The sequence below is a fragment of the Gopherus flavomarginatus genome, chromosome 11 (assembly GCF_025201925.1).
Source record: "Gopherus flavomarginatus isolate rGopFla2 chromosome 11, rGopFla2.mat.asm, whole genome shotgun sequence".
NCBI lineage: Eukaryota > Metazoa > Chordata > Testudines > Testudinidae > Gopherus > Gopherus flavomarginatus.
This window is the reverse complement of record NC_066627.1, coordinates 6,477,093-6,548,958: the sequence shown is the minus strand read 5'-3', so window position 1 is coordinate 6,548,958 and position 71,866 is coordinate 6,477,093. Positions and strand designations below refer to the sequence as shown.

The window sequence follows — 71,866 nt, the reverse complement described above, 5'->3', positions numbered from 1 at the left end:
TCAGCTTTGGAAATAAATAACCACAATAATTTTTTTTATAATCTGCAAACTTTGCCACTTTACTGTTCACTTTTTTTCAAATCATTAATTAATATTTTGGCTAGCATACAGATCCTTGGGGGTTCCTGACATTTATCTGTCTCATAGTGAAAACTAACCATTTATTCCTACCTTCTGTTTCCTGTCTTTTAACCTGTCATGGATCCATGAGAGGACCTTCCCTTTTATACCATGACTGTTTACTTTGCCCAACTCAGAGACAACAGATGGATTGCAGCTATATCCGAGAGGTATTCGTGAGAACAGAAACGGCTACTCAGTCGGTCTCCAAAGACATGGGATGATTTCCTAACAAGGAGATATGGACAAGCACGGCGAAGGATGGCCAGAGCAAGAGAAGATTGGAAGACGTGTTGTGATCGGCTCAGTTTTAACTGATGAAAGATCGACAGTCTACCCAGTTTACTTTACTTAAGAGTCTTTGCCGAGGGACCTTGTCAAAGACTTTCTGAAAGTCCAAGTACCCTATATCCATTGTCCACATGCTTGTCCATACCCTTGTCCACATGCTTGTGGACACCCTCAAAGAATTCTAGTAGATTGGTGAGGCATGATTTCCCTTTAGAATAGATGTATTGACTCTTCCCCAACAAATCATGTTCATCTATACGTCTCATAATTCAGTTCTCTGCTATAGTTTCAACCAGTTTACCTGATATTGAAGGTAGGCTACCAGTCTATTATTTCCAGGGTCACCTTTAGCCCCCTTTTTAAAAATTGGTTTTGCATTACCTGCCTTCCAGTCATTTTGTACAGAGGCTGATTTCAGCAGAAGGTTATATCACACAGTTAGCAATCTGCAAGTTCGTATCTGAGGTCCTACAGAACTCCTGGATGAATCCCATCAGTGTGGGAACTTATTTCAGATTTGTTGCCCAAAAAGAGTAACTCTGATAGTGGGAATCTCACCCACATCTTCTCCAGTGAAGACTGGTGCAAATAGTTCATTGTTTCTCCTCTCTTGGTTTCTCTTCTCTTCATAGTTCAGTTTCTCCTCTCTTGGTTTTCACACCTCAACTGCTAGAACAAGGCCTCATCCTCCCTGATTAAACTGACCTCATTATCTCTAGCTTGCTTGCTAGCATATGTATACCTGCCCCTGGAAATTTCCACTACATGCATCTGAGGAAGTGGGTATTCACCCACGAAAGCTCATGCTCCAAAAAGTCTGTTAGTCTATAAGGTGCCACAGGATTCTTTGCTGCTTTTACAGATCCAGACTAACACGGCTACCCCTCTGATAGTTCATTGAGGTTCTCTGCAATGGCCTTGTCCTTCTTGAGTGCTCCTTTTACACCTTGATCATCTAATGTCCCCACTGCCTCTTCGGCAGGCTTCCTGCTTCTGATCTACTTACATTATATATATATAGTATATTTGTTTTCATCTTCAGCGTTTGCTTTTCAAATTCTTTAATGGCCTGTTTATGGTACTTTTACACTTAATCTGCCAGACTTTGTGCTACTTCCCACTATTCTTACTGGAACTAGACTTCTAAATTTTAAAGGATGCTTTTTTGCCTCCAGTGTCCTCCATTACTCTACTGTTTAGCCATGGTGACATTCTTCGGGTCCTCTTATTGTCCTCTCCACCAACAACCTGATGTCTATTATATCAATATCCCCACCTGATGCCAGGCATTCCTTTTCACTCATCTTGGTAATTAGACTTCTAGCTTTGGTATATACGCACTTGTACATGGTGTCAATATTCAGTTGATTACCTTCAAGTGTGATTTTGAAATGTGACAGTTCCTCATTACCACCTGCCTCTACTTTACCTAGCCTCTATACTACGATATGGAGTCCCTTCTTTAATGAATGCATCCCAGGGGAACATCTCTGCCAATGCCATCAGCTTTGCTGTTACTCTTTTAACAAAGGGCACAGTGTTAATTTCCCTAGGAAGGCAATTTTAAGTGATCACCAGCAGCGGGCCCAGAGGAGATCCTAGCAGCAGAGGTGGCCCGGGGAAGGCTGCTTTCCCAATAAAGGATGCAAGAATCCAGAGCAGGGGACATTATGGATTTGTGTCAGGCAGACTGGCATGCTGGGCAGCAGGGAAGAGATCCCATCCCAACAGCAACATGCAGCTATTTCCCCAGGAGCTGAGAGGACGAGACTGACTGTGAGAACAGATCCATTCACTGTCGCTAGAGACGTCGCTGCTTCATGATGAGGATTAAAGGTGATTGTGACCAATCTCATGAAAAATCCTCTCAGTCAGCCCTCAAACTGAAGGACACTACTCTTGGTCAGTGTTGTCACTCATTGGGAGCTTTTCCTGAGCAAGGACTTCAAAATCTCATCATGATTTATTTCTACAGAGATTGATGAAGGACAAGGAGATCTTCCCTCCCCCCCTTGTCTATTGATTTATCTAATAAACCCTTTATTCATGCTTCTATTCCTCTGTCAAGTCTCTGACACAGTCTCTGTACCTGCCCTTTTTATCCCTGTACCAAACCCACTTCACATCCCTCTGTCTATCTTTCTGCTTAGATATCTATAAATCTCCTGCATTCCTGGAAAATATGTTTTAGCTATATGCAATTAGTTGAGTTGAGTGCCTGTCTGTCTAGGAATATCCTTTGGCATGTTTTTGTAGTGGACATCTGATGAGATGATTTCAGGGTACCTTTTGGACCATAAATCTATGAATCAGTGAATGAAAGAAGTTGAGAACAGGTGTAAGAAAGTGAGAAATTCACTGTGTTTCTGCCCTTTGGCTGGGATGCTGCTCTTCAGTGGAGAAATTCTATCCTTAGCTCTGTGCAATACTTGGGTGAGAAGTAGTTCCTCAGTTAGGAGAGAATATAAACGTTGATCTTAGATGGCACACTTAATTTATGAGAAATCAAATAGAGAGAAATCACAGCATTGTAGAGCAAGCTCCTTATCTGATCCCTTCTTTTTCTCAATCACTAGCTGCATCAGATGGAGAATGGAGAAAGGAGAAGGGGAAAATCAAACATCTATCTCAGAATTCATCCTGCTGGGATTCGGGAATCTCCCTGGACTGCAATTTCTGTTCTTCTTGCTGTTTCTAGGGATCTACATAGTCACCATGGCTGCAAACTTGCTCATTGTAGCACTCGTTGTGGCTGATCAGCACCTTCACAACTCCATGTACTTCTTCCTGGGGAACTTGTCCTGCTTGGAAATCTGCTACAGCTCCACCATCCTGCCCAGGATGCTGGCCAGTTTCTTGACTGGGGACAGAACTGTTTCTGTTACTGGCTGCATGGTTCAGTTTTATTGGTTTGGTGTCCTGTTCACTGTTGAGTGTTATCTGCTAGCTTCAATGTCTTATGATCGGTACTTAGCGATATGCAACCCCCTGCACTATGGAACACTTATGAATGTCAGGTTCTGTATGCAGCTTGCAGCTGGATCTTGGCTAAGTTCATTCATCATTCTTGCTACAATAATATATTTGGTGTCACAATTAGCCTTTTGTGGCCCTAATGAAATTGATCATTTCTTCTGTGATCTCACCCAAATGATTAACCTCTCCTGCAGTGACACTGGTCTGGTTAACCTGGTGACCCTCATCTTCTCTTCCACAAACATCATTCTACCATTTCTTTTGACCCTGACATCTTATGTTTATATCATCTCCACCATCCTGAGAATCTCTTCCACCACTGGGAAGCAAAAGGCCTTTTCCACCTGCTCCTCTCATCTTATCGTGGTGACAATTTACTATGGGACTCTAATAACTGTCTACATGTTACCAAACACTGGAGCACTCAGAATCCTGAACAAATTTGTTTCTATGCTTTACACTGTCTTGACACCCCTGATCAATCCCCTCATTTACAGCCTGAGAAACAAAGAGGTAAAGGAGGCCCTGAGGAGAGCTCAGCAGAAATATTGGGTATTCCCATACATTCTGAGAAATTGATTGAAATCATAGAATCATAGAACTGGTTAGAACCATTTTGGGAATGGTGAAATTGACATTTACTGATCAAAATTTAGGTCTACCAAGCATAACTATTTGTGTTGTAACACAAACTCTTTCTAGTTTATATTTACTAGATTCTCCATTAATTGTTCCAGTCTTAGGAAAATTTCCCTCTTTCTCAAATTAAACAAAAGCAGAGATCTGTTTAGTAGAACTGGTGGATTATTCCAATCACATACCCACACACAATTCACACACACACATACACACAGAACCTCCTGTGGAAAATTTCAAAACAATTTTTTTCATTATTTGTTCAAAAAAATGAAAATGCCCAACCTGAAAAATGTTGGTTCTAAATGGGAGTTTACAATTGTCTCTGGTTCTGCCTGCTCATCCTGCAGGAAAACAAACCAGCTAAAAAGTAACCACTTGGTCCAGTGAAAAGGTAGTCAAGTATTGTGATACTAACATGGTGCTCCCCTCCCACGCTTTTTTTCTTGTGTATATTTAAAAATATATAATATATAAAAAAATTCTTAAGACTTTTGAAACTGCCAGAAGTCTCTATTTTTGGGATACTATGAAGAGGGTCCACCTCAGGAATGAAAATTAATAGGAATGGGGCCAAGATCTATCCACTTTGCAAAGTGTGTTGGTAGTGGACTTTAACACCTGCTCATCCTTTTGAAAGCAGTATTATAAGTAAAGTGATGCTTGTCAGATTTGACACCTTGGTACCATGGATCAATTCCATGCAAAGGACACTGTAAGAGCCATGGAGCCATGGTGGAGATGACTTTATCAAACTTCATGGCCAGCTATGATTATTAGGGGACAAAACAACAGCACAGGACAGACATGAGACAGAAAATATCATAATTCCACTGGACAAATCCATGGTACACACATACCTGGAATGCTGCCTACGGGTCTGGTTGCTCCCATTTAAAAAAACGATATATTTGAATTGGAAAAGGTACAGAGAAGTGCAAAAAAAATGATTAGGGGTATGGGACAGCTTCCATGTGAGGAGAATTAAAGAGACTGGTGTTCAGATTAGAAAAGAAATGCCTAAGGGGAGTATGTTAGATGTCCATAAATCATGAATGGTGTGAAGAGGGTGAAAAAGGAAGTTTTAATTATCCTTTCACATAACACAAGAATTTCACCTAATGAAATTAATAGGCAGGAGGTTTAAAACAAACCAAAGGAAGTATTTCTTCACAAAACTCACAGTCAACCTGTGGATTTGTTGCCAGAAGATGTTGTGAAGCCCAGAAGTATAACTGGGCTCAAAAAAGAACTAGATAACTTTTTGGAGGATAGGTCCATCAATAGTTATTAGCCAGAATGGCCAGAAACACAACCCAATGTTCCATATGTTCCTAAATCTCTGACTGCTGGATACTGAGACAGGTCAATAGGGAATGGATCACTCAATAATTGCCCTCTTCTGCTCATTCCCTCTGAAACATCTGGCATTGGTCACTGTCAGAATACATGATACTAGGCTAGATGGACCATTGTTCTGATCATGGCATGGCCAGTCTTATGTTCTTAGTGCCATTCGCAAATGACCAAGGACAACATGTTTCATTTTCAAAAGGCACATAGGCAGTTACGGGCCCAAGTGTTGTTGAAAGTCAATGGGACTTAGAATCCTAAATGTGAGAGTCACTTTTACACATGAGACTGGCACCTAAGGTATTTAGGTAATTTACCAAGTTTTACTCATAACAGAGAACTGCTTATACAGAATACTCCTCAAGCAGTCCCTTCTCATTCATATCAAGATGGGCCCAAACTAATTGCTTCTGCTAATTACAACTCAGACAATATTGTTCAGAGGCACAGGTGATTTCTCGTGTAGGCTGATCCCAAGCTATTGATGTCTAAATCCTGGACTCCTACTCTGACAACACTGGACAGCCAGGGTAGATTCCAGAGCAGCGATGTCATGTGATCTTGCCAAGATAAAACCCTCTAATAAGTAGGCTTCTGCCTTCAGTTTATGGGTGGAACTTTCAAAGGAACATGCAATTACTCATATGGGACCAGACTTGTGCTCCAGTTAGCTCAGTAGCCTCTCTTTGACAGTTGCCAGAACCAGATATTTCAGAGGAAGGTGCATGAAAACCTGGAGTTATCAGTTATAGAATAATGTATCTTCTCACTTCTAATATTTGGCAATCCGATCCCATACACATCAAACCACCTATCTACATCAATAGGTACCCATCTATCTATCCATCCATACACAAACACCTCTTTCTCTCTCTCACTCTCTCTCTCACTTTTCCCATACACACCCATCCATCCTTCTATCCAGCCCTCCATCAATCTATTTATCTATCACCATAAACACACACCTCTCTCTATATAAAATCATGACTGGGTGTGGAGAAATTACATAAGAAAGTGTTATTTACTCCTTCTCATAACACAAAAACAAGGGGTCACCAAATGAAATTAATTGGCAGCAGGTTTAAAACAAATAAAAGGAAGTATTTTTTTCACACAATGCACATTCATTCTGTGGAACTCTTTGCCAGAGGATGTTGTGAAAGCCATGACCAAAACAGGGTTAAAAAATAACCTAGATAAGTTCATGGAGGATTGGTCCATCAATGACTATTGGCCAGGATTGGCAGGGATGGTGTCCCTATCCTCTGTTTGCCAGAAGCTGGGAACGGGCAACAGGGGATGGATCATGTGATGATTTCCTGTTCTGTTCATTCTCTCTGGCCCTGTCGGAAGACAGGATACTGGGCTAGATGGACCTTTGGTCTGAGCCAGTACGGCCTTTCTTGTGTTCCTATGTTCATATATATAAAATAGTTCCTCAAACACTTCTTTCTTTCTTTATTCTCATACACATCAATTCATCTATATTTCTATACTCAAATCTATCTATCTATCTATCTAATCTAGGTACTTCCATGGCTTTCATAACCACAGTAGCTGAGAGTCAAGTGCTAATAACATACTCAGATTGAGTAGTGCCTAACTGCATCCATATTTCTATTGATTTCAAAGGAGTACCTCTAGAAGTATCATCCTACTCAATATTAATTTTGTCCTGGGTGTCTAGAGTATCTATATATAGGAGGCTACACATTTGGGGGATTATAATATTACGGGTGTAACTAGTGATATTTTGAGAGAATGACACTGTACCGAGGAGTGGAGTTGGTGCCTGGAATACAACATGGTATCAAGGCAGAGAATTGTTGCTAACATTTGAGAGTGTGTCAGTTGTCAGATCCACAATTCAGATATCAATTTTAATTAATAAAATAACTGTAAATATATTACTCAACTCAAATGAATTTGGCCTGTTGTATGTACATATGTCACAGTGTCAATTACCCCACCCTAGTGCCCAGTTCCATCATGCCTTAGTTTCACATCACTAATTGGTAGCTCTGTGGGCTTGGCAGCTTTCTGAAGTCCTGCAGATGTGATGGAGAATGTCCAGGAAATATGCAAGGTAACTTCAGTTACAATGGTGTGAAAAGGATATATGAATAGGGCCGGTCAAAATATTTCTTCTGAATGCTTCCTTCATCTTGTATTGGTATTTTGCATAGCTCATATCTGAAATGTCTATTTATCTTTTGTTTCTCTTGGCATCACCTCTTAACAAAAACTAATGTGTTTCATAGTTGTGTGACTATGCCACATGCTTTGAAGTCAGGACCCCTGGATTCTGCTCTGGGCTGTGCCTCAATCTGCTGGGTGATCCCAAGTCTGGGCCCCATGCTGTGCCTCAGTTATCCACCTGTAAAACAGCAACTTTGACACTTACCTGCTGCCGAGAAGTACATTGAGAATTATGAAATAAAATGGCCTTCCAGATGGTCAGAACAATACAATGATGGATGTGTATTTCTCACTCATTGAGTTCTATGCACACACACAGAGGAAATGACAAAGTGCAAGATTTCCCATGAAGTTTCTAGGGAGATTGCAATGGCTTTGATGTTTACACTAGTTTTAACAAGGAAGCTGGTGATAATTCCCCCTTGCAGGCAATTTAAAAGTGATCCTACCAAGAGCTTCATGGGATATCCCGACTGCCACAAGAACCTACAAACTCTGTAAGAATAGGGCAGGGGGCATTAACGTTCTGTGTGATATACATAGGAGTATGAATCAAGTAAGAGCAGAGCAGGCCGTCAGCAAGCTGAAGGTATCTTTGCAGAGAAATGTGAGTGAGTGACACCATGAGGGTGGAAAGCAGATCCTGATTCTTATACCCATCAGTGGAGAGGACGGTGTATCATGCTGAGGATTAAAATAAATCTGATCATTCCTGGGTCAAATCCTGGGCAATCTTACATAGGTTGGAAAACACAATGTAGTTGAAAGGAGAGCAGCGAGAGCTCTTAATGCTGCTGAAATGAGACCCTGAAGAGACTGGCTGGGAAAACTGAGGTATGGCTGCTCTGTTGCAGCAGGGCATCAGCAGATGTCTTTTAAGTCCCACAAACAGAGATTCACAGACATCAGCTATGTTACAGGGTGTGACTTAGGGTAGAATGTGTGTATTACTCCTAGGTGAGTCGCTGAGTCAATGGGAGTGAGAAGCATCTCTGTGTGTGTCTGCCTGGGGGCTGGGCGTGTTCCCTTTGTGCCCAGAGTCAGTTTTCCTATCACTGTGAGCAGAGGTGGCTCCAGGCCCCAGCACGCCAAGCGCGTGCCTCGGGAGGCAAGCCACTGGGGGCACTCTGCCAGCTGCCACGAGGGCGGCAGGCAGGCTGCCTCCACAGGCAAGCTGCCGCGTGCTTGGGGCGGCAAAATGCCTAGAGCCGCCCCTGTCTGTGAGGGTCAGTGCATTAAGCAATGAATGAATATTCATAGTTGCACTAGCAAGGTTTGCAATGTGCAAGAGATGCTTCTTACAGATCTTAAGCATTATTTCTTGTAACATCCTTCCTGTGCCAGTGTTGGTGTATAGGATGGAAACCAGTCTGTTCTATTCGTCTCTCTCATTTGCTGCTGTTGATTCTTTGTGCTCTATTGCACTGAGGTTTACATTCTTCCCCAACCAGCTAAAGGCTCTTCTTAAATTTCTCTTGGTTGTCCTAACTTATTCACACCGGTTGGTTTCTACCTGACAGTTTCATGTGGGAGTTAATAAGAACCTAAGAATGGCCTTACTGGGTCATCCTAAAGGTCCATCTAGCCCAGCATCCTGTCTTCCGACAGTGTCCAATGCCAGATGCTTCAGGGGCAAAGAACACAATAGGTAATCATCAAGTGATCCATCCCATCCTATTAGCAAAATAAGAATCACTTGTGGGACAGGGGGTCAGTTGGAGGAATTTCCTTTTCAAAAGAGAGAAAGAAGAAGGGCACAATTCAACTTTCATCATTCAATTCATCCTCTTGGGATTTGGGAATCTCCCTGAACTTGCAAGTTTTACTCTTTCTAGTGATCTATGTCATGACCATGACTGGGAATATCCTTGTCATTGTGCTAGTTGTGGCTGATAAACACCTTCACACCCCCATGTACTTCTTCCTGGGGAACTTCTCTACTTGGAGACCTGCTTCACCTCCACCATCCTGCCCAGGGTGCTGGCCAGTCCCTGACTGGGGACAGAATCATTTCTGTTGGAGGCTATATTGTACAATTGCTTTGGTTGTCTGGTAGCTGCAGAATGTGTCTCGTAGCAGTGATGTCTTATGATCGGTATTAAGAGATATATGAGCTCCTCCATTATGCAGCCCTTATGAATATCAGGTTTTCCCTCCAGCCATTCACTTAGTCTTGGATAAATGTATTTCCAGACTATACATTAATAACACAATTAACTTTCTGTGGCCCCAATGAAATTGACCATCTCCTTTGTGACTTTACCCCAATCATAAAACTCGCTTGCAGTGACACCAGCCTGATCACAGGGCTTAGTCTTATAAACACTTCCCTAAATGCCCTCTCCCCATTTCTATTAACCATGATATCCTACATTTGTATCATCAGTACCATCCTGAGAATCCATTCCACCAGTAAGAGGCAAAAGGCCTTTTCCATCTGCGCCTCTCACCTTATAGTGGTGACAATTTTCTATGGGACCCTAAAGATAGTGTACATGTTACCAAACATTGAGAGACTTAAACAAAGTTTTCTCTTTCTCCTACACTGCCCTGGCCAATCCCCTCATCTACAGCCTGAGAAAAAAGGAGGTCAAGGGGGGGGCCTGATAAAAGTTGTCCGTAAATGTATGGTGCTCACATGAATTACAGTGGAGTCACTGATTTGGGAATGAATCAGTCTGGCTTACAGAGCAATGGAAGTAACATCTAGGCTGTTCCTACCTCATGCTGATGGGAGCTTCCGTGGATCATGTGAGGACTTACTGAGCTTTGGGATGGCTTCATTCCCATTTGCAAGTTTATACTGCCATCACTGCAAACATAACTTTTATGTGTTCTGCATTCCACACAGTGAAATTTGAGATTTTAGTTACATATTTCATCTGCTTCTCTGCTCTGATTGGGTTGGGAGAGCTCTCCTTTTTGAGTAAGCACTGGAATTCAATTCCTGTAGGTAGGTTTGGTTTATTAAATATTTTTGCCTCTCATCTTGGTGTCAAGGCTTCCTATGCAATTTTATATTGGGGACAATTATGATGGTTTTCATATTTTAATATGTGTTTTCATTGGGCTTGGCAAAATTAATTTTTTAAAATATATTTTAGACAGATAATGGTGTTTGTTTTGATGTATTGTTTATATTTTAGCTATTTAAATTTTCAGATTTGTACAAAATTATGGGTTTTAAGCATTTTTTTTGTAATTTTTATTGATTCAGATTTTTAGAATTGTGGGAAATTGGGGAGGGGGAGAGACACTAGGGAGTTCACCCAATAATTCTTAATGACGGTATATATTGAGAGTCAAAAAGTTAAAATTTTATAACCATTAAAACACCAATTATCAACAAAATGTCACAATATGCAATCTAATTATCCTTAAATCAAACTCTAATAAGTTTTCAAGCAGCATTTTTGATACTTTGCCTCTCTGTACATTTCCATTTTTATCAATGGAAATATTTTTCATCAGTTTGTGTGCATACAGTGAAATCAATATCTTCCAACATTTACCGATAAAATCTAAGCCTTCAAACCTACTAATCATGCATGATTAGAAAGAGCACAAGACCCTAAATGGATTCCAAGCTATCAAAATAAAATATGTGACATTAATGTTTTCTGTTGAAACAACTCTTTATACTAAAGAACATTTCAATATCAAGAAATAAACACTAAGAGTGTGTGACAGCCTGCACTCTTATGCCTTGTGAGATATCATTTGAAAACTCATCATTTGCTCAACATTATTGTTCTGGTCAAATGTGTGTAGCAACATTGTATGTAAAGTTGTAAGATTCTACTGTATGATGCTACTAAAGTATATTTCAAACCTTGGAAAGCGCCACAAATGGTTTTTAGGACAAAGCAAGGAAATGCCTCAGCCAGGCATCAACAAGATCCAATGGTCTATTATGTGATCAAGTGACCATTCTTTGGCAGGAAGAAGGGTACGAGCAAGAAATTTACATCTTGGCAGAAACAGCTGAAGCTTGTCACCTGAAATGATTTTCAAAGTGAAAAGGAGTAATAAGAAAGAGGTACAGATGCCTCCTCCCTCCTAAATATTCTTCCTCCATGTCTCACTGCTCACCACATTAACAACACCTGAAAGATAAGGAAAGGAGCATTCAGCTGAAGGAGGGGTCCTGGCTAAAAGGCATCTAGCTAGTACTACTGCAAAAGCATGAGATGAGATAAATCCTTGCTTTGAATTCATTTAGCTTATTACGTTAGGAATTAGCATATGCTTTACATTTTATTGCTTTGTAACCAATACTGACTTTTATGCATCATTAGATGTAGTCCCTTAAAATTTGTCTTCCTGTAGTTAATAAACTTGTTTTATTGTTTTATCTAAACTAGTGTGTGTTTGGATTGAAGTGTTTGGGGAACTTGATTTAAGATAACATATCAGAGCATATAATTTTCTATTAATGAAATGACAGACTTTCTATGAGCTTGCATTGTCCAGGGAGGTGATGAGCAGTACAAGAGACATATTTCTGGGGACAAGTCTGGGAGTGGGAAATTACTAGTGTCACTCTGTGGCATAATTCATAAGTAGGTGGCTAGAGTACATAAATAGCATAACCAGGAGTGATTTACCTGCTGGAGGCTGTGTTCGTGCAGACCAGGAGTGGTTGCTGTCATGGAAAAGCAGTATAAAAGGCACCTCAGGCTGAAGAATTGAGAGGATACAGCTGTTCAACATTCAAGACTGTATCCTGTGGAATGTCACAGTATAGCATGGGTAGGCAACCTATGGCATGCATGCCAAAGGTGGCACCCAAGCTGATTTTCAGTGGCACTCACAGTGCCCGGGTCCTGGCTACCGGTCCGGGAGGTTCTGCATTTTAATTTAATTTTAAATGATTCTTCTTAAACATTTTAGAAACTTTATTTACAATATATTATATAACTAAACTATTGTTGTATGTAGACCTATAGAAAGAGACCTTCTAAAAACATTAAAATGTATGAGCACACGAAAACTTAAATTAGAATGAATAAATGTCGACTTGGCACACCACTTTTGAAAGGTTGCCGACCCCTGCAGTATAGAATTATAGACTCAAAGGACTGGAAGGGACCTTGAGATGTCATCTAGTCCAGTCACCTGCACTCATGACAGGACTAAGGATTATCTAGACCATTCCTGACAGGTGTTTGTCCTATCTCCTCTTAAAAATCTCTGAAGGTGGAGATTCCACAACCTCCCTGGGCAATTTATTCCAGTGATTAACCACCTTGACAGTTTGGAAGTTTTTCACAATGTCCAACCTAAACCTCCCTTGCTGCAATTTAACATTTTTTCTCCCTCCTCCTTGTAACAACCTTTTATGTACTTGAAAACTGTTATCATGCCCTGTCTCGGTCTTCTCTTCTCCAGACTAAACAGACCCTTTTTTTTTTTTCAATCTTCCCTCATAGGACATGTTTCCTAGAACTTTAATCATTTTTGTTGCTCTTCTGTGAACTCTCTCCAATTTGTCCACATCTTTCCTGAAATGTGGCACTCAGAACTGGACACAATACTCCAGTTGAGGCCTAATCAGTGCAGAGTAGAGTGAAGAATTACTTCTCATGTCGTGCTTACAGCACTTCTCCTAATACATCCCAGAATGATGTTCATTTTTTTTTGCAATAGCATTACACTGTTGATTCATATTTAGCTTGTGGTCCATTATGATCCTCAGATCCCTTTCTGCAGTACTGCTTCCTAGGTAGTCATTTCTCATTTTGTATGTGTGCAATTGATTGTTCCTTCGGAAGAGAAGCACTTTGCATTTGTCCTTATTGAATTTCATCCCCAACTCCCCAGCTGAAGCATAGCTGTACCACTCATTTACCTCCCCCTCATCCCAAGGAGTGAGCACCTAGATCCTTTTGTGTTTCCTCTTTATTGTAATCATCAGTCCTCCCTCCTCCCCAGGTGGGCAGTTTTGGTCTCAGTCTCAGCCCAAGAATTTCCCTCTAATTTCCCTGCTAAATCTACCCCACCCCCCTTTTTTGTTTGCCCTCACTCATGACCATTGTTGCCATATAAGGGTTTGTTATTGAGCACTTGACTATTTTTGTCAGTGAACACCTGTAGGTCTGTGGTTTGGGGGTTTTCCATGTGCATCTTCCATTGGTAGCTTACCAGACATACTTAATGTCAGCAAAGGCAGCTCCCCCCAGTTTCCCACAGCATCTTTCATATTGATGCTCACTGGATTAAATTTTTAAAAGTGTCTAATGACTTAGAAGCAAGAATCCCATTGTTTTTAACTGAGGTTTAGATTTCCAAGTGCCCAGGTTAGATCTGAAAATTGGACTTAGGCTTGTAGGTTATGTTGGCACTTCTGAAAATTGATTAGTACCTTAGGGTCAGATGTTTAAAGGTATTTAACTGCCTAGTGATTTTCAAAAAACATGTAAATGCTCGCAATTAATTGATTTCAATGGGTGTTAGGTGCATAGATGCTATTAAAAACCTCATTAGGTGTCTAAATAGCATAAAAAATCTGGCCCTTATTCCTTATGATTTCCATTCAAATTAATACAGAAGAACTAATTCAGTATGACTGTGGCTGAACCACTAAGTAACAGACATCACGATATAACTAGATTCAACATCCATGGGGAAGGTAGGGTACCAAAAAGTTTTGATTTTCTGGTGCTGACTGGTGATGCCTGATGATTAAGGCTACAGTTTTGGCACAGATATCATAGTGTTCACGGTAATTGTGAATTGGAATGAAGCCCATGACCCCAGAGGCAGTTCCTGTCCTGTGGAACTGGGACTGGCTCCCCATTCAGAGTTTTGTGACCAGACCCAAGTGGTCACAGTGCCACCTAGTTTTGGTGCGTCCGCCCCTCCACAAATGGGGACAGAGGGCCAAATTTGAATGGCATCATTACAGAGCCACTCAGATTTGATTCATCCATCTCTCCATGTCCCTTCACTCTGAGCAGCAGTAAAAGAAGGGATGCCTATGGTTCTTACCACAGGAGAGCCAGGAATAGGGGCACAGTGAGGGGCAGGCCCCCTTCCTTAGCTAGCTCTGAATGGAGACCCAGCAGCCACCTCCTCTTCCACCCAGACTCAACAAGTCCCAAGGACTCATTTCCCGCACAGGGGAAACAGCATCCCTGCCCAATGGGAAGCCTCTGACAGAGTTCTGATGCTGTGGACTGGAAGGTGAGGACCCAACACTTCCCCAATACTCCAGTCAGAGCCCTCATTGTGTCCCTGAAAGAAGTACCAGAATGTCATTGTAGCTCTCAGAAAAAAAGTGCTGGATGGTGTTCCAGTAGAGCATTTAGGCCCCACTTGAGCACTTGTGGTTTTTTGGAATTGAGTTACAAAAGAGGGGAAGCCACCACTTCCCTTTTGGGGTTTGTTCCTGTGGTTAATCAATCTTACTGTTAGAAATGGGTGCCTTATTTCTCCTTTTAATTTGTTTCGCTTGAGATACCAGTGGTTGGTTCTACCTTTCTCTACTAGCTTAAAGAGCCCTGTTGTTTTCTCCTCATAAAGGAATTTTTACAGTGTAATCAAGTCTTCTATCAATCTCCCCTTCGGTAAGCTAAACAGACTGAGCTCTTTAAGTCTATCATTGTAAGGTGTTTCTCCAGATCTCAGATATATTTCATGGGTCTTCTCTGCACCCTCTCTAGATTTCCAACGTCCTTTTTTAAAATATGCCTTCCAACCAGAACTGTATGCAGAATTCAAATATTGATCTCACCATTGAAGTCCACAGATGGAAAATCACCTCTACTCTTATACTCTACTCTAATTTCTTTCCAGTTGTATTTAGCTTTCCTTATCAAATTTCTACATTCAGAACTTCTACTTTACATCGATTGCTACCACCTGCTTCATTTTTTCCATTTAAAAAAAAATTATTTCTGCTTCCTTCATGTCACCACTGAACCAGGATGGGGTTCCAGCCAAATTGTTCACAGATACTATAACCCTCTGAAAACTGCATCTAATTTGCTACATCCACTTTAACCCTCCATGGCTGAATGGGATAATGAATCATAAGAAACCTCACACAGAATCATTGTGGACCAAATTCAGTGGTTTCAGTAAAAGTAAATAAATAAATAAATAAACAAATAAATAAATAAAGTACAATATTTGCAAACCAGAGTCTTATTTTTTTTATTGGGATATTCAAATATATTCAAAGGGATTTGACCACTTAATTACCTTAGGATCACTGCTTTGTTTACTTATTTTCCCAGCAGCTCTTGTCTGCACAATAATCCTTGACTTTCATCTCTGTAGGGAACGCTTGGCTTGTTATTCACAGACCAGTAACCCTCATGTTGTTCAGACATTCCGCCTCAGAGGACCCATCCAGAGAATGGAAATTGGTTTCCCCCAATGGTGTGAATATGATAAAAAGGCTCATTTGTTCCACAGATTCAGCACAACCATCCAGATATTCAAGTCAAAAGGAGTTAGCATCTCTCTTCCTTTCCGAACAGACAGAAATTCCTGCTATTTCTTCTCAGTGCCTTTTCATGCCAGTGATTGTTATTGTTTCCATTACAAGGAGGACCAACACCACCCTGGCTGAGCTCTAAGGAAACAGCATGAGAGAGTCACCAAGGGTAAGATTTTCAAACTGCCTCAGACTCCATTGAAAAGCTTCTGACTCCACAAAGGAAAGTAGCCATAACAGCCAATGCTTGCAAGACAGCCTTGCTCAGTGAATAGAACACAGGGTTACAAATCAGGAGAGCTAGGGTCTGTTCCTCCCTTCTACCATAACTAACTGGTGTAAGACCTTGGAAAACTTGTTTCCCCTTTCTCAGTCTTCCTTGTTTAGGCTGGTTCTTCAGGGCAGGGATTGTCTCACTCTGTGTTTGTGCAGTGCCTAGCACAATGGGGCCCTAGGTGATACCATAGGTAAAATAATTGGACTTTCTTTCTTTCCCATCCAACTGACCTCGCCATTTTCTAGACACCAAGGAGGAAACACTCTGCTTCAACTCAGGCTCTTATTTCTGCTATATGCTGGGATTCAAAGAAGTCCAGTGGAGTTTGTTATCCAACTCCCATTGGATTTCATCAGGATTTGGGCACCCAAGCACCTGAGTCTTTGAAAATAGCCACCTCTATGGCAGTTGGGAGCCTAACTCCCTTGGGTTCCTTTGGAAACCCCACCTGACCTCCAATACAGTGAGCGGAGTTACTGTCAGTTTGCAACAGCCTTGCTGAAGGCAGCATGTGAATAATGTCCTTCTCTCATCTTGCCCTCTTAGCAAGGCTTGTTTTTTTTGTTACACTTTCATTTGAGAGGAGGGAGTGTGGGGGAGCAAGGGAGGAGGATATGAGGGACAAATTCATGCAAAGAGGGGCTGTCAGACAGACAGATCTGGTGCATTCATTGCTTCAGGCAGTTGATTCCATGATCAAGATGTTCAATCACAGGAGCCAAAAGAAACTATGATGATATGTGGCATTAGATAACCCCCCAAAACTGAGACAAGCTTATAGGCTGGGATGTTCAAAAAGGCCTAAGACCTCTCGGTGCTACCCTCAAACTGAAAGTCACAGGGACATGGGTGCCTTACTTCCAGCCCAAATCCATATTTAGCACCCAGTAGCTCTCTGGTTGGCCACAGATGCCCTACATCTGTTTGATCCACAGTAGAGCAAAAAAAGCAGCCCAAGGCAGATGAGCTAGTGGGAAGCTCCTGTCTTCTCCCATTTCCCTGATCTCTTGACTAGCAGCCGTCTGCTGCCAGCTAATGTAGTTTGTTGTGTAGTTTAAGTGGTAAAAGCTAGAGGTCAAGGGTTAAACCCCTCTGAGGAGGCATGAAGGGGGGCTATTATAGCTGCACAGAATAGTTAATGCGCAAGAGAACATTATTTAAGTTGTGAAGTCAAACACTACACTCAGCAGCTGGGAAATGCCAGATTCTACAATGGTTGTGCAACCTTAACGCTGCCCCCTTGTGCGTATGCATTATGATACACTCTTTTGTTGCTTGATCATATGCTATTTTGTTCCATAAGAGAGCTGTGCAGTTCAGTGCATAGGATGGATGCACAAGGGGCAGAATTATGGCTGCACGGGCAAATGTATACCATCTGGCTTGACTTTGCAACTTAAAAATTCACCCAGTTTGCAAACTGATCCAGATGACTCTGTATTCGCAACCTGTCCTCTTCATTATTTACAATGCTGCTTTTTACAATTTTTGTATGTTAAACCCTGAGAATTCTTTTAAAAGCCAACAGCCTTTTTCATGTTGTATATCTATACATTTATTGCCCTATATATATTTCAATGAAAAAAAGTTCCTTGTCCTTCAATTTAACCTGATGGGTGAAGGGAAAATGGTCTCTATAATGGAATGTATGTAACATTTTTACCCTGCCTTTACTAATACAGTCCAGATGTGTAGAGAAAAAAAAACCCTCAAACTAATGAAAATGTCTACAAAGGTACATTATAAAGAAAACTGGCTGGTTGATAAGGGATTCTTGTAATTGCACAGGGGTTCTGTCATGAAGGAAAGTAATGACCCATTGAAAGATGTTTTTAACTCATTGAGAACTGTCGGTTGTCACAGCTCTTAGTAATAATGTATGGGTTAGAGATTCCTTTTTACTCATCAGTCAGGTAAACCAAGAACTATAAAAGAAAGTCTATCAGTAATTGGGAAAACAAAACAGAACACATGGTGGAGTTAAGCTTAGGAAAGGATTTTCCCCCAAAAAAAGGAGTTTAGTTGTCTGACGCCCTATAAAAGCAAAGGTGGATTGGGTATGAACACTGTCAGCATTCCATCAAGTACAGAGGAAGAGCCCAAACTATCTTTTCTTCACCATCTACAGGGGATGGTAAAGTGTCTATATTTTCTGTTTTCTGCATAGTACTGTATTAATCTTTGATTAATAATCTTATATTAAATAATGCCATTTTAACCTGTTATTTGACAATCTTGAATCATTATTAAATTAGAACATGCAATACCACCAGTTTTTGTGTCATCTGAAAACTTTATGTTTTCTTCCAGGTCGTTGATAAAAATGTTCAACAGCATATGGACAAGAATTTAGCGCTATGGGATCCCATTACAAACATACTTGTTTGATCATAATTCCCTGTTTACTGTGAGATTCTGAGACCTATCATTTCACCAGTCTATAATCCATTTAATATATGCCATATTCATTTTGTCTCTTTCAGGATTTTAAATCAAATTGTCTTGCACTACCAGATCAAACACCTTAAGTGTCTTGCACTACCAGATCAACAGTCTAAGTATATTGCATGAATTCTATTTCTTTTATCAGTAAAAATTGTGCTATCAATCTATTTTCCATAAACCCATGGGTATTGGAATTAATTATGCTATCCCCATTTAATTATTTATTAATCAAATCTTGTATCAGCCACTCCATGCCTGAAAATTATGTCAGACTGAGAGACCTATAGTTATATGAGTCATGCCGTTTGTCTTTTTTTAAGAATGTGCCCATCGTTTAGATTTCTTCCAGTTTTCTGGAACTAACCCAGTGTCCCAAAAGTTAAGGAAAATCAATATTAGATACCCAGTGACCTCCTTAGCTAGCTTTTTTAGGTTGCAGTATAACACTATTTTTTTTCTTGGAACGTAGAATAACTACATACAATAATACAAAAACAAAGAGAGAGAAAACAAGCTGCTCCCTGAGGCAGAGAGGCACAAGTCATCACACTGTATTCTGAGCTACCTCTCATATACTTTCCTACTGAACCCTCTCCCTCAGCATGTGAGCATGACAAGAAAAAACACCCCCACGCACGAACACACTTAAAGTGATACCTTTGCAATTCCAATACAGTCCTCAATACCACAATGTAACTATAAATATACACTACACATTATCCTTCTTAGCCCCCATTATTTCATCTGTGAAATTGGGATGTTGCCCCACAGCAGCCAAGGGAAATGTTAATTAATAACTGTCAGACACTGTGGGGCCCTTAGATGGAAGGTGCATATAGAAATAAACATCACAGAGATTGCTGCATTTTATTCTATTATGGCATTTCCTCTTCCCCCTACAGAGATGGAGAACCAGACGGAGGTGAGCGAGTTCATCCTCCTGGGTCTAACCAAGCTCCAGGAGCTACGGTGCTTCCTCTTCATTCTCTTCCTGTTTCTTTATGTGGCCAGTGTGCTGGGGAATGGGGCTATCATGGCCGTGTTGCTGGCCGAGCCCCGGCTCCACACCCCCATGTACTTCTTCTTGGGCAACCTCTCCTGTCTAGATATCTGCTACTCCACGGTCACTGTACCCAAGATGCTGGCTGGCTTTATCTCTAAACATCAGATCATCTTCTTCACCAGCTGCCTGGTCCAGCTCCATTTCTTCCACTTCCTTGGCAGCAGCGAGGCCATGCTGTTGGCCGTCATGGCCTACGACCGCTATGTGGCCATCTGCAACCCACTGCGCTACAGACAGGTCATGAACCCACGGTTCTGCCTGCTCCTGGCAGTGGCCACCTGGTCCAGTGGTTTTCTGCACGCCCTGATGCACACAGTCATGACCTCCCGGCTGCATTTCTGTGGCCCCAATCATGTCCACCACTTCTTCTGTGACATCAAACCCCTGCTGAGCCTGGCCTGCAGCAGCACCCACCTCAACCTGAGTCTCCTCAACATTGTCACTGGAGGCATCGTGATAGGCCCTTTCATACTTACACTCTTCTCCTACCTCTACATCATCTCCTTCCTCCTCCTGAAGGTACAGTCACGGGAGAGCAGGAGGAAGGCCTTTTCCACCTGCACTGCCCACCTCATGGTGGTGACTTTACTCTATGTGCCTGTTATCTTTAACTATGTACTGCCCTCTCAGAGGGACTCCCAAGAGGGGGACATGATAGCCACCCTCATGTACAGCATCGTCACCTCTGTCCTGAACCCCCTGATCTACACCCTGAGGAACCGGGAGGTGAAATCTGCCCTGAGGAAAGCGGTAAGAAGAAAGCTATTCCCTGGAAGGACATGAAAAAACTGAATGTTTTTCTCTGTCTCTGAGGCTGAGAACGAGAGTTGGTAATGGACAATACAATGTACTTTCTCTCATTGAGTCTATTGTGCACCGGGAGTTGGCCATTAGTTTTTAGGGAATTATCATGCATTGGGCACTGGGAAATAGGCTGTAGATAACCTTCCTAAACTGGAAAATAGAGGTTAATAGTAAGGGAGAGTTCATAGACTTTAAAGTCATAAGGGATCATTGTGATGATCTTGTCTGACCTCCAGCACAATGCAGGCACTAGAACCTCACCTACCCACTTCTGTAACAGACCCCAACCTCGGGCAGAGTAACTGAAGTCCTCAAATCACGGTTTAAAGACTTCAAGTTACAGAGAATTCACCCTTGACACTAGTTGTGCCATGGGCAGTAGAAATTTGACCTTAGGGAATAAGAAGCCTGGGTGGAAATAAACAATATGCTGGAAATTGATGGGGAATCTTTTTGTTTGACAAAAAGAAACAAACAAATCAATTGAGAGAATTTTCAGTAGAAAATCTTGTTTACTCATGGAAGAAATGAAAATGGCAAAAACTCAAAAGTGTGCTGCCTAGAGCCAAGGATTTTTCTGCTTCAATGGTGTTGGTTTCCCAGTGATTTTTTTTTTAGAAAAGCAGACAATTAGCACAAAAATTTTAGTTCAGTCAAAAAAAAGTATGTTGAAAAATCCATTTTCCATCAGAAAAGTTTTGATGGAAAAATTCGCTCATCTCTTTTAAGAAGCCTTCTTCATTTGCATCTGTAGGTGGAGTCTGAGATTTTCAAAGGTGTCTGGTGCAGTAAGACACTCAAATCCCATTTGCTGTTAATTCGAGTTGGACACCCTTAAGTACACTTGAAAATTTCAGCCTTTACATACAGTTGAATAATAAGTTCAGCCCCCAACAGACTGCAGAACTCAAGCCCTACAAAACATCAAGATCCCACACAGATCTAACCTATTTCAAGCTCCCATAGGTCCCCACCCACAATAGCACACACAAATAGTTGTTCCTTGCAATGTGCCATGAGGTACAACAGAACAGGGCTATTTTGGATCTAAAAGGAAGAGGGATGGATGGAGCTTCTTCTACAGTTGAGGTTCCTCACAGAGAAGACTTTGGACTAGATACACAAAGGCATATTGGAGAAAGTCCACAAAAGAGAAACAAAAATGTCTAAAAGTCTAGAAAACATGACCTATGTGGAAAAGTTGAAAAAGACTGGGTTTGTTTAGTCTGGAGAAGAGAAGACCGAGGGGGAAACATGATAACAGTTTTCAAGTACATAAAAGGTTGTTATAAAGAGGTAAGTGATTAATTGTTCTCCGGAACCACTGAGGACAGGATAAGAAGTAATGGCCTTAAATTTCAGCAAGGGAGATTTAGGTTAGACATTAGGAAAAAATTAGAGTGGTTAAGCGCTAGAACAAATTACCGAGGGAGATTGTCAAATATCTGTCATTGGAAGTTTTTAAGAAGAGGTTAAACAGACACTTGACAGGGATGGTCTACATAATGCTTAGTGCTGCCACAGTGCTGGGGACTGGACTAGATGACCTATTGAGTTCCCTCCCAGTCCTATGATTCTATGATTCTATGAATAAGCTATAGGCACTCGGTATTGGGAAATGCACGAGTCAGCTTGAGACCAGTGATGACTCAGAGTACTTGGAGAACAAGGGTGGTGCAATGCTGGGAAGGGTACATGTAGACTTTGAACAGAACCCATGCCAGGAGCACAGCACTGGTGGCAGAATGGGCATCTTCCTGGCTACCAGTAACAAGTGGTGGTGGGGATCTGGAGCTGGTCCTGTGGAAAGGGGAGGTACTGAGCCAGAGGAACGTGATGCCATGGTCAAGCAACCCAGTACAGACAATATAGAAGGCTTGCCAGATGAGGGTCTTCACGCTGAAGCAAAGGGGAGAGCAATACCAGCAGGCAGAATAAGTCGCTAGCCACAGGATAAGCGTTTGACATAGTACTAACGTGGTCTGGGGACCTGCAGTGATCAGGAAAGACTGCTATGTCAAAGAATTATCCAGATCCCACAGTCCCTGAGAGGACACTAGAGTCAATGGCTCAGCTGTCTCTTAATGAGTCAGTACCAGGAGCAACAAGCCAAAGGGCATGCCTTGCCTTCGGTACCTGATGGATTCTCTGTGGAAGAATCTGTAACCCAGAGATTTCTTTATGCCAACTGGCACAGGGCAGAGGGGGTGTGTGCATATGTGCTTACAGGGAAGACTGATGCTCACAGGCCTGCTTTTACAAACTGAAGCAAGCAGATGAGTCCAAGGATAAGGACACCAGTCTATTCAAAGAGCTAGGCCATTGCTGCTTATTCAGCTCAAGACGGTGTGGTGACATTAATTCCAAATCAGTACCACGGTCTGGTACTGAAAAAATCTCTATGTTAAATACTATTATTTGTTTGTTTTCATAGTATCCATGTGTTGCTGTAATAAAAAGATTGTGTTTAGATTTATGAGGAGTCTTCAATAACTCTCAAATTGTCCTTTTATAAATATTTAGATTTTTTTTTTTAGTCTGAGTCCCTTTGCTGCACCGTGGTTTCTTTCTTCCAGACTGGAGCAATTCAGGGTACAGGCATCCATGACTGTACCAATTTGCATATTTATCTGATGTGGTATTATCCACAGATGGGAGTGCCATGGTGAAAACAGACTGGACCTTCTAGCCATTCCTGCTCTAAAATGGAATTATCATGGATACTTGAGTGGGTCATACCAGCTCAGCCCTTCATCACACAAACAAAACCAGAAAAAGACCTCATACCACCCAATAGCCTGGTGGTTAGGGCATTCTACTGGGAGCCAAGAGAAATGGTTTTCAGACGGTGATGCCCATCACCCTGGGAGCGGTTGGAATTGTGCCTCCATTCTCACACTGCTCTTCTGGTGACTCAGCCAGACTTTCCAGGCCCTGTTATCACCCAGCATGACAGTGGGTGGTGCCACACACACAACTGAGTTAATTGAGTGCTTTGTGTAACCCACTCATGGACAAAAAGGGGGCTCCCAGCCAGCTTCCCAGCTCCCCAGCCTTGTACCCCTATTGACGCATACCATCTTGCACTGCACTGGGATCTGTACAGAGTCCAGCAGAGGGCAATGGAAATTATTAGAGGGTTGGGGCACATGAGTTATGAGGAGAGGCTGAGGGAACTGGGCTTATTTAATCTGCAGAAGAGAAGAGTGAAGGGGGGATTTGATAGCAGACTTCTACTACCTGAAGTGGGGTTCCAAAGAGGATAGAACTAGGCTGTTCTCAGTGGTGGCAGATTACAGAACAAGGAGCAATGGTCTCAAGTTGCAGTGTGGGAAATCTAGGTTGGCTATTAGGAAAAAAACATTTCATTAGGCGAGTGGTAAGACACTGGAATGGGTTATCTCAGGAGGTTGTGGAATCTCCATCCAGAGAGGTTTTTAAGGCCTTGCTTGACAAAACCCTAACTGGGAATATTTAGTTGGGGCTTGGTCCTGCTTTGTGCAGGGGGTTGAACTAGACGACCTCCTGAGGTCTCTTCCAACCCTAATCTCCTATGATAAACATACTAAAACTTTTACAAGCTATACAGCACTATTTTACAAACTATACAGCACTATCTCACCCTGTCTGATGATACAAGCAGTCTTGCAGATTCTTGAGGCACAAGCTGCATCTGCCTTGCAGTTTGGGTTCTCCTCTCTCGTTCCAAGACCTTAGTCTTCCAGAACTTCTTTCAGGTGTTGAGTTGTGGGGGAGTGAGAACAAATAATTATGTCTCTCCCCACCTTTTAGAGTTTCCCCATATGGCGGGAACCCTTTCTTTCAAGCTAAGTTGTCAGCCCAGTTTGTGGAAAATTACAGGTACCAAAATGGAGTTCAGTATCATGTTGTCTGGTCACATGGTCTTTCAGAGTCATAGCAGCCATCATTCATAGGCTGGCTGAAGCATTCCTAGGTGAGGACAAACCTGTTCCGTGGTCCATTGTCTTTGCTGATGGGCCATTAGCACTGTCTAGTTTCTTCATTGTTGTGCCTGAAAGGCTTGTTGTGGATGTCACCCAGAGTAGGTACATTTGAAATACAGATACATAGTGAATATTTATAACTTCAGATACAAAATGATACCTGCACACAAATAGGATAATCATATTCAGCAAATCATACCTTTTTATAGACACTTCACATGACACATTTGGTACAGGATGCTTCATAATTATGTCATAATCTATCATAATGACACCACTATAATGAATATGGGGTGTAGTGTCACACAGACCTACCTCCAAATTAGGCAGGGGGAGCAGATCCAGGGCTTTGGGTCTCTCACATCCCCAAGGAGTGCTCTAACCACTGAGATATTGGGTATAATAGGACATCTCACCAAAAAAAATATATTATCCCCTTCTGAACTTTGTGTGTGGCACTTCCCAGAGGTACTCAAGGTTGTGAGATGCCTTGCCACTGCCTGCCCTTAGCGTGAAGCAATCTTTGTCTATGCTGCCGTGGTTCTGCTCCTGGAAACCAACAGCCTCTGTCCTCCAGGTCTCTGTAGATCTCACCTTCTCTGTGTAGGCTACGTCTCAACCTCTGAATCCTTGAAATGCTCCCTGCAGTATCCAGCCCCTGCCACTGGATGCTCACAGTAATTACCAAGTCTGCTGCCACCAAAGAGACATACACCAGCTTGTTTGATCTAGCTATGCAGTCACACTTTGCTTAATGTTACAGCACTGAGATCTACTTCTAATAAAACAATGAGTTTATTAACAAAGATTGGAGTGATACTGAGTAAGGGCCAGAACTAGAGACAGTGAACTCTGCTTAGATTCAAATGATTTCAAAGCATCTGCCTGGGGGACTCAGCCAGGGCTGTAACCTTGTGGTTTGTTTTTTACCATTCAACCAGCTCATCTATGCCGACTTCAGTTTCTTGAAGGAATGTTTGGCTTGTTTGTTCATTCAGTAACTCTTCATTGGTGCATGGATCCTGTCCCAGAGGAGCCATCCACTGAATGGAAATCTTGCTTCCCTGATGATGCCATGGGTAGTCCATGGAATGTGGACATAATAAAAAGCTTTCTTGCCTGCTCAGTCATCAAAGGTTTTCAGAACAACCAGGGCTTGCTCCTCTCATATGGTCTGAGCTGACTGAAATTCCTGCAATTTCCCCACCACACACTTTGTCACCTGTCACTGTTGAAACAACTCATCTTGAAAGAGGACCAGTCTCACTCAGGTAGGTGCTGGAAGGAAATAGCAGGAAAACACCTCCTAATTTTCTAAAACCACAAATACAAGTATGTTCCTGATGTTTGGAATTACAGTGTACACTAGTATGCTGGGCTGTACTTGTCCTGTGAGTACCCTGTGAGTGCAAATGCAAATCAAGTACCTTTTAGTTCACACTTGCACATGTACATGGGGCATTTACAACCCATCATGCTAGAGAGTGCTGTGACTTACACTCCTGTAGTCTGAACTGCGGAAATGCCCTCAGACACTGGTTTTCAACTTTTTTTCATTTTCAGACCCCTAAAATAATTTGAATGGAGGTGCGTACCCCTTTGGAATTATTAGACATAGTCTGTGGACCCCCACGGTTCCATGTACCATGTGTTGAAAACCACTGCCCTAAGACAAGGCTATGGGAGATACCTTAACACAGTTAGGTCTCTTATTTGCTGGACTGTCTCCATAAAAATGAGACTTGTGCAGTGCACAGGAAATTAAGATTAGGTTTAGGGATTAGAAAATTAGACACCCAAGTACATCCCATTGAATGTCAGTGAGAGTTGGGTACCTGCTTCCCATTGCTGTAGTGAAAATACAAATCTACAAAGAAATATGGGAGATGACCGTGACAACAATGATGATGATTCTGCACTGATATGGCAGTTTCACCTGCAGTCTGCAAGAGAGCGGGCTGAACTATTTGGCTGAGAAACATTTTCATACAAAAAAGATCTACATTAGAACTTCAGAGTTGCAAACACCTTGGGAATGGAGGTTGTTCAAAATACTGAAACGTACATAACTCTGAACAAAATGTTATGGTTGTTCTTTCAAAAATTTAAGGTGGAACATTGATTTAATTCAGTTTTGAAACTTTACTATGCAGAAGAAAAATGCTGTTTCCCCTTTATTTTAGTAGTTTAAGTATAATACAATACTGCACTGTACTTTGCTTCTTTTTTTCCCTTACTGCTGCATGATTGCATACTCCTGGTTCCAAATGAGGCATGTGGTTGACCAATCAGCTCGTAACTCTTGTGTTTGTAACTCTGAGGTTCTACTGTATCTTCAAAAAGTGGAAATTTCTGTGCAAAAAAAAACCTACGTTGTTTTATTTTCTTAAAAATCTCAATTTTTTTTGAAAAAATGTATATTTTCATTTTCACCCAGTTTTATTTATTACTTCTCTTTTTCTGTGGCAAAGTTATAGAAGGGAAGAAGAGAAAACAGGTAGAGGGGAGGAGAAATAAAAAAAAAATCACAGAAAACCAAAACGAATGATAAACAGCTCCTTTTCAAAACTTGCCCAATAGGAATTATTTTGAAATTTTATGTTTTCTTTGGGCAAACTCTGCCATTTACCCAGTGGCTCTAGTCTCCAGTCTGGATTACCACTGCCTTGTGCTAGTTTCTGTTCAAACACATACAGAAACATATCTCTGGATATGTCTGCAATGCAACTGGAGATGTGATTGCACCTTAGTTGGATACATACACTATCTTTAATCTAACTATCTCAGCTAAAAAGAGCTGTAAAGTTGCAGCACAGGCATCCTCCTGGTCTATAACTCACTCAAAGCCTTGGGTGCCCACATTCCTAATCCATGCTGGGTTCCATGAAAATGTGTCTTCACTGCTGTGTTTAAAGCTAGAACAGGTATGCCTGGCTGAGCTGCAGTCACACTTCTGATTGCAGTGGAGACATACCCTAAGTAACAGAGTCTACAGAGAACACGGCAGTACCATCTCACAGCCAGATAAAGCTGAAAGTTCCATCAATCACTGGCTTGGTGCATCCCTGAAGTCTCTTTTGTTGATTTCATGCAGAATGGCCTACCTGGTAGGAAGATCAGCCCAATACTCTTCCTTGCAGGGAGTTGCGGGGGGGGAAGCTCAGGTTAGTTGTTCAGTCAGTGATTGGGAAACTCTTGCTGGAAACTAGCATGTTGGGGAGAAATATCTTAGGTATTAGTGACTTCCTCTTGATGCTGTATTTTCTGTGCTCTTGCAGCTTGGATTTGAATCCATTAATGTTAGCGGCAGATCTCCTGTTCATTTCAGTGATGCAGGATCTGACCATTGTAGAGGGCAACAGTCATGGGTAGCATTGTCATCCCATCCTCCTGCATTCCTGAGCTGCTGCTGGCTGGAGAGACACTGCCTAAGCAAAGGAAATAACCCAAGAACTTAAATATGTATGAAAATATTTCTCAGCCAAATATTTCAACCCGCTCTCTTGCAGACTCCAGGTGAAACTGCCATATCAGTGCAGAATCATCATCATTGTTGTCACGGTCATCTCTCACATTTCTTCGTAGTTTTGTGTCATCTGCAAAATGTTGTCCCTGTCAATGTTCATCCTCTTGTCTGGACTGTTAATCAACATAAAATAATGACACCGGCTCCTCTAGGGAACCTTGTGGTGCTTAAATTATTTCACTATGTGCAAAGCTTTTTCCTAATGCTTAGGAAGGACAGTCATTGCTAAAAGGAGCTCATAGTCTCAGGTCAAATTAATACAAAGGGAAAGGGGAATAACAACAGGCAATTTAATTGAGCCTAAATCCAGAAGGGACCAATAGATTACCTAATCTGACCACCTTCATAGTACAAGCCATTTCATTTCACCCTGCCGCCTCGGTACATAGTCCAATCATTTGTGTTTGGCTGAGGCATAGCTTGCAGAAAGGCAACCAGTCTTCATTTAAAGACATCAAGAGATGGAGAATCCATCTCTTGTTAGTGATTTCCTTGTTAGTGTTTTCTAATGGTTAACCACCATCGCTGTTAAAAAAAATTGAGTCTAACCATCTAGTTTGAATTTGTTTGGCTTTAACTTCCAAATACTAGTTCTTGTTCTACCTTTCTCCGCTAAATTAAGGAGCCCTTTAGTATCCAGTATTTTCTCCCTATGAAAGTACTTAGTCACCTCTCAGTCTCCCTTTTGATAAACTAAATGGATTGAGCTCTTCAGATCACTCAGAATTTGTCTATGCTTCCAGCTAAATTAGCATAGCTGTGATCAATGCAGCAGTATTGATTTAGCAGATCTGGTGAAGACAAGCTAAGTCTATGGCAGAGTGCTTTTCCATCAACGTCTGTACTCCACCTCCCCAAGAGGCATAAGGTAAGTCAGTGGGAGAGTGCCTCCCATTGACATAGAGTGGTGTAGACACCACTGTAAGTTGACATAAGTTATGTTGACTTCAGTTATGTAACTTATATATAAGAATGGCCATACTGGGTCAGGCCAAAGGTCCATTTAGCCCAGGATCCTGTCTTCTGACAGTGGCCAATACCAGGTGCCCCAGAGGGAATGAACAGAACAGATAATCATCAATCATCCATCATCAATCATCCATTCCCAGCTTCTGGCAAACAGAGGCTAGGGACACCATCCCTGTCCATCCTGGCTAATAGTCACTGAAGGACCCATCCTCCACGAATTTATCTAATGCTTTTTGGAACCCTGTTATAGTCTTGGCCTGCATAACTTAGGTCAACATACAGGTTTAGTGTAGACAAGCCCTGACTGTAAGGCATTTTATCAAATCATTTTTGTGGTTCTTTTCTGCACCCTCTCCAACAGTTTAGTGTATGCACAAGTCAGCTTTGATCATGGTGGACAACACAGCAGAGTATTGATGGAGTGGAAGGAACTGAAGGCAACAGAAAGTATGATGTGGGAGGACATACAGGGAAAGGCAGAGTTACTTAGAGCTTTTCAACTGGTGCCTAGAAGCTGAGCTTTGATACAAAGTCCAATGGGAAGCCATTGAATGGATTTAAAGAGTGAAGAGCTGCTAAGCATTGTTACCTAATGAAAATTGAACCTTTAATGCTGCCCTTTGTTATCTCTCATACTTTGCTGCTCACCCCACGACCTCAGAGATCATTTCACAGCCTATTGTGAGGCACACAAAGGAATTTTAAAGGTCTAAATAAATGTCAACCCATTCTTCTTTATCTACTGTTTCTGTCATACATTCACGTAATTCTAAAAGATAAGTGAGACCCAATTTTCCTTTGCAAAATCTGTGCTGCTTAGACACTATCAAATCATGATCCTCTGAAACTTCTATTAATCTATCTCTAATTATTCTTTCAACCCCTTTACCAGGCTCATATGTTAGTCTTACTTGTCTTCTCTGGATCACTGCTAAGGCCTTTTAAAAGTGTAGGGAAAACATTTCCTAGCCTTCAGTATGATAACTGATTCTGTGATTCTATCAAACATTTAAAATTTTTATTCACAAAGAGAAAACTTTCAGCTTTATTCCTCATGTGGTGAGATACGAGACACCCTCCAGCTGTTCTGTCTCCTTTTCCTGTATATTCCAGTGATGGAGAACCAGACGGAGATGAGCGAGTTCATCCTCCTGGGCCTGACCAATGTCCAGGAGCTGCAGCGCTTCCTCTTCATTCTTTTCCTCATGCTTTACTTGGCCAGCATGCTGGGGAATGGGGCCATCATGGCCATGGTAATGGCTGAACCCCGGCTTCACACCCCCATGTACTTCTTCTTGGGCAACCTCTCCTGTCTGGACATCTTCTACTCAACAGTCACCGTGCCCAAGATGCTGGCTGGTTTCATCTCAGGGTACCAGACCATTTCCTTCACTGATTGCCTGGCCCAGCTCCATTTCTTCCACTTCTTGGGTAGCAGTGAGGTCATTCTTCTGGCTGTCATGGCTTATGACCGGTATGTGGCCATCTGCAACCCACTTCGCTACATGCTGGTCATGAACCCACAGGTATGCCTGTTCCTGGCAGCAGCGACCTGGACCACCGGCTTCCTACACGCCCTGATGCACACGGTCATGACCTCCAAACTGCACTTCTGCAGTCGCAAGCGTGTCCACCACTTTTTCTGTGACATCAAGCCCCTGCTGAGCCTGGCCTGCAGCAGCACCCGCCTTAACCTGAGCCTCCTCAACATCGTTACTGGGACCATCGCTCTGACTCCCTTCATCATCACACTCCTCTCCTACCTCTACATCATCTCCTTCCTCTTCCTGACGGTCCAGTCATGGGAGGGCAGGAGAAAGGCCTTCTCCACTTGCACCTCCCACCTCACTGTGGTGGCACTGCTCTATGTGCCGGTTCTCTTCAATTATATGCCACACTCTGTGGGAGGCTCCTCAGAAAGGGAGATGATCATCACCCTCATATACACCATCGTCACCCCAGTTTTGAACCCCCTCATCTACACCCTGAGGAACCAGGAGGTGAAATCTGCCCTGAGGAAAGCACTGGGAAGAAAGCTTCTCCCTGGGAAAAAATGAATAAAGTAGAGACAATACTCAAAATGTATCTCTGATATTATCAAGGGAAGTGGAGAAATGGACAGTATATTGTAAGGGAAAATCCTGCAAGATGCACTTGAAAATACACTATATTGAACCATATTAATTATTGGATATTTTACTATTTGCACTACAGTATTACCTGGAAATTACACTCCAGGGAACCATTCTAATTGACCATTGTCATTATTAATTGTATTACAGCTGAGCCTAGAATTCTACAATATCATTGATGTCGGTGTTTTTATTATGGTTGTGCTTAGTACATCTACTGTTGTGAATAGCAGTGGGCAGATATTTCTTTTTCCCCAGTATGGAAAAATTTAGTGAAAATGGTGTGGGGGAGCCATTTTTGGCTAAGTTTTCAGTGGAAAAATTTGACTGCTTATTGAGAACCTGAAAACCAAAAATGTTTTTGTTTCTCACAACCAAATATTGAACAGAATACAGCTGAAAACTGTGGGGGAAAAAATTGGGGGGATTTAAAATGATTGTTATTGTTTTGTTTTGGGGTTGTAATTTTTTGATGAAAAATTGAACAGTTCAAAGGAAAGCAGACATGTTTCATGAACATTTTTGTTGAGTCTAAATACAGCTATTCCTAAAAAGAATTAAAAAACAAAAGATGGATAAGTTTAGACCAGCTCTACTTGGGAACCATTATTATGAATTATTATGTTTATTAACGAGGATGCTAATGATGACATAGAGAAGGTCACGACAGATTTTCATTTTGACTGGACTTATAAACTTTTAGATTTAAGAAATATAAAAATCACACACACTCGCCATCAAAACATAACATGGGCATTAAAAATGAAATAGTATTTTCATTTTTCCTCTTGTATTGGTGAAGATCAGGCTGAAGATGTCAAAACTGACCACTTTTTAAAACAAATGTTGAATGGAATGTTTGACCTTTATACAGATCCCTGTTGACAAAATCACATATGCTCTTTGGATCTGAATGATTAAAGGATTGGAAAACATGCCTTATAGTGATATAGATCAGGAGCAAAATCTGTTTATTTTAATCAAGAGAAGGTTAATGGGTAATTTGATCGTAGTCTATAATTACTTACATGTGATCTATCAGCAGATATATAGTATGGAACATGCAGACATCTCATTCCCAAGGTCTCACTCCTGAAGGGCTATAGAACAGAGAGGATTAAAAATAGAGATCATAGGCAACTGAGTTTCATTGGGAGAGGGATAGCTCAGTGGTTTGAGTATTGGCCTGTTAAACCCACGGTTATGAATTCAATCCTTAAGGGGGCCATTTAGGGAGCTGGGGGAAAAAAATCTCTGCTAGTGACCTTACTTGGTCCTGCTGTGAAGGTAAGGGACTGGACTCAATGACCTTTCAAGGTCCCTTCCAGCTCTATGAGATAGGTATATCTCTACATTATATTTGGGCACCCAACTTCCTTGGGCTCCACTGAAAATCTTTTACTTTTCAAATTGGATGCAGATGTCTTCCAAGATCAATGAACAAATGTGGGAGAACTTTTGCATTTTAATATAGCTAAATGTGAACATAAATCTCAGAACAAAGAATGTAGGCCATGCTTATAGGATGGGGGGCACAATACCCTGAGAAGCAGTGACTCTGAAAAAGATTTGGTGGGGTGTGGATAATCAGGTGAACAAGAGGTCCCATCACGATATGGTGGGCAAAAGGGTTAAGGCGATTCAGGGATACATAAACAAGGGAATCTCGAGCAGAAGTAGAGAGGTTACTTGACCTCTGCATGTGGCACTGGTACAACTGCTGCTGGTATCCTGTGAGCAATTCTGACATCCAAAATTCAAGAAGGATGTTGATAAATTAGAGAAGGGGTCAGAGAAGAGCCATGAGAATGATAAAAGGATTAGAAAACCTCCCTTGTAGTGATAGACTCAAAGAGCTCAATTTAGTTAGCTTAACAAATAGAAGGTTAAGGGGTGACTTGATTACAGCCTACATGTACCTATATGGGGAACAGATATTTAATGCTGGGCTTTTTAATCTAGACAATTTCAGACTGGAAAAAAATGTGTTCTTTCTTAACCGCGACAGTAATTAACCATTGGAACAATTTACCAAGGACAGTGATGGATTCTCCATCACTGGCAATTTTTAAATCAAGAATGGATGTTTTTCTAAAAGATCTGGAATTATTGTGGGGAAAGTCTATGGTCTGTGTTCTACAGGAGGTCAGACTAGATGATCAAAATGGTCCCTCCTGGCCTTGCAATATGTGCATCTATATACTCCACTCGTTTTAAGTTTACCACTGCCCGTGTGGTGAAATTACTGTTTGATGTTATTTCATCAGGGCCAAGGCCCAACCTTGTCCATATTCAGAGTTGAATTGGTTTCTGTTTAAATTGGTTTAAAACCTACTTAGCAGACCCAGTGTAAAACCACGTATGGATGTTCTTATTTGGATTTGAGAGAGGCTAATCTCAATTAGACTTGTGCTCCTAACTCCTTTAGGTGCCGTGGAAAATCTCACCCGACATTGGTTTACAAACATCCCTTCAGTTAAAAATGATGCAGGTTTTTGTGCAGTCAGTGCCTCACTGAAGCCGGTTTTGACTGGAGCTGATCAGAAATTTTCCAGTGCAATGTTTTTCCATTGACACTGACACAGTGACACTGACACTTTCTGTGAGAAAGTGTCAATTCCCATAGAATTTTGTTTTGAAAAAACTGGGGAAAAAAACCCCTAAAACATTAATCGATTCATAGATTCTGCGGCCACCTTAACTGAACTGGCTTGTTAGCATTGACCCCTCACTTGGTAAGGCAACTCCCATCTTTCCATGTGCTATAATATATATTCGGCTTACTGTATTTTTCACTCCATGCGTCTGATGAAATGGGCTATAGCCCATGAAAGCTATGCCCAAATACATTTGTTAGTCCCTAAGGTGCCACAAGGACTCCTACTACAGCATCTACTCAGGACACTCCCTACACTAACACCAGAAGAAAGCAACATACCCTTAGAGCCCCGACCAGGGTTATTCTATCAACTACCCAAGATCCACAAACCCAGAAATCCTGGACGCCCCTTCATCTCGGGCATTGGCACTCTCACTGAAGGACTGTCTGGATATATGGACTCTCTACTCAGACCCTATGCCACCAGCACTCCCAGCTATCTCCGTGACACCACTGATTTCCTGAGGAAACTACAATGCATTTGTCACCTCCCAGAAAACACCATCCTAGCCACCATGGATGTAGAGGCTCTCTACACAAACATCTCACACACAGATGGAATACAAGCTGTCAGGAACACTATCCCTGATGATGCCACAGCACAACTGGCTGCTGAGCTCTGTGCCTTTATACTTACACACAACTATTTCAAATTTGATGACAATCTATATCTCCAGATCAGTGGCACTGCTATGGGCACCTGCATGGCCCCACAATATGCCAATATCTTTATGGCCGACCTGGAACAATGCTTCCTCAGATCTTGTCCACTCATGCCCCTTCTCTGCCTATGCTACATTGATGACATCTTCATCATCTGGACCCATGGGAAGGAGACTCTGGAAAAATTCCACCACGATTTCAACAGCTTCCACCCCACCATCAACCTCAGCCTGGACCAATCTACAAGGGAGGTCCACTTTCTTGACACCACGGTGCAAATAAGTGATGGTCACATTAACACCACACTATATCGAAAACCTACCAACCGCTATGCCTACCTTCATGCCTCCAGCTTCCATCCCGGACACATCACACGATCCATTGTCTACAGCTAAGCACTGAGGTACAACTGCATCTGCTCTAACCCCTCAGACAGAGACCAACACCTACAAAATCTCCACCAAGCATTCTCAAAACTACAATACCCGCACAAGGAAATAAGGAAACAGATCAACAGAGCCAGACGTGTACCCAGAAGCCTCCTACTGCAAGACAAACCCAAGAAAGAAACCAACAGGACTCCACTGGCCATCACATACAGCCCCCAGTTAAAACCCCTCCAACGCATCATCAAGGATCTACAACCCATCCTGGACAATGATCCCACACTTTCACAGGCCTTGGGTGGCAGGCCAGGCCTTGCCCACAGACAACTTGCCAACCTGAAACATATTCTCACCAATAACTGCACACCGCACCATAATAACTCTAGCTCAGGAACCAATCCATGCAACAAACCTCGATACCAACTCTGCCCACATATCTACACCAGCGACACCATCACAGGACCTAACCAGATCAGCCACACCATCACTGGTTCATTCACCTGCACATCCACCAATGTAATATACGCCATCATATGCCAGCAATGCCCCTCTGCTATGTACATCGGCCAAACTGGACAGTCTCTACGGAAAAGGATAAATGGACACAAATCAGACATTAGGAATGGCAATATACAAAAACCTGTAGGAGAGCACTTCAACCTCCCTGGCCACACTATAGCAGACCTTAAGGTGGCCATCTTGCAGCAAAAAAACTTCAGGACCAGACTTCAAAGAGAAACTGCTGAGCTTCAGTTCATCTGCAAATTTGACACCATCAGCTCAGGATTGAACAAAGACTGTGAATGGCTTGCCAACTACAGAACCAGTTTCTCCTCTCTTGGTTTTCACACCTCAACTGCTAGAACAGGGCCTCATCCTCCCTGATTGAACTGACCTCATTATCTCTAGCTTGCTTGCTAGCATATATATATCTGCCCTTGGAAATTTCCACTACATGCATCTGAGGAAGTGGGTATTCACCCACGAAAGCTCATGCTCCAAAACGTTTGTTAGTCTATAACGTGCCACAGGATTCTTTGCTGCTTTTACAGATCCAGACTAACACGGCTACCCCTCTGATAAAGGACTCCTCATTGTTTATATTTGTGAGATGTCACCTATGAACAGACACATCTGAGATGCAAATACATAGTCAATATTCATTACTTTAGCTATAAAGATGACACATAGATTTAACCAGGATAATCATATTTGATGGATTGTAACTTTTCCATTCAGACCTTACATTAATTTGTGTGTATGTGGTGAAATTCACTTTTACTAATAAAATTCAGATCATTCTGAACCTAAATATAAACTATTATAGCTGTCAGACAGATGCCTAAGATTGGTAGAATGGAAAGAGTTAAGAGGAAAATTGTCTTTTCTTCAACTGAGTAACTTTGTCTAATACATGCATTTGATATCACTTTGGGTGAAATTCCCCAAGCTGTTAAAACACCCAAATCCTAATGCATCACTATGGAGTAAAGTGCCTAACTCCCTTAGGTCCTTTTGAAAATTCCATCCCTTGTACAGAGACAGCACAATCCCAATTATTATTATCGCTATATGACAATAGGCATATGAACATAGGCCAATTTCTGATCATCATCAATACTCACAAACTTGGCAACAATAAGACTATAAAACTAAACGATTATTGTAATATGTGGCCAATTTATTAATAATAAAGACAATAGGCTTATGCTTGTATTGTGATTATTCCCTTGCTTTCACCTAGTGTATTAAGGAGGCACGCTAACAGAGATTAATCTCTCTGCTGTCTCTTGTTATTTGGAAACCAAGCTGTGAAAGAATAAAATCAAAAGCCAGTTTTTTTTTCTGGGTGTTTCATTATGTGAAGGATATTCTTGGCCCTAAGCCCAGTCAGTGCACTGGGTCTACAGGGACTTGTTAGAGCCTGGTTAATAATTGCGTTCTTGCTAATTACAGTAGGAAGCCATGGCAAGGAAGGGTGTTGCTGTGCATGTCCTGTGAGGTCTAATTAGACTAGATGAATGGGGTTCTTACCAGCTGGGCATCCCAGAGACAAAGCTGGGAGCATCTTTGATGTCTCTGTAACTGCAATGACTGATACTCCCTTCGCTTGTCATTTCACATCTAATAAACCTCTCACTGTGGGTCCTGCATCCCTGGCCAGAACCCGTAATTGAATTAAGTGTGAAACCACCATCCCCTTGTGCACTGCCTGCGATCTGAATCGGGCTGGGTCTTTCACCGTGTTTTCAATGTACACAAGTACCAGGAAAGCCCCTTGAGAAGCTCTGCAACTGATCTAGCAGCTGAGAATTGCTGGGCAGGAATGGTCACTGGGAAAATCACTGAGATCGTGGCAGATTGAGCCAAACAGCTATATTTTATTATAATTTATTGTTTGTATCATGGCAGCTGCAGCTGCAGCTCACCTCAGGACTTTGTAATGGCTTGGGAAACTTGAGGCTAACAAGTGCAATTTACAGAAGCACCTATTTGATTTAGGAGCATAAGGCCCAGATTTAAAGGCATGCAAGTTGGAGTTAGGGGCTTGGGCACTTTTGAATATCTCTCTGGACACCTAGCTGCTTTTTCAGGCACCTAAATACCTCTATGGGCCTCATAGTTTAATAAACTATAATGCCAGAAGGGACCATTATGATCATCTGGTCTGACCTCCTTCACATTGCAGGCCACAGAACCTCACCCATGCACTCCTCTCAAAGACCCCTAACTTCCAGCTGAGTTACTGAAGACCTCGAATAATGATTTAAAGACTTCAAGTTCCAGAGAATTCACCATTTAGACTAGTTTAAACCAGCAAGTGACCCGTGCGCCATGATGCAGAAGAAGGTGGAAACCTCCAGGGTCTCTGCCAGTTTGACCTGGTGAAAATTCCTTCCTGACTCCAAATAAGGTGGTCAGTTAGTTTTTTTGCCCCAACTGCTCCGCTTGAAAGGCTGTTCCAGAACTTCACTCCTCTGATGGTTAGAAACCTTCGTCTAATTTCTAGTCTAAACTTGTTGATAACCAGTTTATATCCATTTGTTCTTGTGTCCACATTGGCACTTAACTTAAATAACTCATTTCCTTCTGATGTATTTATAGAGAGCAATCATATCTCCCCTCAGTCCTCTTTCTGTTTGGCTAAACAAGCCAAGCTCTTTGAGTCTCCTCTCACAAGGTAGGTTTTCCATTCCTCACATCATCCTAGTAGCCCTTCTCTGCACCTGTTCCAGTTTGAATTCATCTTTCCCAACATGGGAGACCAGAATCGCTCAGTATTCCAGATGAGGTTTGATCAGTGCCTTGTATAATATACTAACACTTTCCTGTCTTTACTGGAAATCTCTCTCCTGATGCATCCTAGGACTGCATTAGCCTTTTTTCACAGCTGCATCACATTGGTGAATTTTTTGACCAAAACGTGGGTTTCTGTCATTAGCTGCTGCTCGTATGCAAAGATGGGCATAGTTACTTTCAGCTCATTATTATGCTATTCAGTTTCCAAAAGGGACTCAGCACAACAATGCTGATGGACTGTTACATCTGCCATGTCCAAGTTCTCATCAACCCGAAGAAAGTTCAGACAAAGTGTTCTATCTGAATTTGATGGATATTTTACCCATCACTAGCACAGACATTGACAAAAAAAATCTCAGTATGATGTACTTTCTATTGTGAAGAGAGTGGCATTACAGGGTACAGTGTGGGATCCAACGAATCCCCAGTTTGCACAATTTGTGTCACATCAGTCTGAATTATCTGTGAATCGTGGTTGCATTTTATGGGGATGTGAATGATCAATCTATAATCCCTCTGTAATGGGGCAACTGCCCCACTCCCTGAAAATTTAGACTGCAGCAGGCCAGTGCGCCTGCATAGATGGGCAGCCAATTGAAGAAGGACTTATTGGGAGCCAGTCAGGGCCCAGATTGGAGGGAGCCAATCAGGGCCAGGCTCAGTTCTATAAAAAGGCTGCTCAGGGAGAGGAGAGGCAGTCTGTCCCAGGCCTTTGAGAGGGGAAGGTCTGTCTCCAGAGCTGGGAGACTAGCACCTGGGACAGCACAGTGCTGGGCAGGCCCGGAGGAGCAGAAGGGAACTCCATCCTGGTGTCTGCCAGGCTTCAGGCCCTGAGGGGAAGGGCTAGCCGGTGCGAGGCGCTGAAGGGGAAGCGGCCCAGGGGCATCGACAGATGGAGGGAGAGAAGGAGGGTAGCGTGGCTGCCACTAGAGTGTCCCTAGGTTGGGACTCAGAGTAGTGGGCGGGCCTCGGTCCCCCACCCCTTCTCCCTTGCCTTACATTTAGCTGACGGGAGTGGCCATCTAGGGCTGCACCAACCCCCTGCCAAGAGGGCTGTGACTTTGGGGGTGCAGTTGCCCACATTGGCTGGGGCACAGAGAGACATCTGATTGACACCTCCTCGGAAGGGGGTGTGGATGGACTAAGGGGCACTGCCAGAGGGCAGTGGTCTGGAAGAGGACGCCGTGAGCTGGAGAGTGATGTGGGCTCAGATGCCAACCAAGGGTAAGACAATGGGTGGGACACCACCAAGAGAGGGCGCTCCACTGGACTGAGCTAATTCCCAAGGACAACCAGCAGGAGGCACTGCGGTGGTGAGACCCAACACCATTACACCCTCCAATTTCAGGTTTTGGAAGCTCTGCAAGAAGGACATTTTGGCATTGTATGAATGAAGGCCACCCAGAGTCATGTCTCGTGACGAGGGATCAATAAAGATATTGAGAGGAAGGTGAAGTGCTGTATTACATGTCAGCACATTCAGCTTGATGCTAGCCTCAGCAAGGGCCCCGCATCCAAGAAGTAGTGTTGGATTTCCTCAGGCCCACAGAATGAGAGCTGGGAGATGAAGATAATGGGCAGCAAGGGGGCTAGGAAGCCACCCTGCAAGACCATCCCTATCAGTCGGGTGCAGATCCACATGGTCATGATGGCCGGGTACCGCAGAGGGTGACAGATGGCCAAGTTGCGGTCATAGGTCATGATGGCCAGGAGGAAACACTGGGTGGAGCCCAGGGTGAAGAAAAGATAGAGCTGGGCTATGCAGTCAGCCACAGAGATAGTGCTCCTAACTTCCACTAAGCTCTCCAGCATCTTGGGCGCAATGGAGGTGGTAAATAAGATATCCAGAAAGGAGAAGCTGCACAGGAAATAATACATGGGGCGGTGCAGGTGTTGTTTGGCCTTCACCACTGAAATAATGACCAGATTGGCAGTCAGTGTCAGGACATAGGTAGCCAGGATCAAGATGAAGGACAAGGCCTGGAGATGTGGCATGCTGGAGAAGCCCAGGATGATGAAGGCCTTTACCACGCTACGGTCGTTGGCTTCCATGTCTTCATCCTTTCACAGCTGTGGAGATAAGGGTGGAAAGGATGGGGAAGAGGGAGAAGGTGAGGGAGCTACAGAGGGGGAACAAAGGAAATGAAGATGAAAAAAGAAAAGGAAGCACTAATAGAAAAAAAGAAAGGCAGAAGAGGGAGGAGGAGGAGGTGAAGGAATGGGAGGAAGGAGGAGAAAGAGAAGGGGAATAAGCAGCATAAGAAGAAGCCAAAGGCAGAAAAGATCATAAAACAGAGGAAAAAGAGGTTTAAGAGCAATGAATTGTGATATAAGATCAGGAAATACCTCCACTGGAACATGCAACTTTCTCTTACCAAATATGAAGCATATTTAATGCTGAGATTTTCAAAGAAGCCTAAGGGAGTTAGGGACTGATTTCAATGAGTGTTTGGGGATGGAGGGTAGGCTAATGTGGTAGGTTTATGGATATTTGTGGGGAGCTCCTCCCAGCATGAGGGGCAGCAAGGGGGGAAGAATGAAAATGTAACAAGTGGGTTATGGAGGCAGGCATGGTGGGCCAATCAGAGGAGGGAGTCAACCTCCTGACCGTGAATGAGAGATGGTCAGTTTGGTGAAGAAAGGCCACAGAGGGCCTTGAAAACGAAGACTTATGTTTGATGTGTGAGAGCTACTCTGGATTGATATTGGCATGAGCGAGCAAGATCCCAAAATGCTGATTGTGTTGTTAGCCCTTTGCCACCAAAGGAGTGGCCAGAAGTGCAGCAGTTCAGTTCATGTAATCAGGCTGGGAAGGATTGGATTTTTATTGTTTTGTTAAATGTCTGTTTTACTGTATACACACACAAACTGACCTACAGATATCTAAATTGACAATAATCGCAATTTAGAGATCAGCAAAGTCAGGAAAATGCTGCTTGAAAACTTATTTGTGTTTGATTGAAAGATATTTACTTTCTATATTTTGACGTGATGTTGACAAGGAGTGTTTTAACAGTTATACAATTTTTGAATCTCTGCATCTACTGTCAATACAAAATTATTGTGGGTCCCACCATAATTTCATAGAATCATAGAAATGTCAAACCGGAAGAGATCCTGAGAGGTCATCTGCTCACATCCACTGAGGCAGGAGCAAACAAACATAGACTATCCCTGACAGGTGTTTGTCCAAGGTGATCTTAAAAGACTCCAGTGATGGAAATTCCACAACCTCCCTTGGAATCCTGTTCCAGAGCTTCACTACCCTTATAGTCAGAATGTTTTCTTCCTATCTAACCTAAGTGTCCCCTCTTGCAGTGAAAAGCCCCCTGCGACTGAATATTTAAACCAATGCAAAAATTAAAAAATGCTCAAACATTATATATGTGCACAGCTGTGGACATCTGAATTGATGAATATAAAAAATAAACATGTAGGCTTATATGCTTTCAAGCCTACATATAAGCCACTTGTCAATGATGAGCACTCGTGGCTGTGTGTCCTTAGCGAGGTCACTTTCCTGGTCTGTGCCTCAGTTTACCCAGCTGTGCAATGGAGATAAAGTCATTTACCATCACAGGGGAGGGGGCTGAATAAATTGCAGACTCTTGGCTTTACAAGGCACAGCTGTGATGGGCCAGTATTACTTAAATATACCTGTGCTAGAAAGCAGTGCACCAGCTTAGTGTATGGGAAGGCAGATTTCCTTTTCAGACAGTGCTCAGATGTGCCCCCTAGACCTCTGCTTTGGAGGGTCTCCATGCACTTCCCTCCTGAGCAGGCTGCTGAGTTTCACCTGGAAAAGAATAGACATGAGGGTGAGATCACGGCCCTCCCCAAGTTCCACAATATGGGTTATGTAGTGCCCCTGGTGGTGTGGAGGTCTCCTGTGTACTCCCTACTATATATTACTTGTGGGCCAGCCCTAATTAAAAAAACAAAACAGTGGCTATGCAGGCTTCACTCTGATTAATTCAAAGAGCTGAACAGGAGGTGAAGTTTTTTTCCCTCTGAAAAATTTTGATGACAAGTTTTTATTTACCTCATTTATTTACCATGATTTAGTTCAGTTTTGAAAATCCCTAGCCTTGAGACAGCCACTGCATAGCCTGGTCACCAGACTACCTCAGAGAGGGCTATCTGCAGTAGTGCAATATCTCATCTGAATTAGGAGTGTACATGTTCATGGGTGGGGGCATCCACCAGGGTCTGAATTAGAGCTCAGTCAATATAAAAATTTCTGGCCTGCCCGGAAAACATTTGTGGAGGACTCCTGTTTCATACTGAGAAAGTGGGATGATCAGCGAGTTATCTTAAGTGCCTATACACAAATGCAAGAAGCATGGGAAACAAGCAGGGAGAACTGGAAGTCCTGGCACAGTCAAGGAACTATGATGTGATTGGAATAACAGAGACTTGGTGGGATAACTCAGATGACTGGAGCACTGTCATAGATGGATATAAAGTGTTCAGGAAGGACAGGCAGAGCAGAAAAGGTGAGGGAGTTGCATTGTACGTAAGAGACCAGTATGACTGCTCAGAGCTCTGTTATGAAACTGCATAAAAACCTGAGAGTCTCTGGATTAAGTTTAGAAGTGTGAGCAACAAGGCTGATGTTGTGGGGGAATCTGCTATAGACCACCAGACCAGGGGGATGAGGTGGACTAGGCTTTCTTCCGGCAACTAGCAGAACTTACTAGATCGCAGGCCCTGGTTCTCATGGGAGACTTTAATCACCCTGATATCTGCTGGAAGAGCAATACAGTGGTGCACAGACAATCCAGGAAGATTTTGGAAAGTGTAGGGGACAATTTCCTGGTGCAAGTGCTGGAGGAACTAACTAGGGACAGAGCTCTTCTTGACCTCCTGCTCACAAACAGAAGAGTTAGTAGGGGAAGCAAAAGTGGATGGGAACCTGAGAGGCAGTGACCATGAGATGGTCGAGTTCAGAATCCTGACAAGGAAGAAAGGAAAGCAGCAGAATACAGACCCTGGACTTCAGAAAAGCAGACTTTGACTCCCTCAGGGAACTGATAGGCAGGATCCCCTGGGAAAATAACCTGAGGGGGAAAGGAGTCCAGGAGAGCTGGCTGGATTTTAAAGAATTCTTTCTGAGGTTGCAGGAACAAACCATCCCAATTTGTAGAAAGAATAGTAAATATGGCAGTTGACCAGCTTGGCTTAACAGTGAAATCTTTGCTGATCTTAAACACAAAAAAGAAGCTTACAAGAATTGAAAGATTGGACAAATGACCAGGGAGGAGTATAAAAATATTGCTCAGGCATGCAGGAGTGAAATCAGGAAGGCCAAATCACACTTGGAGTTATAGCTAGGAAGAGATGTTAAAAGTAACAAGGAGGGTTTCTTCAGGTATGTTAGCAACAAGAAGAAAGTCAAGGAAAGTGTGGGCCCCTTACTGAATGAGGGAGGCAACCTAGTGACAGAGGATGTGGAAAAAGCTCATGTACTCAATGCTTTTTTTGCCTCTGTCTTCACGAACAAGGTCAGCTCCCAGACTACTGCACTGGGCAGCACAGTGTGGAGAGGAGGTGACCAGCGCTCTGTGGAGAAAGAAATGGTTCAGGACTATTTAGAAAAGCTGGATGAACACAAATCCATGGGGCTGGATGTGCTGCATCCGAGGGTGCTAAAGGAGTTGGCAGATGTGATTGCAGAGCCCTTGTCCATTATCTTTGAAAACTCATGGCAATCGGCGGAGGTCCTGGATGACTGAAAAAAGTCTAATGTAATTTCCATTTTTAAAAAAGGGAAGAAGGAGGATCCAGGTAACAACAGGCAAGTCGGCCTCACCCCAGTCCCTGGAAAAATCATGGAGCAGGTCCTCAAGGAATCAATTCTGAAGCACTTAGAGGAGAGGAAAGTGATCAGGAACAGTCAGCACGGATTCACCAAGGGCAAGTCATGCCTGACTAACCTAATTGCCTTCTATGAGGAGATAACTAGGTCTGTGGATGAGGGGAAAGCCTTGGATGTGACTTTACTGACTTTAGAAAAGCTTTTGATATGGTCTCCCACAGTATTCTTGCCGGCAAGTTAAAGAAGTATGGGCTGGATGAGTGGATTATAATGTAAGGTAGATAGAAAGCTGGCTCGATCGTCGGGCTCAATGGGTAATGATCAATGGTTCCAGGTCTAGTTGGCAGCCAGTATCAAGCGGAGTGCCACAAGGATTGGTCCTGGGGCTGGTTTTGTTCAATATCTTCATTAATGATCTGGAGGATGGCATGGACTGCACTCTCAGCAAGTTTGCTGATGACACTAAACTGGGAGGAGTGGTAGATATGTTGGAGGTAGGGATAGGATACAGAGGGGCCTAGACAAATTAGAGGACTGGGCCAAAAGAAACCTGATGAGGTTCAACAAGGACAAGTGCAGAGTCCTGCACTTAGGACAGAAGAATCTCATGCACTGCTACAGACTAGGGACCGAATGGCTAGCCAGCAGTTCTGCAGAAAAGGACATAGGGGTGGCAGTGGATGAGAAGCTGAATATGAGTCAACAGTGGCCTTTGTTGCCAAGAAGGCTAACATCGTTTTGGGCTGTATAAGCAGGGGTATTGCCAGCAGATTGAGGGATGTGATCATTCCCCTCTGTTCGACATTGGTGAGGCCTCATCTGGAGTACTGTGTCCAGTTTTAGGCCCCACAGAACAAGAATGATGTGGAAAAAGTGGAAAGAGTCCAGCAGAGGGCAACAAAAATGATTAGGGGGCTGGAGCATGTGACTTATGAGGAGAGGCTGAGGGAACTGGGATTGTTTAGTCTGTAGAAGAGAATAATGAGGGGGGATTTGATAGCTGCTTTCAAAGGTAGTTCCAAAGAGGATGGATCTGGACTGTTCTTAGTGGTACCAGATGACAGAACAAGGAGTAATGGTCTCAAGCTGCAATGAGGGAGGTTTAGGTTGGATATTAGGAAAAACTTTTTCACTAGGGAGGGTGGTGAAGCACTGGAATGGGTTACCTAGGGAGGTGGTGGAATCTCCTTTCTTAGAGGTTTTTAAGGTCAGGCTTGACAAAGCCCTGGCTGGGATGATTTAGTTGGGAATTGATCCTGCTTTGAGCAAAGGGTTGAATGATTCATATTTTTTGTGAACTGAAAAATGCAGGAAAAAAAATCAGTTTGGGAAATGGTCTTTGGGTTAGTTGGACAATAAACTACAGCCTCGAGCCGTCACTTCATGCTTCGTGACTGGCAGGGCCGGCTTTAGGTTTTTTGTTGTCACAAGCAAAAAAAAAATTTTTGGCTGCCCCCCGTCCCAGCCCTGGGGAGAGCCCTGGGCTTCCCTCTTTCCCCCACCCAGTGCCCTCCTCCCATTCCCCTGCCGCCCCAGCCCTGGGCTCTCCCCCCAGACTGCACCCTCCTGCTGTCCCAGAGTCACTGGTAACTCACTCCCACGGCAAGTCATCCAGCAGGAATTTTGGATATGCACAGGACACAATCAGGATTGGTTCCCATATGGTTAGAGAACTGCAGTAAAGTGGACCAATTTTCAGCTTGTGTGACTGGAGGATATCTGGATGCATATTATAAGACTGTCCTACATAAATGAGGAAAAGTTGAGGCGCCTTTATTATTCTTTTGTTTCACTCTGTGTTTCTATGGGGAATTTGCAATGCACTATCACTGTCCTTTTTTTAAACAAATTAAAAAAAAAAAAGCAATGGCTGTTGAAAATAGCAATCCCACTCCTAATAACCACTGGGAAGCATTTCTTGCTCAATTTTATCCTACTTTTTCTACAGCAAATTACAGTGGATCAGTATATTTGATTGGGAGAAATGAAGTAACAGTTGCCCAAACTGAGCTTAAGCACTCCTGAATTTTGAAGTGTTCAAAACTGGAAGGCAGGTGCTAGATTTCCTTTCTCAATATTAGCCATATCTGGAAAGAAAAAGTCAATTTCTGCTTCCATGGCTCAGAAGTGGAAATCCTCCTACGTGCCTGGTACTGTATCTAAAGCTGCCCAGGTCCAGAGCCTCCCCTCCCTTACTTTCCATTTTAAATTCTAGTGGGATCCACGTACCTCCCTTGCTAGGCTTCAGATAGAGAAGGGGCACTGTCCATTTAGTCCACCCAATTCCTTCTTTGGGGGCTCCAAGGTGAGGTCACTCCAGTATCCCTAATCCAGTCTGGAGATGTCTTCTGAAGGGGATATCTGGGGCAAAGCTGCCTACTCTTTGGGTACACTTGTCCCCATTCATAGTGCCACCGCTTTCCACTCACAGCAAGCTGCAGCATGGATCAGCTACATCACTCCCTCCCCTCCCTTTCCTGGTCATAGCTACCAAGGGATTGCTGAGAAATGTAGTTCTTTCCTTGATCCAGGGCTGACTCTATAGGCAGGTAGCTAAGCAAGGAACTACAGCTCCCAGGGTCCCGTGGGTTCTCAGCTCCCATGCTGGATCCCCAGCTGCTCTTTGGCTCCGCTTCTGCAGGGTTATGAGAGGGGAGGAAGTGAGTAAAAGAAAAAGAAAAAGGATAGCCAAAATGCCACCCCCGGAAATATGCTGCCCCAAGCACCTGCTTGTTTTCCTGGTGCCTAGAGCCAGGCCTGGTGACTGGATTACATCTCCCATGATGCAACACAGTCATGTCACTGCTATGAAGCATCCCACTGGTCTGGAGATGTAATTCAGCCGAGAAGCCTGGCCCATATAGAAGAATTACGACTGAAAGACCCAAACTACAACTACTATGAGGCACCGTTAGACCTGAGGCAGATGGTGTTTCATGTCAAAAGGCAAGTATTGTAAAGGTATTAAGACAACTAAGGAAATTTTCAAAAGCATCTATGCACCCGATTCACACTAATTTCAATGGATTTTGAAAATACCATTAGTCACCTTTAAAAATCTGGCCCACCAGACATGAAACAAATAATTTCAGTTCAGTTCAACAAACCATAATATTTCAGTGCAGGTTAAATTTATCTGATCTGGTACTGAGTTAAAGAATGGGCATTAGACACCTAATTACCTTAGCCCCTCTTTGAAATCCCAGACCATCCTAGACCTCAAGAATGATATAATATGCCCATTAAAAGGAATTTATGTGGTCTGATGTAAGTTTAGTGGATAAAAATCATTCTGACCTATGGAACTCATTGCCACAGGATATTAGTGAGTTAAAGAATGGGAATCCCTTAGGCCATCTTGAAAAGTCCCATACAAGATATCTAGGAGAACACTTTTATGCCATGCACCATTTTCCTCAGGGTGTCCTTGAACACCTTGTTCCTCAGGCAATAGATGACTGGGTTGAGGAGGGGTGTCAGAACTGTGTAAATGACGGACACCAGCTTGTTGGAGTCAAAGGAACTTATGGCTTGAGGTCTGGCATAGATGAAGAGGGAGGAAGCATAGAAGATGGTGCCCACCAGCAAGTGGGAGGCACATGTAGAAAAGGCCTTGAGACACCCTTTGGCTGAGGGAATGCGCACAACCATAGAGATGATGCAGATGTAAGAGGCCACAGTAGTGGAGAGATGCCCCAGGAGAATGAGCAGGGCCAGCAGGAAGTCCGTAAGTGCTGCCAGTGACATGTCGATGCAGGCCAGGTTGAGCAGTGGTGACACATTACAGAAGAAGTGGTTGATGATGTTAACCCCACAGAAGGTCAGACGCGAGGTGAAGAGGACCTTCCACATGGAGATGGGAAAGCCACTCAGCCAGGATCCAGCTACCAGGCGGATGCAGAGAGTCTGGCTCATGATGGCTGAGTAGTGCAGCGAGTTACAGATAGCCACATAGCGGTCATAGGCCATTACGGCCAGGAGGACACACTCAGTGCAGGCCAAGGCCAGGAAGAAGTAGAGTTGGGCCATGCACACAACAAAGGAGATGCCTTTCCTTTTTGTTACAAAGCTCAATAACATCTTGGGCACCGTGACTGAGACGTACCAGATCTCCAGGAAAGAGAGATTCCCCAGGAAGAGGTACATGGGCTTGTGGAGTGACACGATGGCCCACATTAGCATGATGGTCACTGTATTCTCTATCACAGTCAGTGCATAGGCCAGAAGGAATACCAAGAAGAGCAGGAGCTGCAACTCCAGGATGCCAGGAAAACCCACAATAAGGAACTCAGTCACATGACTTTGGTTGTCCCAGTGCATGCTGGAGGTCTTGGCACTGTTGTTATTCAATCTGGAGGAGAGACAGAGGTGTTGGAAATGCGACTGCATGTCAACACAGTATTGATGGCTTTGTCACAGGGACTGGGACTTGAAAAGCCATGCAAATAATTAGAGCTGGTCTGTACTGAGTAATACTATTATTATTAATAAAAACAATAATGGATCAGGTTTACAAAGGTATTTAAGCACCTAAAGATATAGATTGGCATCTAGTGGCACACAGATTCACAGCAAAAGTGACTAAATTAAGCACCTGGGGCCATATTTTTAAAGATATTTGGATACTTAAAGATGTAGATAGGTACCTAGTGGGATTTTCAAAATCATCTATATGACTAGCACCTCTTAATTTTGAATATCTTTAAAAATCTTGGCCTAGGTGCCTGTTTCCCATGGAAATCAATTGGAGCTAGACAGATAGTTGCTTTTAAAAATCCCAGTGAGTACTTATTTTTATCTTTAGGTACTTTAACACCTTCGAAAATATAGTGCAAGGTAAATCAACTGGCCTTTTTTTCTATACTGAAATTGTTCATGAATAATTGTCAACATGTTTCCTTTGTTCGTGACATTTCTCCACAAGATTACTTTTGAGTGAGATGATTCTCAAATTTTTTTTACTAAATGAAAACTGGCTTTTTGGGAAATGAAAATAAAAACTAAGAGAAATGTCGAGAACCATGTTGATTAAAATAGAGCACAAGCATTTTCAGAGACACATGAAAAATGGCTCCATGTCAAACCCAGGAAATAAACATAACATTGATTATGTCTGAGCATTTTTTGACCAGCTCTAAAAATATTTCCTGTCTTGGATGTAAATCTTCTGAGCTCTTCAAAACCAGCTAGGCTATTTGGAAACCCAATACCAAATTAAATGACTGATCTGAGCATCTAAGTTCCCAAGCATCTCGACCAGGGATTATTATTATTATTATTATTCATTATTATTATTGTAATTCAGTAGCACTTAGAGGCCACTAACAAAAATAAGGACCCTGCTGTGCTGGTCCTGCACAGACATATAGCAAGAGACTGTCCCTTCCCCTAAAATCCTCCCATCTATATAGGTGGGAAGGAAAAAAAGACTTGAACAAAGTCATAGAGCTGATCAGTGTCGCAGGTGGGAGCAGAACCTACATTTCCTGGCTGCCGAAGAAAATAGCAGGGTCCCACTTCTATCCCCCTTTGTGGAGAGGGAAAGATGGCAGCTAAGGTGTCTCCTAAATACGTACCCCAGCAGCTGGAGTGGGCTAGCCACTTTTCCCTTTTTGCCACATACAGACATTTGTGGTGGGGCACAGACCCCAGGCATCAGGACTTGGAGCTAACACCCCATTGATAAGCACAGGTGGTTCCTTCCCACTCAAACCTATTGTTTTTGGCTAATGCAGGTTAGAATAAATGACCATAATGGTTCAAAATCTCTGGATGACATTTTAGTCCCATTGCAGCCAACTGCAGAACTTCCCATGTCTTGAACAGAGCCAGGATTTAACACTATGAATCTATCACTGAGAATGTCAACACTACAATTTAAAAAATCATGAGACACCAAGTCTCAGACTTGCAGGACTAAGGCTGCAGAAGTGGGCTTTGAGATCTCAGACTCCAGGTTCCAGCCTGAGCCCAAACATCTACATTTCAGATGTATGGTGCCCCCAACCCAAGCCCCATAAGACCTGATCCAGATCAGCCACAGCTCTTTCACTGCAATGTAAACATGCCCATGCAGATGCAGAGGAAAAAACAAAAGCACAAAAACAAGAAAGAAAGAATTTGTGAAAGGAAGAAAGAAGAAAAGAAAGCATAAAATAAAAGAAAGAGAAAAATACATTTTGAAATGGTGAATGAGCAAAAAAAGCTATATGGTGAGAAAGAAAGAAAGAAAGACTCCCTAATGGCTATATTGCAAACAAATGCTGCCTACTTAAGAATAGGAGGTGAAGACAGATGATACCCCAAAATAGCTGTTTGTTCCCCGATGTTTGGTCCAAATAATTGATCAGGACAAAAAAAATAAGGAGGGAGGAAAATATCCTTTGCAGAGAAAACAAACAGAGACCTGGAGTTGGGTCGGGCTAGGGGAGTGGTATTCCCCCTCAGTGCTGCATAGACAAGATTGGGCAAGCTCTCCATATAGACTGATTTAAGCGGGGCAGGGTCAACTCCTCCCGATCTTCCAGTGGCCCTAGAGGCCTAATTCATGGCCCAGTTGATGTCAATTACAAAACTCCCATTAACGTCAAGGGGGCCAGGATTCCACCCCGTGAGCCTTCGCTTTTGGTGCTAACAAGTTTCCAAAGCTTCTGCTGAGTGTTGCTCCTCTGTGGATCCACTTCAGATCCTCTCTTCAACCTCTTCTGGCTGCCTGTTTGCCTGGCCACTGCTCTGCTTGGAGGAAGAGACAGGGAGCAGTGTAGACAGAGCGGCTTTGTTGAGTGGAGCCATGAAAAACAACTCCTGGTGGGTGCTAAAAGACACAGCTGCATGGATCATATCGTTCAGAGAGTTGAGCACTGTGGGGGGGGGGAAGATCCCTCTGTCACTGCCTCCATTAAACAGCCCCTACCATACAGCCCCACCTTCCCTAATGGAAAGTGTGTGTTCAGGAGGAAGGAGATTTGATCCAAATCATTGAAGCTGGGATTTCAAATGAGCCTAAGGGAGTTAGATATCCAACTAAATTTCAATAAGATTCAGGCACTTAACTCCGACAGCTTTGATAATCCCAGCCTGATTCATTATTCACAAATATGTCAGTTTTCAGTCTGCTAGTATTTATCAGGACATCTAAGTTCCTAAGGGCCAGATTTTTGAAGGTATAGAGGTGCCTAACTCCCATTGATTTCAACATACAGTAGATTCTACTTATTAGCGGTTTCATCGGTTGCCAGCTATATGTTGATATTATCCAGCAGTTGTCAGTGTGCACAATGCTGGGATGTGCCTAGGGGTTGGGGCTTCCGATGGGGAAAGCGGGCACTGGAGCCCAATCACTGATCTCACCATTAGATGGAGACAGAGGACTTCTGTTCCCAGATATGTCCTTGCATTGGGGCTTAGAGTGAGGAGACTTGTGGACATTTTTTCAATGGATTTCCTTTTAAATGCACCACATATGTTGGTTATTTGGGCTTTATTTACCTCTACATTATCAGTCTTAACTCTTTCATTCTTCCTCCCTTCTTTGGGTGATTCATCATTTTTACCCTCAAAAATATTTTCTATTTCATGTAATAACCAGTTAATGATGCATCACTCAGAGATGGAACTTCATAGGCTCCTCTATGGTATTCCTGATGCCTCATCAGTTCTATGCAGAATCCAACAAATAAACAATTCTCTGCATCATTTCTGATATTATGGAAGTGCCTGATATGGGATCCATAGTTAGGGCTGTGGTATTAAATGGTTTTAAAAAACGATATACAATCCTGTTTTTCTCTAAAAATAGAAGACCTCTCCAGGTGTCATTTCATACACTGTTTGTTTCTATGCCCTTTAATTTTCTGGTGTCGTTTCTGTTTGGTTTCTCTTAATAAAATCCCAACTTACTTTTGGAAATTTCAGAGTCCCATCCCTCCCTTTACCTAACCAAATGCCTCTCAAAACAAAACAACACTACACAAAACATGAAATGGGTGGTGTTGGGAGCAGATATTTTCTCCTTAGGAAGGTATTTGTATACTAATGAAGTCACCTCTTTGAGTTACTTTGAAAAACTAACACCAAAACTTTGACCAAAAATTCATTTTTGATTAAAAGGTTTTCAGACAAAAGTTCTGTTTTTTATTATTTTTATTATTATTCTTTTCTATTATGAAGACAAATATTAAAAACTTTATCTTTCTTAACAAAAAACAGAATTCCCCAAAACCTCAATTGTCCACCAAACACAATTTTCATGGAAAATTCCAATCATCCTTAGAGCCTTCATAGCCCATAACACTTACATGAAAAGCTGGGTGCAACTCCACTTAGAGGTGCTGCTCCCCTGGTGATTGAAGGTAAATGTCTCTCTCATGGGGCAACTCCCTGTGGCTGTGGCCAGGGAATCAGTTTTGGTTCAGTCTGGCACTGCCTTCTATGATTCACTCATCCTGCTGCCTCTCTCCATCACAATGCTCTCTTTCTTCATTACTCAGCCATCTGACTAGGTCACTATATACCCCACCCTTCTTTCAGGATATCAGAATACCTCTAGATCAGAGGTCTAGTTGGCATCTCCCACAATTCTGTGTTTGTCACGGAAACCTGGGCCTGCTCTCTACTCCAGGTTCCAGCCCAGGGACCTCAAACTTCATTGGCCTTTCCTTGGGTTGCTTCCTACTGTGCGCCTCTCACAGGCTTTCTTCTCCACCTTTCTGGGTAAACCCTTCCATTAGGCCAGGATCCCAGGGCTTCTTTCCCCACTTGGGGTTTCTCCTTTTCCCTCTCCAAGCCCAAAGAGTGGCTTCTGGCTTCCACATTGCAGCCCCTTTCTACTATACACTTCCTGGTTTTAGTCCTTAGCCAGCATCTCCCACAGCAGGGCTTTATCAGCCATTGGTCATTTTCAGTAAAGCTAGACTCTCTACCAGATGCAGCCTATAGAATATCAGGGTCAGAAGGGACCTCAGAAGATCACCTAGTCTAACCCCCTGCTCACAGCAGGACCAATCCCCACACAGATTTTTACCCCAGTTCCCTAAATGGCCCCCTCAAGGATTGAACTCATCACCCTGGGTTTAGCAGGCCAATGCTCAAACCACTGAGCTATCCCTCCCCACAGTAATGTTAATTGGCCCTATCTGGGTCAGTTTAACCCCTTTCAGGCTGGTGTTGAATAAACAACCCATCACAGGCAGAACCAAAAATTAGAAAAGCATATGGGATGGGAAGGGTGTGTGTGACGAGGTGCGATTCACCACTGTGGCACCTCCTACTGGCTGTCTTGGGAATTAGCTCTGTGACCTCTTCTAGTGGTATCTTGCCCACTGTCACCTCTGCTCCAGGACCTGTGTAATTCCAAGGACTGCAGCATCCTTTAAGCCTGCCGATCTTAGCAGCTCTGTCCCAGGTGTGACATTGTAGTCTATATGGTTTTATAAAAATATGCTAACGAGTGAATATAATATAACTGGAATATGCTTCATACAAAAGGTCTCTTGTAAGGTATCATTACAAAACTTATAGTCTACTGAGTGTCATCCTCTTTGTATAAATATACCACTCTTGTATTTGAAACTAGAAATATGAAATATAACTCTGAGGGCCTATTGTAATTATGCAAAGTGTGGGCCATTAATAGTGGTTTGGAATCTTGATGACTCCCATGAACCAGGACAATTGTCTGAAGATCACACTGTTTTACCTGTAAGTCTCCCTGTATACCTGTGTGCTGGCAAGTGGGTAATGAAGTCTTACAGTGACATGTGAATTGGAATCCATCTTTTACCTAGTGCTTTTCCAGTGAGGAGGGGTGGGAACCCAGAGAGACAAAGGATTCCCACCTTATGCAAAAGATATATGAGGGGTGGAACAGAAGAAAGGATGCGCCATCATGAAGAATCCCCTAGCGACCATCTGAGCTAGAACAGGAGCTGTACCAGGGGAAAGAATTGTGCCCAGGCTTAGAAGGTGTCCAATCTGAGGAAAAAACTTACTGAAGCATCTCTGAGGGTGAGATTATCTGTATTCAGTTTGATTAGACATAGATTTGCACATTTTATTTTATTTTGCTTGGTAACTTACTTTGTTCTTTCTGTTACTACTTGGAACTCTTTAAATCCTATTTTCTGTATTTAATAAAATCACTTTTTACTTATTAATTAACTCAGAATATGTATTAATACCTGGGGGAGCAAACGATGTGCATATCTCTCTATCAGTGTTATAATGGGCGAACAATTTATGAGTTTACCTTGCATAAGCTTTATACAGGGTAAAACGGATTTATTTGGGTTTAGACCCCATTGGGAGTTGGGCATCTGTGTTAGAGACAAGCCCACTTCTTTGAACTGCTTTCAGCTAAACCTGCAGCTTTGAGGCAAATAATTCAGCCCCTGGGTCTGTGTTGGAGCAGACGGGAGTGTCTGGCTCAGTAAGCCAGAGTGCTGGGGCCCCGAGCTGGCAGAGAAAGCAGGGATAGAAGTAGTCTTGACACATCACTTGGCAGTTCCCAAGGGGTTTTCTGTGATCCAACCAATCACACTGGGTGCTGGCACTCCTCCCTCCTATTAGGAGCCTGATTTTCCCTCCTCAAGCTCCAGGCAGCTACTGAAACTGCTCTGCCCTGCAGATTTTCTTATATGGGCCAGCCCTGCCCTGATTGGCTGCTCCTCACAACCGCTCTCTAATTTGCTACCTCCTGCACAGCATCCCTAGGGCTCTGTTACCCTTTATGGGCCAGTGTGGGTCAGACACCCCATCACAGGGTGTCTTGATCTGAAACAAACTCTTTTTACAATTTTTCAGTGAAGCAAACAAGTAAAAATAATTCTTTGGGGATTGAATAAAACATTTGCTTTGACACAAATTGAAATGTTCCATTCTGGGGGGTTTGTATCTTTTATTTTAAAGTAAAACTGCAGCAACATTCTAAACAAAAAGGCACTTTTTAATTGAAATATTGAAACATTTCTCTTAAAATATTGAAACTATTTCAGGTTTTTTTTCTGATTTTATTTTTTTTTATTTTATTTTATTTGGACTGAAGCATTTTGGTGAATTTGACCTACGTTCATGAAATGTTTTGGTGAAGCAGAATCTGCATTTTTGGGCTGAAAACTTTTGACCAGCTGTATCCATGAGCTTGTATCCTATCTTCTGACAGTGGCCAATGCCAGGTGCCTCAGAGGGAATGAACAGAATGGGCAATCACTCTGTGTCCATCTCTGTCACCCATTCCAAGCTTCTGGCAAACTGCATCAGAATGATATTTTCAAAAGCGTTTTCTGTTGGGTTAAATATGCCCCCTTGAAGTCAAAGGTAAAATATTCATTGACTGCAACATTGAATGTTCCTGAAAATCTTACCTTAACCCCTTAGGAAAATAGCATGGTGTTTAGCAACTAAGCCAAGCATCTAAATTTGGGTTCCAGCATTTATCAAGTAGTTGAGCAATTTGGATGAAAATTTCAAACAGTCCCCAAGGCTCAAGAGTGTTTGGATCCAGTTTTCCAAAAGAGTGCATTGCTAAACAAATAGATGAAAATGTGAAAAATAACATAAACACAGAGAAGATTGATTTATTACAGTTTTTTAAAAAATCATTCTTCTAGTGTCATAGGACAGTATTGGGCATGAGATAGATAGATAGAGGGATAGATAGATTAATTGAACAATAAGTCCTTCCAATATACCAAAGGATTATTTAGCTCAATATTCATAGAAAATATTCATTTCAAAACCATTATGCAGCCTATGGTTCTTCTCAAAGCTTCTTTCACGTCCTTGTTCCTTAGGCTGTAGATGAAGGGATTCAACATGGGGATGACCAGGGTGTAAAACACAGACACCACTTTGCTCTGATCTGGAAAGGACAATGAACTTGGCTGGGCATACATGAAGGAAACAGTCCCGTAAAATAAACTCACAGCTACTATGTGGGAGGTGCAGGTGGAGAAGGTCTTGTACCTGCCCGCAGCAGAGCGAGTCTGGAGGACAGCAGAGATGATATAGACATATGAGACGAGAATGATCAGGGCAGTGCTCACTATGATGATGCCTGACAAGGCAAACATCACCATTTGATTGATGTATGTGTCGGTGCATGAGAGGGTTAGCAGGGGTGGAACATCACAGAAGAAGTGATCGATCTCAGAGCCGCAGAAGCGCAGAGTAAAGGTCAAGCCGGTTTGCACCATGGCGTTCACGCTGCCACAGAGATAGGACCCAACCACCAGCTGAATGCAGACTGGCATGGACATGGTGGTGGGATACAAAAGCGGGCTGCAGATGGCGGTGTATCGATCATATGCCATGGCTGTCAGGATGAACGTCTCAGTATTTACAAAGAGACCGAAGAAGAAGAATTGAGTGGCACATCCCCTGTAGGAAATGACTTTGACGACTGTTAAGAAGCTCACTGCGGCTCTGGGGGCAATGACAGAGGAGTAGCAGAGGTCTAAGAGTGACAGGTTCATGAGGAGGAAGTACATGGGGGTGTGAAGGCTAGAGTTGGCTCTAATGGTGAGGACCAGGATGGTGTTCCCTAGCACAGCTATTATGTAAATCACCAGGAACATCACAAAAGGGATCACCTGTAGCCCTGGACCTCTTCCAAACCCCAGCAGGATAAATTCCGTCACAGCAGTGTGGTTCGCATCTCTCCATGGCTCTGCCACTGACATTTCCTTTGGAAAAGTGATGAGATAAAGATTAAAGAACAACCAACGGTGCTAGATAGATTGCAGCAAGCGACAGGTCTCAGAGAATTGATTGTCATTAAAGTTGAGCACAAGGCTCCCATTGGTTTTGATAACAGTGGACAGAACCCTTGGAAAGCTAGTTAAATATATACTGACCCATTCTTGAGAAATTCTGTGTGAATTTTAACCTTTCTGCAGTAAAGCAAAAAATTATTACATTTCCCATATAATAATGATTCATGAGAGTGGACTTTGGGCTTTGCCCATATAGCACAAAATTCTGATAATCCCATAACCCACATGGATACCTTCTCCCATTGAAATCCATGGGACTCCCCTGTGAATGAAGGGGATTTTACCCACTCCCTGCATGAGTATATAACAATGCCCATGTCCAGGTATTACTCAACATGAGTCAGGGTGGTTGAACATCACCCTTGATCCACAGATTCTTATATCTTAAAGCCAGAAGAGAGCAAGATGAGCATCTAATATGACCTTCTGCACAATAACTTCTAGCTGAACTAGAGCATATCTCTGCCCAGGCCACAGTAATTACTGAAAAGGATATGCCAATAGATGAAGCAAATTACTTCTCATCAACTCCAGCATACGCACCCCATCCAAATACCAGCATTAACAATTAACCTTTAAATACAGTCATCAGATCTGTCCTGCTGGGTGATTTCTTTGAATGTCATTGAGTTCCTAGCAAGCAGACTGATTGTCCTTCTAAAAGATCTGCTCTAGCTTAAAAAGATGTGGGAATCACTGGGTGAGGTTCTCTGCTGAATGGTCCCTTCTGGCCTTAAAATCTATGAATTGATGGAACAAATCAATTTATTCCTGTAAAATAGGTGCAATTTCAAGGCTGCAATACTGGCTTAATGATTCCTCTGGACTGGCATTCAAACATTAGTTTGGCTCCTGGTATTTGTACTGGCCCCCTGAGTGGGATGAGTTTCACCTGTATAGAATTACAAATCTTAAATTACTCAGTAATAACTACATTAAAAGATTGTTATGAAGATCACTTTGATGTAGGATTTTGCAGAAGATCCTGCCTCTGCAAAATCCAACATCAACACCTGAAAGCGGTGCAGCTGTGACCCTGGCTTCTCTGACAGTGAGGATAGTGGAGTGTATTGTTCAGTAGGTTCAACCATGCTATTAAAGTGTCTGACTGCCAACCCAGGGAGAGGGCAACTGTCCTCCTACTTGAGGCTGGGTGCTAGCTAAGTTGAGGAAGTAAACACGCCACTGACATCATAGCCAGTGGGTGGATGAAGAAATGGCTAAAACAACATGAATAAATGGGCCCCAACTCCTCGTGTGCAACTCTATCAGTTCTACAATGGGTGGGGAGTTCAGTCAATGAGAGGCTGTTAAGAATCTCAGGGGCCAGAAAAAGGACTGCCCTCTCAGTAAGCACCCATAGCTGCAGGACACTGATGAGAGATGATTTGATTAATCATATAAAGGAGGAGAAGGTAAGGACAGCCTGCAACATCCTTGGTCTCCGTGAAACATGATGAAGAAAGGAAATGGAAGAGACGTGGAGAGATGAAAGTACCATCATGTTGGGAAAAGGAGAAAGCACAAGAACCGTTGGAGGAATCGGCTTCATCATCAAGGAATGGTCTTCAAAACTCATCTCCTGTAAGTTCAAGTCATCATGCATTGGGGTGCTACACCTCCAGCTGAACAAGAACAGCCCCCTCAAGATTATTCAGATCTATGTTCCCACAAGCACAAGCAAAGATGATGATATGGAAAAATTCTATCAGGAGCTTGAGGAAACCCTTGCTCAAAAATCCACATATATGATCGTGATGGGAGATTTGAACGTCAAAGTTGGAAGAAGGAAAAAAGGTGAAAAGTTCATTGGAAGGTATGGCATCGGTGAATGGAATCCATGAGGAGAGCGACTGGCAACTCTAGTGGAGATGAAAGAAATGTTCATTGGTAACACCTGGTTTAAGAAGAAGGCCAAAAGGAGGTGGACATGGATCACGCCCAATGCAATGAATGAAAACAAGATTGACTATATTCTAATTGATAAGTGGCACATTGTATAAAACATCTCAGTAGTACCATCATTTAACACCAGTAGTGACCATCGCTTGTCAGAGAAAGGCTCAACTTCAAAAAAAAGGTGGAGAAGAAAGCGCTACAGATGGCAAATCAAAGACAGAGTCCAAAAATATTTGACAAGACAATTTTGAAAGCAAAACTTTCCAAGGAAGACTGGAGGCTTATAGATAACTGTGATGAGGATTATAAAAACTTCACTGATCAATTGAGGCAATGAGTGAAATTAACTGAGAAAGAAAGACCGAAAAGAGCAAAGAAGAATCTCTGAGGAAATGCAGCCCTTGCTAGAGAAGCAAAATGATGGTGAAAACTTGAGTACTCCCTCCCCTGCAAGTTAATAAGAAAAAGACTAAAGGAGGACTTCAAGAAGTACCAAAATGAAAGGCTCTTAAAGATGGTTGAAGATCACAGAAGCCTCAAAAAATGCAAAAGGGAATTGACTCGGTATGCGTCAACAATAATGGTGCTGAAGAACAAAGATGGAAACCAGTAATTGACAGGGCAGGGATGGAAGCCATCTGCAAAGTTTTCTACACCACACTGTTCACGTTTCAGATAAATGCTCTAGTACCAAGGCTTCCACTTACCAACGAGCATGTACCTCCCAGTCCTTGTCAGCGAAGTTCAATATGCAGTTCACCAAATGACGGAAGGAAAAGCTCAAGGTAAAGATAGACTGACAATTGAAATGATACGAGCTGGAGGCCAAGACCTCTGGGAAATCCTTGCTCAGAGTTTAAGCCATTACTTGGAAATGCAGAGGATACCATCTAGCCACAGCCTCCCTCGAAATGGTAGTGAGGCAGGTGAATTGAATGGAGACATCAGTGGAGAGCAGTTAAACTGTCTCAGATTCGTGTACGATATTGTGTGGATGGCAGAAAATACTATCAAACTACAGGAAATGCTGCAAGAACTCAACACAAAATGCAGCCAAGTCAGACTGAAAATTAACTGCTCCAAAATGAAATTTATGTGATCAGATACCTTGCCAGAAATCCAAATAACAGTCAAGGGAGAACAAATAGAAGTTGAGCAATACGTTCATTTGGGCCAAGAAATTAACATGCACTGTGATCAGGAAGTGAATTCTCACGAAGAAAGAAAGAAGGCTGTTGAGCTTTCATTTCTATCAAGGGTGTCCTCCAAGGAAAAGTCAACAAGGCAGCATGTTCCAGCCTCTTCAGTACTGCCAGCAATATTGTACAGCAGCAAAATATGGTCGCTGTTGAAGATAAAAGAGCAGCAACTGTCTGTCATGCAGAGAGTGATGGAAAGAAGAATTCTGGGAATTTCAATCAGCGACTGAGTCTCCAGTGAAGTGATCAGACAGCAGAGTGGAGTGCCAGATGTCATTGAGAGCAGGCATAGTAAAATGTGATTGGCTGAGCATATAGTGAGGCTCACTGACAATCGAAGGGCTGCAGCTGTCACCGAGTGGTACCCACAGGAACTGAAACGACCACTCAGCTGACCTGCAAAGAGATAGGAAGATTTTATCATGAAAAGATATGACTGCACATGGAGAGGGAAGGCCAGGATATGAGAAGAATGGAAGATATGTTGTGACTGGTGCAATATATATGAGGGCTGAAGGACCGATTGATCAAGGTGGTGAAGATTGCAAGTCAAGCACTCAGAAGTTAGGAAATGCTACAGTTAAAGTTGCCCATGCAACCTTAATTCAGCCCTCTTGTATGTATCCATTATTAGACACTTTTAATTACACAATCACCTACTATTTTTGCCACCAGACCCCTACCTCATTCAATGCACAGGTGGAACAGTGCTCTGGGGAATGAATCATGGCTGTGTACTGAAGGAAGCTTTTGTTTGTAGGATCCCTGCCTCGTTTATTTCAAAAGGTGGAAAGTATTTAGCAATTGAGGCAGGAGACTGCAGCAAGAGAAAGGATGGTCTAAGACAGGTACAGCAGTTAAACTACATTCTACCCCAGCAAGTCACTTAAAACAGACATTTCACAGGTGGTCACTAATTATGTGTTCCTCATGTTCTGGGAGCCTTACCTGAGACCCTGGGATCTAATACAAAGAAGTGCTGAGCAATCACAGCTGCAACTGAAGTCAATGGGTCCTGGGCTCAGCACTTTGAAAAATCAGGTCCTAGGCATCCTAGATTGGGAGCCAAAATTTTAACTGAATGTCTCTGGGTGTTAGTTCTCCATCTGTAAAATAGGGAATATAATACCTGTTAAAATAAACGGGCTGCCACACATACCCTAATTGTGAGCTTAGCTGTAAAAATCCAGCAAAAGTTCATAAGATATCACAATAACCTCTAGCAACATACATGGATAGGAAAAGGTGCAAAGAAAGACAGAATTACTCCAAACGAGAAGACCTGCTGACATAATTCATGGACTGTGTTGAAATCATGCCTGGTAAACAAGAATATTGTGAGACTGTATATGAAGGAGCCAAAATTGGTGTGTGGGTAATTATTACTAACTGGTGGACAAAATAAGGAGGGGATGGGCTCCTCAACTCATCATTCACTTTTGGGGCCCTTAAAGAAAGAGGCCTTGGGGAGAAACATTAGCTATTGGAGTGAGCTTCACCGTCATGACTGCCACCCCCACCATCTCCTGGGACCTGGGCCTGCATCATTCTGACCCTGAGTAATGTTCTGATGAGACCGGGCAAGAGAAAGGTATCCAGATGACATCACCACTTCTACAACAACTGGCTCAATCCCAACCACCACCTAGAGTTTGTCTCTTTCTCTTCTCCCCTCGCCCCTGTATCCTTTTCCTTCCCCACCTTATTCCCCCCACTTACCTTTTGCCTTCTGTTTAGTAAGAGTCTGGCTTAGCTGCCCCAGACTACATATTCTTCAACACTGCTGTAAGCCTGTGACTGGAAAAACAACTAAAATCAATGTCCTAAACAGCCCGATGCTGGCACGAGCCTGTCAGGTCTTGGAGTGGCTGATAAGATCATGGGCTGTGCCTGTGTTTTTCCAGCGGTGAGGTTGAAAATGAGAGTCAACACCAAAAACAGAAGCTGCATTTTCTATCTTTGCTGTTCTTTCCCCTCCCCTATTGTGTGTGTTTGTCTTGTTTTCTCTTGTAGGAGATTGGATCAGACTTTAACAACAGCAGCTCCAGCCCACCTCAAGTAACGTCCTCTCCTTTCCCACCTAAGGGATAGTTATTGTCATATAAAGACTGTCATACAAAAGTTTTTCCTTTTAAAGACTCTCCAGCTAAAGGGAAGGGGACAAGGGATGTTGTTCAAAGGAAAACCTCACTTAGTACCCTACATTTCAAATGCTTTAACTGTTTTTCCTTTTCCCCACCCATATCTTTAATTCAGGGTTAAAAGGATGTTTAATGGTGGGTTTGCCATGGCTCTAAGCAGGTTGAGGTCTCTTTATACCAAACCCCAAACCATGCTTAAAGGTGTTTAATATTGGACAGTGGCTGTGTTATGTTAACACATTTAGCCCCTATTCCATCTAAGTTAACACAACATCCCCCCTGGTTTCAGGTGCTATGAAAACAAATTCATGAATGCTTGTGAAGCACTCAGACGGTACAGGGATAGGTACCAGAGAAAAGCCCATGAAGAAATTAAGAAATCATTTCTTCAGAGCGAGGTTTGACTAGTGTGCAGTGAATGAGGCCAGGGCCCCTCACTGAACAATATGCATAAAACAACTTATTGACTAGTTGGTCATTAAGGTACGAAAACAAGGTAGTCGACATCTATGTAGACCAGTTCTACAGGGGCATGGGATGCTTACCCAGTGAGTTTCAAAGCTATTTGCTGATAGCAGAGGAACAATGAGACCCGGGAATCTTGGGTTCCAGGTGCTGGAGGGGAGAGTGTTCTACAGGTCACAGACTTTTCTGCTTATACCCCTGAAGCCTGAGCTCTCCTGCCCCATCCCCTACAGCCTGTCCTTGTGATATGTTTCCCTCATCTGCCCCCTTGGCTCTTTGTCCCAGTTACAGCCCCCTCACTTTACCAGTCTCAGTTTCATCCCTTTCGACTTCTCATCCCAGTCTCCATGCCCAGCAATCCTAGTCTGACACCTCCAGATTCCCAGTCCTAATCCCAGTCTCCTCTACCATTCCCAGTCCCAGTCTCCATGCCCAGCCAGTCCCCTTCCCCCAGCTTTTTATCTGATCCATTTCTCACTTCCACCCTGGCTTCCATTTCCCCACCACCACGACATTCCTCTTCCCTGCTGGTTCCCAGTCGAATCTACCTTCCCAGGCTCCTCATCCAATCTCCGTGTCTCCTTCCAACAGCTCTTTCTCCTGCCCACTTTGCACAGTTAGTTAGTGTACCTGTAACAACAGATCCAGGGCACTAGGAACGTGCTTCATCGACTATAAACCTGGCTGAGCGCCTTCACCACTGAACTGAATCTGTGGTCTTTATGGGTAGTATTGTCGAGGCTGGCCAAAACAACTATCTGAGCAGAGCTGGGCTAGTGTAAGGAGAGAACATACGTACATGCCAGTTGACACCGCCGACCTCTGAACAATGAGCACTGGCTTCATAGATGAGTATTTCTGCTTGCTTCCAGTACCTCTGGGACGTCCTCATTAGGTTCAGAACTTCAAGTGGGAAAACAACCCCCTGTTGGCAAGACGTTTTTCAGTGTTTTGTTTTGGGATTACAATAATCCCCAAGATTGAAATATTGGGATCTCATGCACTGAGTATGTTTTTCATCTTTCCATAAAGACCCTGGGTACTTTCCTCAAATGAACACAACTAATGAAACCATGCACCTTCCTTGTTCTTCAACCCTTATTCTACCTGAGTAGTGCTTACTGATCATAGAATCATAGAAGATTAGGGAGGGAAGAGACCTCAGGAGGTCATCTGGTCCAACCCCCTGCTCAAAGCAGGACCAACACCAACTAAATCATCCCAGCCAGGGCTTAAAAACCTCTAAGGAAGGAGATTCCACCACCTCTCTATGTAACCCATTCCAGAGATTCACCACTTTCCTAGTGAAATAGTTGTGATGGGTTGCATCACAGAAACCCCCTTGTGAACTGCCAACTGATGTGTCAAGATTACTTCTGCCCCTGCTTTCCCTGCCAACTTGGGACTCCAGCATTTTGTCTTGTTGAACCAGACACACTCGTCTGCTCCAACACAGACTCAGGGTTTGAACCACGTGCCCCAAAGCTGCAGACTTAACTGAAAGCGGCTTACAGAAGTGTTCCTGTCTTTAACACTCACATGCCCAACTCCCAATGGAGTCCAAATCCCAAATAAATCTGTTTTTCCCTGTATAAAGCTTTTGCAGGGTAAACTCATAAATTGTTCGCCCTCTATAACACTGACAGAGAGATATGCACAGCTGTTTCCCCTTCCCCCGGGCAATTCCTGGGCACCCACAAGGCCTTGGTCCATAGGTGATACTGTTCATCTAAAGCAATTCTGATAGCCATTTTTTATCATCATCTCTTTCTCAGGGGGCGTATACATCCAGAAGCGGGATCTTGCAGGACACACTACTGCTTTGTATTCCCACACTTAACAGTTTCAGGCCCTCCCTTTCTCTTCACTTGTTTATCCAGTCGAGTGCCAGTTCACTACAAGCTCCTACCAAACCATTCTGTAACAATAGGCCAAGGTAACTTGCGGTCAGCCCCAACAACATGCCCTGAATAAATCTAACACATTGTAATACTTAATTCATGGGAATCTACTACATTAGTATAAATATCTTTCTATCCAATACTGCTACATCTGCACTAACAGTCATATTTCTAAAGTATATTGTTGCCTAGTAGGATTTTCACAAGCAATTACATGCCTTATTCCCATTGTTTTCAGTGGATGTTAGGTGTCTAGATGTTTTTGAAAACTTCACTAGGTTGGTTAATATCTTTATAAATGTGTCCCTAAGGGATTGTGCCACTTTAAATATACTGAATTCTAAAATTATATAAATGGATGCATCCTTGCATATATGCATTATATTCATGATTGAATCAAATCCATGGATCATAGTCATCCTTTGATCAGTCAATAAACCTAGGTCTTTCCCCTACTCTGTTGCTTGCAACTGATATGTCTTCAGTTTATAGGAAAATTTCTTCTTGTTCTTTCATCTCCATTTCCATTACTCTGGTTTTCAAGGTCATCCGATCTTTTTGTATGATATTCTGGTTCTCCTCTGTATGGGCAATACCTCCCAACTTTGTGTCATCCATAAATTTTATTAGCACACTTCCACTTTTTGTGCCAAGATCATAATGAATGTTGTAAATAAGATTGGCCCCATGACTGATCTCTGAGGAACTCCACTAGTAACCTCCCTACAGCCTGACAGTTCACCTTTCAGTATGATACATTGTAGTCTCTCTTTTAACCAGTTTCTTACCAACCTTTCAATTCTCGTATTAATCACCATCTTCTCTAATGGGACCCTGTGGGACCCCACTAGACATGTCCTTTGCTAAAGTCAAGGAATAACACATCCACTGCTTTCCCCTCATCCGCAGATCCACTTAATTTGTCATAGAAGGCAATTAGGTTAATCAGGCATGACTTGCCCTTGGTGAATCAATGCTGACTGTTCCTGATCACTTTCCTCTCCTCTAAGTGCTTCAGAATTGTCTGAAACAGAGCTCAATAAAGCAAGTTGTTTTGATTCAAATCTCACCCGTATTTGTGTAAACCAGGAGCATTCACTGATCCAGGTGTAAATCACTAGGAGCCACATGCAAATCAGTGGATCTGATTTTCCTCTCATTCACCTTGATATAAATTAGGAGTCACTCCACTGAAGTAAATGCATTTACACTGTCCTAAAGTGTGTGTAATTTGATGGATAATCAGGCCCATTTGCTCTACATTTTACGATGCAATAAACTTAGTAACTAATAACATTTCCCTTTTTGGTTTGGTTGTGAAATGCAAAACACAATTTGAGCCCATTGCTGCAGCACTCTTTGAGAATAACATCGCCTTGACTTCAGGAGAGATTTTGGTGCATTATGTCTTGCCAGATCAAATTTACTATGCAGATTTACCATGGAAATTCCAGGTTATTAATCTGCAATTCTAATTTATTGACTTCAGAATGTACTATCTGAAAAATAAATCTAAGTATAGAGATGAATTTTCTGTTTTCAGTAAGTGAATTCCTACCTTTACTGCTGCTTGGCAGCGTTGGCTGATGGATGGGATTCACATCCTATCAGGAGTTAATCTCCAGGGGCCATTGCACTATGACCTCTATTAGTCTGTCTGTTAACATACTAATAGAATGTGCATTGGTTTTGCTTAACATCCCTATCCATGGCCTGCTTCCTGCCTCCTTCTAGGGCTACTCTATTGCAGTGTAAAAGGGGATGTGGAGCTGGGACTCAGGGAATGAGGAAGGAGACTGGGAACTCAGGAGTTTCTGTGTTGGTAGCCCCAGGGAGACGTGGTTTGAGAAGAGCAACTAGCTGCATATGGAACAGGGGCTGGACATCTGCAGAGAAACTGAATCAATAGGTCTGAGAATGGAGAGGGCTTGTCCCTGTTATACCAGACACAGTGCCAGCAAAAATTTTCAAAGGAGCCAATGGGATTTAAGTGACCATTTCCCATTGAAATGGGCACCTAGCCCTCTTGGGTAACTTTGAAAATCCTAGTCCTAGCCTCTGCCATTTAAGTTAGTGGGAAACCATCTTTGGTTGTAAGTAGAACTGGTTAGGAATTTTCAATGCAAATATTTATTCAACAGGAAATGTGATTTCTGCAAAATCAAAATTTTCTGTCAGAAAATTTAGATTTTGCTCACTTTTTTCCTTCTGATTTTTATCTTGGGAAAATCAAATCAAACTATTTTGATTTGTCAAATCAATCCGAAACTTCATTTCAGGACAGCTAAACATTCACCTGTGTCAACCTATGCTGCCATGTTGCATCCTGGGAACTCTAGTCCATGTGCCTCATGCCTATTTTCTCCCCTGCAGGCTAGTTTTTCCTGGTTGCAAAACATATCATCCATTGCTGTCTGGCTGAACCAGCATGGTTCCTCTCCTGCCACACACAGGATGGTGTTGGTGGGTGTTAGTATATAGGCCTGTTTGTTAGCCGGAGATAGAATTTTGGGTTTGATTTTTGATACTCTTATATCCTTACTAATATGTGTGAACAAAAAACAAAGACACTATATGTTACTTCTGCCCAGCCAGATGGGTTTCTTACTATAATGAGAAGAGGTAGAGTTTATAGTGTTACAGGGTATGGTGGGAGTGTAATATATACAAGCATACACTGTAAGGTTGCCTGGCTCCTTTCTCAAGCCAGGGTCAAGCAACGAGTTAGGAGAGCCAAGGTAGTTGAAGGGAGTCATAAGAAACACTAAAAGCCAAAGAAAAGCCTGGTCATGGCCAGTACACAACCTCACTCTTTGTCCCTCCCATGGGATACAAAAGAGATGGTACCAAGACCACAAATTCATGACCGTTCAAAATGGAACTTGACCATAAGTTGTAAGGGATGGATCTGCGAGCGTGCACTGTAGGTATATTTGGGCCTTCTAAGAAGGAGGAGGTGAGAATAGGGAACAGGGACACAGGCAAAGGCTCTGTGGCATCAGAGATATGGATATGCTTGCTTGAAACTAACCAAATATCCCATTGCCTGCACTTTGGACTTCTTGTCTTCTGCTTTCTGTCTGCATGACAAGAACCAGGGGAGGAAGTGAAGGGAAAGCCCTCTACAGTAGGGCCCTCAAACCAGTGGGACTTGGAGATAACATCCCATTGAGAGATACAGGGCAGTTTTCCATCTCAGAACTATTCGCTCAGGTTCTCTGTCGATGCAGAAAGATGGCACTGTCTCTGGTATACCAGGGGCACATTCTCTATTCTCAGACCTATTGTTCCAGTTTCTCTGCAGAGGCTGTGGCGCTGGTTACAATGAGGTTATTTTTCTAAGCATTTCCAGCACAAGGGACTAGGATATAAAAAGAAAAACAAAACAAACAAGCAAACAAACATAAAGCTGATATGTTGAGGTAATCACATGGCTCCAGGAGTTTGGACCCTTGTCATAGGCCTACGGTGCCTATATGTTTATCTAGTCCTTATAAATTGCACACAGTTACAGATTCTTAGATCCTAAAGTCATTGTGATCAGCTAGTCTGACCGCCTTTCTAACACAGGCCTTAGAATTTTCCCCAAAATAATGGACACTCAAGGACATAGAGAATTAAGACTAAAAAAAAAATGTTTCCCCAGAAGTCTGAATTTCATCACATTTCTATACTCAAATGTACAATCCTATTTTTTTCACCGCAGAGACCAAACAATTCAACATCTTACAGCTTAGTAGCACAATTAATGCTATCACTCTGTGCTGGATTCAAGAAAATGACCATAAAGATGCAAAGCTTTTTATACCAACACTCTGAGCTTGGGGTTCCCCAAAGTTTTCATATGGGGGGAACCAGTTTCTAAGAAAGAAATCGTCTAATCATGAGTACCTCCACTGTAATCACTTGGTCTGGTTCACAAACCTTCTTTAAGGGACCAGGGTGACACAAAAATAGTTATAGAGAAAATGATTAAAATAAACTCATCCACACATATAATGACAGGGGAATTTACATATGGGGAGCATAAAAATAGTCTCATAGACTCCATGGGCAGAAGGGATCATCATGATCACTTAGTCTGACCTTGTATATGTTATGGCCACAGACCCTCACCCATCCACTCTTGTAACAGGCTGAGAACATCTGGCTGAGCTACAGAAGTCCTCAAATCTTGATTTAAATACTTCAAGTTACAGAGAATTCACCATTTACACTAGTTCAAACCAGACCATGCCCAGTGCTACAGAGGAAGGTGAAAATCCCCCATTGTCTCTGTCAATCTAACCTAGGGGAAATTCTTTCCCATCCCCAAATACGGCAACCAGTTAGACCCTGAGCATGTGGGTGAGAGTCACCAGCCAAAGGGGCTATGTAGTAGCTGGGAAGGAATAAGACAAAAAGTAGCTGCACAGGGTGCAGAGAGGAGATTGTGTGTGTGTGTGTGTGTGTATTGAGATTTGTTGGAGAAAAAGTCTTCTGGAAACTCTAATAGAGATCTAAACTGAGCTTCAACTAGTAGGAATAGTGTCGATTAGTGAGAGTGCTAGGTGGAGTACAGGATCAAAGAACCACTTTCTTTAATAATAAAGTCTAACTCTGTCAGTGGTCTATTTACTTATGCTACTTCCATGACATTTTTTCCATGTACTCCATCTTTACAACATCTAAGAACCCTAACTGTGCAGCCATTAGACCTGGTCAAAATTATTCATGTTAGCCATTCTTCTATCAGACAATGTGGTATTCTTATAACTGAAATATTCAGTGCTAAAATATCAATGGCTGGCTTTTTAAAATTGCCTTCTGGAATGAAATCCATGCTGACCTGAAAGGTACACAACTCCTAACTCAATTTTTATTCAACTGTTATTCAAGACAGCTACAGTGGAATTTGCATGAGTACAAAATAACGAACGTCCCCAAGACTTGGTCCACAGAAAATGGAAATGATCTTTTAGCTTCCTTAGTTTGCTTCCCTAGGGCTCATGAAGCATCATTGCCTTTGTGGGTCATTCCAGTGCTCTCTCCTGCTTTGTACCAAGAGAGTGGTCTCCTACCCATTCTCTTGGGAGAACTGACTGAACAATCTGTGTCCCAATTTCCCAACCGCTCTGGACGATAGACACCAGAGACTGATGGGAATTGGAACACCAGATCTGAACACCTCTTGAATTCCAGGGATCGTCCAATCCTTATTGAAATCACGCCCCCCCCCACCATGTCTTTTCCCTGGTCTCACTAGCATTCCCTGTGGGTAGAGGACAGACAGAGTTTGGAGATACAAAACAGAAAGGAGATTATTTACTGAGGTTCCTGGAGAGAGACTGACATGTGGTTCTCTCAGTCTTTCCAGCTCTCAGCTTGTGTCAATAAAAAGGATCTCTATACATCCTGGCCTTACATGCCATAAAGAGCATGCTGCTCATATTCCACCAGCATGGAACTCTCTGTCCCTTTGGAGGGCTGTGTCTGTAACAGAGGCCTGGTGGACAACAATCACACCACAGAAAGCTTTCCTTAGTGCCCCCTTCACTTCTTGGTTTCTCAGGCAGTAGATGAAGGGGTTCAGCATGGGGGTGACAATAGTGTACACAACTGACACCAGCTTGTTCAAGTTAAAAGGGTGGATCTTCTTGGGCCGGGCGTACATGAAGAAGGAGGTTGAGAAGAAGATGATGACCACAGTGAGGTGGGAGGCGCAGGTGGAGAAGGCTTTCTTCCTCCCCTGGACAGTGGGGAGGTGCAAGATGGTGGCAATTATGCACAGGTAGGATACAATGGTCACAGAGAGCGGGACCATCAGGATGATCAAGGCTAGCGCAAAGTCCACCGTCTCTGCCAGTGACATGTCGGTGCAGGCCAGGTTCAGCACTGGGGAGATGTCACAGAAGAAATGGTTGATGATCCCTGGGCTGCAAAACGTCAGTTGTGAGATAAACGACACCTTGACCAGGGAAATGGAGAAGCCACTTACCCAGGAGACAGCTGCCAGCTGCAGGCAGAACTGGTGGGTCATGATGGCTGGGTAACGCAGCGGGTTGCAGATGGCCACATAGCGGTCATAGGCCATGGAAGCCAGCAGGACACATTCAGTGCATAAGAGGGAGCTGAAGAAGTAGAGTTGGGTCATGCATCCCACAAAGGAGATGCTCTTGTTCTCCACCAGGAAATTCACCAGCAGTTTGGGGATGGTGACTGAGATGTACCAGGCTTCCAGGAAGGAGAGGTGACTGAGGAAGAAATACATGGGCTTGTGGAGGTGATGGTTTGTCTGGATCAAGGCAATGATGACCATATTCTCCAGGAGGGTCAGCATATAGGCCACCAGGAATATCACAAAGAGCAGTATCTGTAGCTCCAAGATGGTTGGGAATCCCAGCAGGATGAACTCCTGGACACCAGTGTCATTCTCCATATGGCCCTTGAGGGTCTGCAGAGTTAGAAATAGACAGAAATAAGTGGTTGAAGTCACATATGCCTGTTTTCTTGAGATCTTTCACTTCAGCACTTTACTTTGATATTCCTTATTATTAGACCCAACTTCTAGTTTTGGAACCCCTCACCGTTGAGGGAACTATGGCCCAGATTCTCAAACGGTGACTGCAAGTGCTACACTAATTTGCCCCAATAGAAGATCTCACTCAATATTACCCTAACAACTCAACCATTCTTAACTCAAAGCTGTATAGGGGGAGATTTTAAAAAGCACCTAAGGGATTTAGGAGGGCAAGTCCTATAGAAAATCAGTTCAACTTTTATCGAAGATTCTTGTGTGGCCATCTTCTCACTGTAGTATATGAGCACTTGCATGTAGTTACCCTCACAACACCGAGGTGAGGTTGAGTCATGCTGTTATGCCCAATTAACAGATGGAGAATGGACAGATGACCAGATACTTGAGATGCCTACAGATGCAGATAGGATTCTAGTGTAATTTACAAAAGGACCTAAGTGATTTAGGTACAGACAGTTGGTGGCAGAGCAGAAATGGATCCTGCGGTCTCTCAAGTCCCCAACTAGCACCATAAGTCCTGGATCATCCCTCCTCTCATATGTGCTTTGGCACATTTGAAAATCTTTCCCATTGTCTTTAAGAGGGCACAAAGTCCTTGCAGGAAATTGTAGAGTGCACAATGGCAGAGGAGATCCCTTGTTTACCAATGGAAAGGATTTATGCACCTTGGAACTATTTGCACACATCCCTGCATCTTCAATTACCTGCTACCAGTCAGAACAAAGGCCTGGTCATTGTTATAGGAAAGTCCAGTGGAAACCTGTGTTCAATTTGCAAGAGGGGGTGAGAAAATGAATCAGCTATGTTAGGATGCATCAGGATATCAGTAGGAATCTGCCTACTTAAAGGCAAAGAAGAAAAAAATTCAGATCTCAATTACAATGTGGCAGATCAAAAATAATGCTAACTTTCATCACAGCGGGGAAAGGAACGGATACACTTTATGTGT

General features: G+C 42.9%; 7 protein-coding genes across 7 annotated transcripts in view; 3 read left to right on the top strand and 4 right to left on the bottom strand.

Annotated features, from left to right (window-relative positions):
* Positions 1 to 3,003: 3,003 nt before the first annotated feature.
* LOC127031788 (olfactory receptor 11A1-like) lies at positions 3,004 to 3,966 on the top strand. Its single transcript, XM_050918824.1, has one exon. The coding sequence runs from the start codon at positions 3,004 to 3,006 to the stop codon at positions 3,964 to 3,966; it is 963 nt and encodes a 320-aa protein (XP_050774781.1).
* A 15,663-nt stretch (positions 3,967 to 19,629) lies between these two features.
* On the top strand, positions 19,630 to 20,586 carry LOC127031319 (olfactory receptor 12D1-like). Its single transcript, XM_050918067.1, has one exon. The coding sequence runs from the start codon at positions 19,645 to 19,647 to the stop codon at positions 20,584 to 20,586; it is 942 nt and encodes a 313-aa protein (XP_050774024.1). The 5' UTR covers positions 19,630 to 19,644.
* Positions 20,587 to 30,182: 9,596 nt separating this feature from the next.
* LOC127031787 (olfactory receptor 12D1-like) lies at positions 30,183 to 31,124 on the top strand. Its single transcript, XM_050918823.1, has one exon. It carries the CDS (start codon positions 30,183 to 30,185, stop codon positions 31,122 to 31,124), a length of 942 nt encoding a protein of 313 aa, XP_050774780.1.
* An 8,562-nt stretch (positions 31,125 to 39,686) lies between these two features.
* On the bottom strand, positions 39,687 to 40,259 carry LOC127031786 (olfactory receptor 6B2-like). The gene has a single exon (XM_050918822.1). It carries the CDS (start codon positions 40,257 to 40,259, stop codon positions 39,687 to 39,689), a length of 573 nt encoding a protein of 190 aa, XP_050774779.1.
* A 7,147-nt stretch (positions 40,260 to 47,406) lies between these two features.
* Positions 47,407 to 48,345, bottom strand: LOC127031785 (olfactory receptor 6A2-like). Its single transcript, XM_050918821.1, has one exon. It carries the CDS (start codon positions 48,343 to 48,345, stop codon positions 47,407 to 47,409), a length of 939 nt encoding a protein of 312 aa, XP_050774778.1.
* Positions 48,346 to 55,748: 7,403 nt separating this feature from the next.
* Positions 55,749 to 56,702, bottom strand: LOC127031784 (olfactory receptor 12-like). The gene has a single exon (XM_050918820.1). It carries the CDS (start codon positions 56,700 to 56,702, stop codon positions 55,749 to 55,751), a length of 954 nt encoding a protein of 317 aa, XP_050774777.1.
* A 13,123-nt stretch (positions 56,703 to 69,825) lies between these two features.
* Positions 69,826 to 71,866, bottom strand: part of LOC127031783 (olfactory receptor 6B1-like) — a 2,394-nt gene continuing 353 nt past the window's right edge. Inside the window, exon 2 of the mRNA XM_050918819.1 lies at positions 69,826 to 70,833. Coding sequence (XP_050774776.1) covers positions 69,826 to 70,833 — 1,008 coding nt within the window. The remainder of the gene's footprint in view (positions 70,834 to 71,866) is intronic.

Excerpts from the sequence above, each read along its gene's own strand:
- LOC127031784 (XM_050918820.1), bottom strand. The coding sequence starts at position 56,702 with ATGTCAGTGGCAGAGCCATGGAGAGATGCGAACCACACTGCTGTGACG.
- LOC127031788 (XM_050918824.1), top strand. The coding sequence starts at position 3,004 with ATGGAGAAAGGAGAAGGGGAAAATCAAACATCTATCTCAGAATTCATC.
- LOC127031319 (XM_050918067.1), top strand. The coding sequence starts at position 19,645 with ATGGAGAACCAGACGGAGGTGAGCGAGTTCATCCTCCTGGGTCTAACC.
- LOC127031787 (XM_050918823.1), top strand. The coding sequence starts at position 30,183 with ATGGAGAACCAGACGGAGATGAGCGAGTTCATCCTCCTGGGCCTGACC.
- LOC127031785 (XM_050918821.1), bottom strand. The coding sequence starts at position 48,345 with ATGCACTGGGACAACCAAAGTCATGTGACTGAGTTCCTTATTGTGGGT.
- LOC127031786 (XM_050918822.1), bottom strand. The coding sequence starts at position 40,259 with ATGGAAGCCAACGACCGTAGCGTGGTAAAGGCCTTCATCATCCTGGGC.